We start from the raw sequence: 72,089 nt of genomic DNA, 5'->3' as shown, positions 1-72,089 counted from the left end.
CAGTCAGTATACATTTACATGAGTGTCTGCATGCGACATTAGCAGCCTACCTTTGAAATAACTGGGCAGGAATTTTAGTCTGCCACTGTTAAATATACTATCATCATAGAATGAGCGTGCACTGCAAAAATCCAGATTTGGGCAGGCTGTCACCGAATTTGGGTAATTTTTTTAAAATAAATTGCTACACTGAGGGGGGGGATTTTATTTATACAAATATTTACAGCCATTTGCTAGTTCCTATCACACATTTTTACCCTCTAATGTTTCTGATCAAGGAAGATTCATTTTGTAAGAGCAGCAGGCAGAACCACCACAGTGCATCTTGATGATACTTCTGAAATGTCCCATCTGCTGTATTGCGTTCCTTACTGGTGCTTCTCCTCCCCTTGGGCAAGATCAGTACATGCTGGCTGGTAGCAATGGCACAGCCAGAGTAATCATTTATCCTGGTCAGACTAGGTGATTGGGGAGCGATCTAGTTCTTCATATGCTCATCTATTCCACTGACTGAAAAATCCATTGGATGATTATAATTCTATTACAGTAATATAAAGTGTTGTAAACTGGTTACTGTGTACTGGGTTGGAACAGCAATACATAGGGAAAACAGCACTCACGGGCTTTAGAGCAATGCTTACGGAGGACCACCACTGTTTGTGGATAAAATATACTCTTATTTTTCCTGGGGAACAAATTTTATGCAAAACTACTTGAGTGCAATTTACATAATTGCTCAATTTGATCCCTTTTAATTCCACTATGAAAATATGTAGAAAAATTAGGAAGAATTAAGATGTATTTAAGGCAATTAGCAATAAAAGCCCTATTAAGTCTGACAATGGAAATAATTCAGTAGCAATGAAACATTTAAAAGGAAGCTCGCTCTGAGGTTTCATTTTTAAAAGCTGCATTTGTATCGCATACCCCAGGCAAGGAGTGTCTGTGTGCGGCAGGCTGGCAGTGTTTGCGTGAAACAGACACCCTGTTAACATGATCATGTTGAAAAGTTTTATGTGGGTTTGGCTGGTACTGGAGGCTCCATACTGCACTGGTGGTACAGGAGGTGGAAGGAATCTGGATTTGGGATAGATTGTACAAAGAACCCTAAGTACAGCCAATCTGGGGAGTGGGCTTAGTAGTGATCATTTGGCATTAAAATAAATCATTTATATTGGCTCAGTAATTTTATGTGGTGCTTTACAAACACGGAGTAATACATGTTCCCTGCCCCAAAGTACTTCTAGTCAGAGAAACTGAGTCAAGACATGGGACAACAGGTCAAGAAAGGGAAAGAGAGATGAGATTATTGGTGAGCTGAGGTAAAGGTGCATATAGACAAAACATCTGCAGGTAATGTATGCCTAAGGCAGACAAGTAGTTCTCCTCCAAGCCATCCTTTGGGATGGGGGTATCTTGGCAGGAGTCCACCTTAGAGTCACTTTTTCCCATTATTGTATTGTGATCTTGGTAATGAACCAGCTCCCCAAAGAGACAACTTTATTTTTCCTCCAAGAGTTGTTTGTCATAGGGGTTGGACATGGTGCCTCCTTATGTCCTAGGGTGGACAGCAATCCCTATGGTGGGTCAAAAGGATTCACAATCCACAGTCAGGATTAATCAACTTAAAAAATAATTAAACTGAAAGCCTCTATTTTTGTCTGCATAACAGTTCTAGCAGGAGAAAACACAAAAGTCAAGCCATAACCACCAGGTCCTTCAGGGACACCAATAGGCTGAGAGGGTATTCAAGTCCATGGCCCCTCTGTAAAGACTCAGAACAAGTCTGACAATTAGTGCTAAATGGTTTTCTTTTGATGCAAGATGGATGATTATCCCCTTGGAACTGGGCTGTCTCCAGCTTGAATCATGGGTCACTGAAGACCAGTCAGATGGCAGTGAAGTTTTGTCTGGGTCAGGATACAGATCTGTGGCTTGCCATTGTAAAATTTTGTATCCTGTAACCAATTCCCCAAGCCATCCCATTTCCTTAGTCATGGTTATAATAAACGCACATGCCATCCCCACTGCTTTTGTCAGCTCATCGCGGGAAGAGAGACGCATGCCCTTGTCTTTGGTATTCCAAAAAACTCAAGAAGCTGGACTTTTCCTCCGGACGTGGGCCAAGGCTAAGTAGTGAGATTTCAAGTTGGCTACAGCCATAAATTTGGGAGAGGGGTTATTATTTGGATTAATCATGAGTAATCCGCAAGTCATGGAAATTAAATCTGGACCCAAATGGGCCTGGCTAGCTAGAAACAGGCTCCGGGAATCAGCCTGCAATTCAGTTCTTACTGATTTGAGTCAATAAGTGCAAAGGTAGGTTTTCCTTAACAGTGTGATGCATGAGAGAGAACGGGGGGTGGGGGGAAACAGGTTGCTTCTGGATGGAGCTACAGGGCTGGGTAGAGGAGCAGCAGGAGCAGGGAAACCACATGCTGAACTCCAGATTTGCCCACACCCCTGCAGTTGTAAGTCAAGCAGCAGCTAGCTCCTTAAAAATCTCTCACCTTCCTTGCTTACTTTCACACCATCCCCAGTGCAGCTGGCAAAGGTGGTCAGGCTTAGGAAGCAGCAGATGCGAGCTCCATATTCTCTTTGCTCCTGTGAAACTAGCAGCCAGTGGCTGTTCCATTCCGAAAGAGGATTCACAGAGCCTTCTGGAGAGTAGAGGATCAGAATAAAATTACCAGGAAGAGAAAGAGAAGCCAGGAGAGAATTAAGAGCTAAAAGAAAGAAGGTGGCAACTCTTTGGGGCCATGTGGCATAGTATAAAGGACACGGAAGGAGGGTCGCCTATTGGCCATTTGCCTGCAAAGGGGGGAAGGTGGGCACACCTCCACCAAGAAAAGCTTGAGAGCTGCTGCCTAAAGAAGTGATCCAGATATAGCAGCTAAAAGAGGGAGTGCAAATTAATGTTTTACTCAAGAGGTTTCTGAAGGTCTAAGTAGTAGCTCAAAAGGCATTAAAGATTCAGCAACTGAGGAACGGGGAATGATAAAGGGAAACTTTTTTTTCTCCCCCGAAGAAGTCAGAGGTATTGAAAGAAAAAAATACAAAAAACAAACACACCTGCACAGATGGGAGTAATACTCTCTGATCATTACAGTATACTCTGAGTGCTGTTATTGACAAAAGAAGCCCATGTGGTTTTGTAAAGATGTACTAAAGAGAACAGTGTGGAAAAGTAGGAAAGCATTTAAAAATATAAAGGCTTTTGAAGGGAAGCTTGGGAAAATCTAAAATATTTCAAGGCAAATTAAGAAAAAGGTCCAGAATATAAATATTGAGTCACAAAGCATCTGCTTTAACAGCAAACCACTAAGTACTGTATGTAATAGAACGGGGGTTTATACAAGATGATGTATTTCACTCTTCCGCTACTAATTCACCTCTATAGTGGAAAAAGGTTGCATTTGTCTTTATAAAATGAGGTAGGTGGGCTTTGACCCAAACTGTATATTTAGAGGCCAAAGGAAGTAGGCTGAAAACACCAGAAAGAAAAAGGACACAATCCGCTATTTCCACCAAACTGCACTAGCTAGAAAGTAGGAATCAGGGTGGGTCACCAAATAGGGAACACTGAAAAAAGGATAGCCAGACAGATAGGAGAACCAGTCCCACTGGTTTTCTGTGAAGCAAAGAGGAAAAATGTGGCTAAATTAAAAAAAAAAAAAATCAACTAACATTCAAGATACCTTCTGTAGAGACTAAAAAGGCTTCATGGAACAGAATAAAGGTTCTCCAGTAATCAAATAATAAGGATATTTTAAACAAACAGAAGATGGGTGTAGGAATCTGTAATTGGAAATAAAACAGAACTAGGTCAACATAGTGGAAGAAGCTAGGATCTCTCTCACCTTACGGCAATGCAATGAGAACACACTGGTTGACCTGCTTTTAATGGCTGCTCCCAGAGAAGATAAAACAGTAGTGTCGTTGAGGGTAAACGGAATGTATCCACATCTCAACTGGGGAATATGGAGTTTAGTTTAGGTTTACCTCTATCTTCCTGCCTCCCTCCACCCCCCCACAACTACACCACTGGATGAGAGCCTGCTATGTAAAAATCAGCAATTTCTCCCTTAGCTCAAAGGTTTGTGCTTTGGTTCAGAATGCCGTGGGTAAATGTAGCATTTGCATGTCTGCAGTCACATGCAAGTTAGTTACAAGTATTGCTGATAGGAGCCAGATATTCAGACAAAGAGGAGCCTGAGGATTTTTTGCCTTCCTCTGTGGCGGGGGGCCCAGGTCACTTTAAAGTAGAGTTAATGGAGGATTCTCTGTAAGATGTCTTTAAATCATCGTTTAAGGCCAGAAGGGACCATCATGAACACCTAGTCTGACCTCCTGCACATTGCAGGCCCTCCTCTCCTGTAATAGACCCCTAACCACTGGTGGAGTTACTGAAGTCCTCAAAGTCTATGAACAATTCCCTCTAGCATTCCCTGGGAAACCTTTCAAAACACTAACTGTCATTTGTCCATTCACGCTCCAGGTAAAAGGCAAGCTTGAAAGCTGCCAATATTTATATTATAAATGAGTTGTTTTTGCCAAGACGGAGAAAGCCTTTGCATCCAGAACAAAAAAATAGCACATTTAAAGTGCTTTATCTCCATCCCTCAAATATCTCCAGGAACATCTCCTAGGTGCATAAGGAAAGCCTTGAAACAGGGAATAGAAACCAAATCCAGAGCATGTGCACAAGCCAGCATTGCCCATACTCTCACTGCTTTGCTCAGGCCACCGAAAATCCCATTTATATTGCAATAACACCAAGAGGTCCCAACCAAAATCAAGGCCCTGTTGTGGCAGGAACTGAACATACATGTAGTAAGAGGCATACCTTGGCTTCAAGAGCTTACAATTTGAATAGAAGAAGCCGGCAAAGAAAGGATCATCCCCCCATTTTATAGATGGAGAACTGAGGCACAGGGATGAAGGGGTGAACTGAGAGAAGGGATTTGCCCAAGGTCATACAGGAAGGCTGAAGCAGAATCAGAAATGGAACTTGTATCCACTGAATGCCTGAAGCACATAACCATTGCTTCCTCGCTCTGTATAAAAAATTTCATTAAACAGAACCGCTGCCCAATACCTGAACAGATAAGATCAAGCAGTTCTTTAAGGAATACGCTGCACTTCAAACATACATCAGCTAGAGCCTAGGAAGTAGATTTGGACAAGTACAAATTAGTATCTTTTTTCTCCCAGGAAAATGATAGAGGTAAATGAATTAAAAAACAACAAAACAAAAACAAAACACAGATTGCTGAAGTCTACTGACATAGTTAAGGGAAATATGTTCTGGGATTATTAAAGAAAATTAAAACTGGATGTAGCCCGAAGGCCAGTATTCTACACGAATGGTAAGTAAACATGGAGGGAATTAAAATGGATGTTGTAGAGCTTTCACCATATGCGCACACACACTGAAGAGTACTTGGGAAACTGAAATACACTATCACAGCAAAATAGTTGGAGGACATTTTTGACGGCAACAAAAGAAATACATCATTTGTTTAATACAATTCATCCATCAGCAGTCATTATGGCTAAAAAATGAATCACTAAATGCTAATTATAGAAAATTAAGAGATTTTTACATAAGAAAAAGGCACAAAATATGCTGTAAAGCACAACACTGAAGACGGTGAAACCTGACAGTACTTTGAGGGTTATGTGCCTAAAATCCTACATTCAACACTGTAGAATCAGAGTTGAAAGGGTTAGAATTAACTAAAATCAAGAGGATTACAAAATTAGCCTTTTTGTACAAACTTGGCTGGAGAGTAAGAAGCTGAGCAAAAACTTCAGGCTTCCCATGCTAACTTTGGGTCAGGCCGTAAGTGAAGAACAATCTTAAAATATTTTAGATCTACCAGTTCCCACTGACCTTAGCTAAAAAAAAAAAATAAAAAGATTTTGTCCATATTGTTTAAAAGCAGCTGATAGCCTCTGTAGGAAAAGGTGGTTTGATCACTGTGAGAAAGGCACATAGTTTCTGAAAGAAACACATTAAGTCACAGCTTTGTCTCAATTCCCTTCAGTTTTATGTTCCAAACCCCCCCCCCCCAGAAGTGTCTGAGAAAGTCCTCATGCACAACTCCCATCTCATTCCTCCATCTGCCCCACTTTCTCACATCCACTTCTGCTAGCATCCTTACTGATGTATTCAATATAATTTTGCTTGATTCTTCTGCCCACCTAGTTCATGGGCCCCCAGAACTCAGCCCAGTGTCTAGTACCCCACAGTTTAATCTCCTTTTCATACCTCCCCACCGCCCCATTAGTTTCACATATTCCCCATTCATTTTAGGAGTCGACTGAAAATTATCCTACTTGGGTTAGAGTTGGCTCTCACCGAAGCATGGCCCCCACCATGGGGCATATGTTATTCTGTATGATTGAACTATAATCATGTAGATCACTGATATACAATTGCAGCAAATGTTGTTCAAGGTATGTCATGTAAGGTATCAATGGAAAAGTTACAATCCAATAAGATTATCCTGTTTGTATGCATGTATCATCTTTGTATCTAAAGTTATGAATATTAATTATGTAATTAAGTATTTCAAATGTGTTTGCTCCTGGGGTAATAACCATAAGCTAGTTTACATCCAGTCTAGCCAGCACATTGTGAATGGACCATGATGGTACATTAAAGAACACAATGGGCCATAGAGGAAGCTTGTCCCTGGCTGGTGAACCTTCCTGTGGATGCTTTACCCAGAATATGGGTAATGGCTGCTCCTATGAGTCAAAGCATGAAAGGGCATGTGACTCGCTCATGTGACCATGGACTTTAATTTTCCACAAACTAAAGCGGAGAGCATTCCCTCCACATGGGAGAAGGTATAAACAACCCTGGAAGCATCTCCATTTTGCCTCTTTCCTGCTCTGATCTCTGGACTATGGACTTACACTAAAAGGAGCATTCCAGCCAAGGGACTGAGAACCTTCCAATCTTTTGGAAGTTACCTGACACTTTACAAGCTAGCAGTTTATTCCTTCACTGCTTCAAACCTGATACAAGAACTCTGCAATGATTGTACGTATTTGATTTCCTTAACCATTTTTAAACTCTCCCCTCTTCCTATTCTCTTATAAATAAACCTTTAGACATTACAAGCTAGCAGTTTATTCCTTCACTGCTTCAAACCTGATACAAGAACTCTGCAATGATTGTATGTATTTGATTTCCTTAACCATTTTTAAACTCTCCCCTCTTCCTATTCTCTTATAAATAAACCTTTAGACATTAGATACTAACGGAGTGGCAACAGTGTGATTACTGGGTAAGATCTGAGTTATATATTAACCTGTAGTGCAAGGAGGGTGGTACTCTCCAGTATGCAGTACAGGCAAGAGATTTTTTAGGGGGTATGGGATACCTGAAAGACTTGGGGCTGTACTCTGCTCCTTAAAGGAGCAGAACACAACTAGGGAGGGCATTCATTCTTAATATGGCTTTAACAGGACAATGCACATGCTAACAAACTTAAAGGCTTTGTTTAAGTTTGTTAGCATACGCATTGTGCTATATCAGGAGTCCTCAAGAGGGGAGGGGTAGGTTGGGGACGGAAGGTGTTTAAACAGTGTTTTTGATTCTGTTTCTCCCCGTTTGTCTGAATTATCCATGACATTCATACTGCATCACATCAAGTCCAAATCATCAGAGGAATGCCTCTGCTTGCACTGAGCAGAGGATGTTTGGATTCTGATGTCCGCCCAGTTCTGTAGCCCGACAGGTAATAGGTGTTGTCCCCAGTGTACCTAGAATTCTTCTTTGCATCCAAACTACTCTAACATGTATTTTGCTAACTGGAACTGGAGCAGCAAAACAAAGAAAACAAAATTCCTCGTTTTCCAGCTTTGTGGGTGAGAGAACTATAAAGGAAGATTATAATGCCAGACACTGACGACCTTAAACCAGCTGCCTCAGGAATCTGCCAGGAACTTCGCTGAAAATATGTTCCTCATCTTAACAACAGAGCTAAGACTTATCACGCATCTGCCCACCTTTATTTGAATGAAGCTCCTTCTGATCTGAGACCACAGGCATTGTCAGTTTTGTCCAGAACAATTTACAAACTTGGAACCTAATCCTGTAAACTCTTAATCATTTGATTCATCCCATTGAAGACAATGGGACTATTTGCATGACTATGGACCACTTTTGTGGCCTGGTAAGAGTTTCAGGAATCTGTTCCTATAAAGGAAGTTGAATCCCCCACTGAAATGCAATGTTTGGATACAATACCATAAAGCAGTTTAGGATACAGTTCTACTTAAAATTTGTCCTTTAGTAAGGCATACTTATGCTGAAATGGGTCCTCACCCAACTCCCATATTCCCTATAAACAGACTGATACACATTTTGGGGGAAAGTGAGTAGTTAAGCATGTTAATGTTTGTATATACAAACACCCATTTCATCGCGGTACTGGAAAATATAGCTGAACTTAATTTTCTATGGAATTTGAAGAAAGTTTAACAGCCCCAATTGTTTTCTGTGTTAATCCATGTTGAAAATATTACATGTCTTCTAAGAGAAAAGAATGAGTCCACACTTACTGAAAAAGAATTCCTTCCAGTGGTGTTCAGAAGAGTGCTACAAGACCCATACATAAGCTCATGAGCAGAGGGCGGAGAGGATACCTGCCCATATTATGACCAGCAAATAAATTAATTAATAATAAATAAATAAATAAATATCTCAAAGAAGCAGAGGTTCATAGATTTGCAAACCTAAAAACCTGAGGTTAAACCACCTCAGCACATACAAGATTTATGAACATTAAAAAGTTAACTGCAAAAGGAACACTGAAGTCCATTAACCTGAATGTTTGCCAGCCAGTCTGCCCTCACTGACTAAAGGTGCAGTCACACCTGAACAGCTAAAAATTAACCTTGCCCTTTTAAGCTAAAGGGAGTCATGTCACTGGCTCCATCTCTGTTGTTACATAACAGATAGCAAAACTCCAGTGGGGCATGATGCTGGCACATAAGATCTCAGGTATGTGGTGTGATTTTTCAGAATCCCTTTTGGGAATAGTCATGTAGGTGAAATAGCTGGTACTTATGATTATGCTATTTCTATCCATGTATATTCATCTTGATATCTGAAGTCATGAATATTAACTGTGTTTACTACATGTTTGCTCCTGTGAGAATGTCCACAATTTACGTCCACGTCCACTATTTAGCCAGCACATGAAGGGACAAGTCAAGTTGAATGGCCCATTAAGGAACAGTTAGAACATTCACAAAATGTCCATTACATGTAGACAGGCATTTTCCAGGGTCCATTGTGAGCTAACTAGAATATGGGTGGGGGTGATGGACATCTTGCGCATGTGATCCAAACACCATCTTTCACAGTAAGAACAGATTTCCCTTTACTTGGCACTTGGCAGAAGCTAAAAGGCCCTGGCCTGGAAACACATCCATTTTGCCTCTTTCCAGCTCCAGCTTCTGGACTATGAACATCTACTGATGGGAGCATTCTAACCAAGGGAATGAGGACTTTAAGGTAGTCTGGAGCCTTCATATTTCCTTGATCCTTTGCAGATGGACTTATGAATTGGATATGGTACAGAGACTGTTCTAGGCACATTGATTGCGGATTTCTCCCTTGCAATGGACAAAGATCAGACATCTGCTGACTTTCCCACAAGTCAGCAGCCTTTGATATCTGTGGTATAAGCAACCTAGCCCTTGCTTGTGTGGTTTTGTTCTTTCCTCTCCATACATCAAAGCCTGTTTGCATTGAACTCCTTTTGATCTCAAAGGGAACAGGATTTGGCCCCAAGAGATCAGAGAATGTGATTTTGATCAATTGCTGATCTGTTCAGAGACAGTTCTCATGCATGTTCTGCCAGGCTGATTTTGATTGCCCCTCCTGTATGTTATGCTGAGGGAAATAAAAAAAAAACACAAACGATTTGGGCTGGAGTTCTATCAAGATGTCCATGGCACACACAGTTCTATGCCTCTTTTCCATCGAACCCAGATGGTGTGGCATCTTTGCTTTCCTAGTGCCTGGCGGACAGCAAGACTTAGATAAAGGCAAGCTGGCAGAAGCTTAGTTTGGCATAAGGGAGGCACTGATAGTGTGTTAAGGGAAGTTGGGGGTGATCGTCCTTCCTATCCTTCGTTCATTGAAGAAGTTTTCAGTTTGGGGTGCTGTTGGATCCTCAACGACACCTGGAAGTACAGGTGGCACCAGGGGCCCAAAGCATCATGTAAAATTTTAGACAGGTAAGGGGGGTGTTGGAGGGGATGGGGAGAGCGTGGGGGCCCCCAAGCTGGGGAGGAGTCACGGTTGTGAAAAAAGGGTGACACAGAAGAGAAACCCAGAAAGACATCTGCACCCGAGTAACCCCAGTGGCTTCAGCGGAACGGCTCGCGTGCATAGCGTTAACCTGGCGTGCCAGTGTTTGTGGATGGAATACTGAAGCTGTATTTTGGAATATGGGGAGGGTGAGGGTAGGGGAAGGTATCTGCAAGGAAGGAGCTTAGTTAAAAGACAAACTTTTCATCTATGCATCTCAAACCACTTTATAAAAAAAGAGGCCAGTATCATTATCCTCATTTTACATATGGAGAAACAGGCACAGAAAAGAGAAGTAACTTGCCCAAGGTTACCCCATAGGTCAGTGTCAGAGCCTTGAATAGAATGCAGAACTCAAGCATCCTAGTCTAGTGCTCTATCCAGTAGCCAGTACCACTGCCTGCCCTATGAACAGCACGGTCTTCCCACCCCAGGAAGCACCTCCAAACTGATGTCTTAGGATGGAACCTTGTACTGGTGCAGAGGTCCTATAGACTTCAGCGCACACTAGCAGACTCAGCCCTAACAGGTCACATTGCAGGGAAGAGTGGATATATAAGCTAAGTCTGTTGCAGTTGTGTACAGAAAACCTTTGATGAACTTATAAGGTGAATAAAAATATCTCACCTTCTTCAATTTTATTTTCTTACATCACTGTAGGGGGGAGAAAAGAGTCTGTATGTGCGTATATATATCAATAATTTATTATCTTAATAGGTGGTAGAACATTATCTACAAAATAAAAGGCTGCAGTTTGTCAAAAACAGAGCATGAAAGGGATTTATGCTGGGATGTAGATTAGAAAGAACAACCAATATGAATTAGCAAATCAACTGCAAATATGGTACATTCAAGTGTAACTTTAATGTAACTTCAGAGATTTTGGTGCATAAAGAAATATATGTTCTCTGAAGTAATATAACAACTGCTTCTCACTACAGAGCAGTGATCCATTTTAAATGGCTCACAAGGCCCAAACCTACACTGAACATGTCTAATGCTGCCTCTCTCCTCTCACTCTATTTCAGCAGATTTCATTGGACTAGGTTGAAGCTTTTGTTCACGCAGTTACTTTGTGTTTGACATTTGGAGGTGAGAGGTTCCTTGTATAGGCATACCTCAGATTGATCCATCACCTTTTTTCTTTTCAAGAAGTTTGTTATGGGAGTACTAGATAGGGTGACCAGATAGCAAGTGTGAAAAATCGGGATACTTTTTTTCAGATGTATGGGGGTACAGTTGTGCATATAAGACAAAGCCCCTAATATTGGGACATCTGGTCACCCTAGTAATTACACGGTTCAGCAGATTAGTAATGGGGTGCAGAGCCTTTCATTGCTAGGTTACTGGTTTTATCTTACCTTGGATTAGTAGGAACTGAATATTATGCTATTTTACTTGCACACAGTTCAGCATAAAGCACCTTAATTAATCTCAGCACTGTTCTTAATAGACAAGTATTTTTAATCACCCAATAAAAACCCAAGCCCCTCCATCCCAACGGGAATCTCTGTTAATACCCAGCAGGGGAACCTAAGATTGGAACTACATTGATATGGAGATTGACTCTCCAGGCATGCTGACAAGATGCTGTGCAGAAACTTGCATTATTACTGTTATTGCTGTACCTGCTTCATAGCGACAGAGAGCTCGATAGTTTCTTGTGCTATTATGGTCCTACGTCATTCACAGTAGCATTAAAGATGTACACACTCCATTCTTTGTAATGGCAACACAACAATAGTTCCATTGCAATGAAATAATCCTGTTCCCTAAAGGCAGGTCTACACTACTGCTTAAGACAAGTCCATCTAACTTATGTGACTCAGGGCTGTGAAAAAGACTCTCCTGAGCAATGCAAGTTACAACGACCTAAGTGCTGTCCACGCTGGCCCTATGTCGGTGGGAGATGCTCTTCTGCTGACATAGCTTCTGCCTCTCATGGTAATTATGCCATTGGGAGAGCACTCTCCCGTCAGCACAGGGTGTCATCAGACCTGCTATAGTGGCACGGCTGCACCAAGTGTAGACCTGCCCTAGGCATCATCTGCAGTTTCTCTGCCCCACCCCCAGCCTCCTCATTCAAACATGAATTCAAGTAGGCTTGCAGCAAGTTTTCATGGTGTGAACTGCATCTTAATAGAGAGATGTGCTCAAGACATCTCTCCTCCCTTTTTTTGATCCCATGGACTACCTCTCTTGCAATCAAATGCTATCCTCGTGTTACAGCAAATAAAAAGGAAGTTAATATTAGACAAGCATTTACTGTCGTTTTAGCTACGTTCATGCCATTTAGCTGATGCAGTCCCCCAACTGTGCTGTGACAACACATCTGCCATTACCACGCCTCATTCCTCTTGCTTTTCAATAATCCAGAACCAGCGTGTACTTATATTACTCAAAACAAATCAACCTCTCTCTCCAGAGGCTTCTGCCACTTTTACAAAGAGGCAATAACACCTCAGAGAGACAAGGTGGGTGAGGTACTATGTTTTATTGAACCAACTTCTGTTGGTGAAAGAGACAAGCTTTCGAGCTTACACAGAGCTCTTCTTTAGGTCTGGGAAATGTACTCAGAGTGTCACAGCTAAACAGAAGATGGAACAGATTGTTCAGCATAAGGAGTTAACATACATCATAAGACACTGTTCAAGGGGATGTGGCCTGTTAACACCTCTGCAGTCATAGATTAGTGAATTACAGACAAAAGATCATAAATCCATTGTCTTTATGAAGACCTTGATTTTTAGTGTCTAGCAAAGTTATGAATTTAAGCTCCCAGGCTCGTGTATTGATGGTGTTGGGCAGGTTCTTTGAGGAAGAAGACTGGGAAGTCAGATATGGAGTGTGTTTCAGAGTAACAGCTGTGTTAGTCTGTATTCGCAAAAAGAAAAGGAGTACTTGTGGCACCTTAGAGACTAACCAATTTATTTGAGCATAAGCTTTCGTGAGCTACAGCTCACTTCATCGGATGCATACTGTGGAAAGTATAGAAGATCTTTTTATACACACAAACCATGAAAAAATGGGTGTTTACCACTACAAAAATTTCTCTCTCCCCCCACCCCACTCTCCTGCTGGTAATAGCTTATCTAAAGTGATCACTAGAAAAGGAGTACTTGTGGCACCTTAGAGACTTAGTGATCTCTCTGTGAAAAGTGTTTGCCCACAGGGGATATGGTGTTTTTTGCTTTTAGAATTTTTCTGTGCGAGTTCATTTGAGAGTGTAGCAATTGTCTGGTTTCACTCACCTAGTTGTTACTGGGGGCATTTAGTGCCCTGGATGAAGTACACCACTGGTTGTGATAGGCATGGGTAGAACTCCTGGATCTTGAAAGGTGTGTTGTGGGGTGACTGATCACCATAGCAGTGGAGATATATCTGCAGGGTTTGCATCGGTTACAGCAAGTCTGGTGCCACTTTGAATTGGAGGGTCCCGGTCTGTGGAGAGCTTACTTCTGATGATGAATTTGGCTAAGTTGGGAATTGTTTGAAGGCCAGAAGAAGGGGGTTCAGGAAAGATTTCTTTCAGGATAGAGCCCCCATCAAGTATGCGTTCTAATTGTTTGAGGATACCCCCTATGGGGTTTTGCCATATCATTTGGCATTATGAAGTGCTCCCTAGGTTAGGATGAAGATCATTCCTGGATTAAAAATAGACAGCTCTCCAAGACTTTGCATCGCCGTTGTTCTGCCACAATAACGGGACTTTCATTCACTAACATTAGTGGGCATGAGATGGTGATGCCACAGGGAAGCCACATTCAAGAAATCCAATTAAAGAGCTAGACATATTTTTTAAAAAAAAAAAACTTCTTCAAAATACGTTTGGCTGTGCAACGAGCAACATCTGCGACTGCAAAATGGCAGCTGTGCCTCACTTGGGTGCTGTTATGGCAGAAACTGGATAAGAACAACTGGTGTGATGAGAGGGCAGCAGCATTACACAGGTGATGTGCTCTCTCTCTATCTCACACACACACACCTATTACCATCTCAATCCAAAACCAAGCTGTGACTCTCTCTAAAGCCTGTCTCTCTCTCTCTCTCTCTAAAAAAAGAGCTAATCATTAAGTGCTGGTTAAAAGAAAGAGAGGGGGAAGGAAATGTGATTTACAGGCAGACGACTATAAATGACAGACAGAACACAGCCTGCTTTGATTGCTATGAAGTGGCAATGCAAAAATGTGTTTTAGGACCAGATATAGCTAGAAATATGATGCATAGAAATTATCTTTCAATGGAAGGTAGGGTAACCAGATGTCCTGATTTTATAGGGACAGTTCTGATATTTGGGACTGTGTCTTATATAGGGCCTATTACCCACCCATCCCCTGTCCCAATTGTTCACACTTGCTGTCTGGTCATGCTAATGGAAGAAAGGTATAGGAGAGGTACATGGAGTGGAGCCATGAGGGGGTGTCTATGTATGTGAGTTTATGTAGGTGCACTTTCCCTGAATTGGAAAGCTCTCATTTTTAAGTGGGTTTGACAAATTTACTTGCCTATTGGCCCTGACCCTGCAGAGCACCAAAACATATGCCTGATCCCATGGGTGTCAACAGGCCCTTATGAACGGGCACCTATCAGTTGTGGCGAATTGGAAATTTTCCTTAGCTGACAGGGAGAGGAGTGAGTACTTGCCCTGTGTCATCTCGGTAGAATTGGAGCTCAGATGAAAAAGAAAATTAAAAAGCTCCGTCTTGTGGTCATGAGAAAAAACTTTCTGAATGTGAATCAGTGTCAATCAATGCAATGCTGTCTCCTTTCCTCTGCAAAGAGAGAGATGATCTAGCTCTGATAAAATAGGAGTGACCCAAACCAGAGTCTAACTTTAAAGCTAATATGCCTACCCCAGCCCCGCAAAATGCAGAGACCACGGTATTGATAGTTTGAAGGGCAGGCTGGGCCACTTGACCACACAAGCTTGTCACCCAGGTTCACAACCGACTTTCATTTGCGGGCATCAGCATCTCTCACATGCAGAGGCGCCAACCTTTCCCTGAACGGTCTTACAGAATTTTTACTAAGTATTTTTTTCTCCCAGAATTTGCAGTCCAATTTGCATGCCCCAGTGACGTTGTGGGATTTTGAGCCTAATTTCTGAAGTGACAGCCATAACAAATTATTTCTTTAAAGGAATCAATTCCTCCTTGCCCAAGCACCAGAAAGCAGAGCTCAGCTTCCTTGGATGCCTTTTTTTTTTTTGGATGAAGAAGAAGAAAAAAATCCCGAAAAGAAAACCACACAGACAAGTTGAGATTTTAATGAATGAATGATCCCAATGTTCCCCAATGCCCTAAACATAGGATTAGTTTATTTGAAAGGGGGAATGCACATAATTTGCTCAGTAGTGAATATAGCTGCAAGAATCTAAATCCAAGATTCTGATCAGCTCTTTCACACGATAAGACAGGGCTCAGAAATGATTTTCTGTTTAAGTACATAAGATCAAACATGTTTGTCATTTTAGCCTTTTTATTCTGTCTGATTTCAGGATCTTCAGACATATTCTCTTTAGATGTCATTGCCTTCAAGCTTTCGCTTTTATCATGTTACCCACTCTTCTTGAGCTTTCACACATCAAAATGTCTGTTAGGTGCATTGTTGAAGAGAGGGTTTCATGAAAGGTTCTCAATAAAAAGAAACTAAAAGGAGTGCACGTCTGAAAAGTTTGTATATCAACTCAATTTGTGGGTTTTTTTTTTTTGCGGATTAATACATTTTTTCTAGATGGGAAAAAGGTAGTTGCAAATACTTCCAATCCGTTTGTTTGGTTTCGTTAGCATGCCAAAACCCATAAACAAAATGGGAGTCAACTCGTACTTCTCAGATTCTTCAATTTCTAGATGGAACATATTTCTCTCTCTAGAGCAGTCAACCTTTATTGCTCTACCAACTGAACTGCTGGCTATACTAAACCTCAAGTAACTTTCCATTTTAATGGATTACCTAGACTTCTCCTGGGGTTTGTTTTGCCATCTCCGATTACTGGAAAATCGGCTTTCACTGACTGGTTTTGATTTTGGAGGGGTGGGCAGTTTCTAGGACAGGGTTACACTTTTCCAAGCAGTTCTCTATCGTCACTTACACTAGATACCTTTGCAATTGGGACTGTAATGAAAGCTCAAGATGCTGATACTTGTTCCTCTCAAGAGCAGATTACTGCTTGAAAAGTGCTCAGTGGCAAACAGTGGAGTGCCATTTGGAAAAAGCTATATTTGGCCACTGATTCACCTTTCAAGATTATTTACCAGACTCATATATATAAAACACCTGGCAGGGGTTTTTGCAATAAAGTTCCGCCATAGATCTCAACTTGGGCATTGGGGGAGAAAGTCTGCAAGTCAATGAGAGGGGGGTTTATTAGTAATAGTATTACAGTAGCATACAAGTAGTAAAAACCAAGCACTGATTGTGCTAGGAGCTGTACACACATACAGCAAAAGACAGTTTATGCCCTGACAAGTTTACAACCTCACTAGACAATGCAAAGGACTACTTAATCCTGCCTCAGTGCAGGGGGAATGGACGAGATAACCTTGAGGTCCCTTCTAGTCCTACACTGCTATAGTTGAAGGATTATTAACCCCACATCACAAATGGGGGGTGGGGGGGTGGGGGGGAAACTGAGACAAAGATGCCAGGATTTGGTCAAGGACATACAGGAAATCTGCCAAGTTAGGAACTACTCCTCATCGTCTTGGTCCTAATCCACTATCTCTGGTAAAAGATCTTCCTTCCTCTTCAGTAGATATTCATTTCTACAAAAACAGCAACCAAATCAGGCTAGTTTTGAGCCTCTGACACACTCGGGGTGCTGGAACAATTAGCATAGTGGGGGTTTTGAGAGCTCTTGAACCAAACTGTTAACACTGTATGTAATGGAAACCACTTCAAGCCAGGGGGTGTGGCAGCACCCACCACACCCTTAGTTCCAGCACCTATGGACACACTAGTGGTAATATTAAAAGTATATTGCTTAGCTTAGAAAAAGTTTGTTTATCAAAGGGAGCAATTTTTCCCCAGCCATTTCAAAACAGTGACAATATCTCCTATGAAACCTAAGCCCACTGGCTCTCAACTCCTTACATTACCAATTCTCAGTACCTATCAGTGCTGCTACAACAACAGAAATGGGACCAAATAAAAAGTTACTTGCCAAAAATCACTCTCCAATTCCTATGCTGTGAAGAGAACACCTGTCACACAGCAGCATCTGCTGCCAGGTTGCCTAGACATGACCACTTGCTTCTACTGCATAAAAAAAAAAAAATCTCCACAGCTTGGCTCACACCTATTATTTGTCTACTTATTTGGATTTAACCGGGAAGTTATGTAATATGCATGAACTTAAGGAATGAAAAATTGAAAGAAGTTTTCTTAATTTGTTGCCATAGTTACAGTATTTCTAGCAATTCTAAACTGTGCATTCCCTGAAGCATATAATATTACCCTATTTTTCAGTTTGATCATTGATGTTCCTTATATACATTTGCATAAAACAACACAAAGTCTTACATTTAAAGTATTGCAATAAAGCAGAGCCAAAGGGAATCTTTTCCCAAGGTAATTGCAGAAGGGTTTCAACTCCAGGGGGAAAAAGGAGCTTTGTAAATGAAACTGTACTTTATTTTCATGCTGCCTAGAGAAAATCTCAGCTCAGAATGGCCATGTTTTGCACGTCCTCAGAAATCTATTTGTTTTGGAATTAGACTTGTGTGACTGACCTGGATCTGCCACGTAATCTAAGAATATTGATATACAACCTAGTTATTGAGAGAAAAGTCATAACTTATACTTGTGGCACCTTAGAGACTAACCAATTTATTTGAGCATGAGCTTTCGTGAGCTACAGCTCACTTCATCGGATGCATACTGTGGAAAGCGTGTATAAAAAGATCTTCTACACTTTCCACAGTGTGCATCCGATGAAGTGAGCTGTAGCTCACGAAGCTTATGCTCAAATAAATTGGTTAGTCTCTAAGGTGCCACAAGTCCTCCTTTTCTTTTTGCGAATACAGACTAACACGGCTGTTACTCTGAAACATAAAACTTATACTATGGTAGCTGAATGTTTATTATACACCTATAATGCCTGAATTCAATAGAAACAAGCAAGAATGCAACACAGTGGCTTCCCATATAAGAACTGATCCCCACATGCTTGAATGATATTGGGACAACCTGTTAAGAACTTAAGAACGGCCACAGTGGGTCAAACCAATGGTCCTTCTAGCCCAGTATCCTGTCGTTTGACAGCGACCAGTGTCAGATGCTTCAGAGAGAACGAACAGAACAGGGCAATTTATTGAAAGCGATCCAACCACTGTCCTCCTGTCCCAACCTCTGGCAGTCAGAGGCCAGGGACACCTAAGGGTTACGTCCCTGACCATCTTGGCTAATAGCCATTGATGGGCCTATCTTCTAGGAACTCCTCTAATTCTTTTTTAACCCACTTTATATTTTTGGCCTTCAAAACATCCCCTGGCAAGGAGTTCCACAGGTTGACTGTGCGTTATGTGAAGAAGCACTTCCTTTTGTTTGTTTTAAACCTACTGCCTATTAGTTTATTTGGGTGACCCCTGGTTCTTGTGTTATATGAGGGGATAAATAACACTTCCCTATTCACTTTCTCCACACCCTTCATGATTTTACAGATCTCTATTTATTTATTTCCACTGTAAAAATGGACCATTTATTCCTACCCTTTCTCCCCTACCTTTTAACCAGTTACTGACACATGAGAGCACCTCCGCTCTTATTCCATGACTGTCTACTTTTCTTAAGTCTTTGTTGAGGGACATTGTCAAAGGCTTTCTTAAAATCCAGGTACACTATATCCACCAGATCATTCTTTTCCACATTTCTTGACCCCCCTCAAAGTACTTCCAATAGATTGGTGAGGCACAATTTCCCTTTACAAAAGTCAAGCTGCAAGCCTTGTTTTGCCAACACTGGCTATTACCAGGTAAAGGGGTTGTCAATGGTTAAAGAGTGACTTGATTTCCTGTGATGGGTAGGTTGTAAAATACACACCCCATGTAGCAGGGAGGGAGCGCACCAGCTGGCGAGTTAAGAGACTATCACCCAGACGGACAGAGACTCTACAGAGGATCTATAAGAAGTTAAGCCTATCAGGGTCCCCATAGAGAAGATGATCAGATACCTGGGTAAGCTAGGCATGCATACAATCAGATTTATAGTTTTAAGATCTATTTTCCCTGCAATGCTCTAATACATACATATTTTACTTTAAGAAGGCAGTGTGATCACTGGTTACCCCAGTCATTGCTCTCAGAACAAACAGAATTGCAGGGCTTGGGCAGAAGTTAGATTTGCTGGAAAAGCCATGGTTGATACATAGGGGATTGCAACCCAGCACCCTGTCTGAGAGTGGGAGAATTGCATTAGTCCATCCTGAGAAAGACAACAGCTAGAGGCCTGTAAGGGGGTACATTCAAAGAGACCAGGAGGGGTCAGAGGTGCAGTTAACAAGGGAACTCTGACAAATTGCTGTGACAAAGTGAAAATTTTCTGTAATATTTTTATGATGTCTGCGTGCGCGCCTCAGTTTCCCTCTTTTTTTTTTTTTTTTTTTTTTTTTTTTTTTTTTTACACACACCCCCTGGCTAGCAATGCAAAGTGTTAAAAGCTGCTCTTGGGACAGAACAAGATGCACTGGGTGTTGTGTCATTTAACGGTCTGGGATGGAATGAATGGGTCATTAAAGGACTGGCTGAAGCTAACCCCATATCAGTGACCAGAAGGCTCACACCTAGGAGCCAACAGCCAAGAGGAAGGAGATTTTCCTCCACTTAGCAGGGAAGCGGAGCAGAGGCTGCAGGTTAAGAACAATGAACCAAAAGGCATCAGGGTTCTACGTGGTGGCTTTGGTAGAGGGACAGGCTCTCTCACCTGCTGGGACTGATGGAGAGAGAAACAGAAATGGATTCCATAGCAACTTGGCTGGCTGATTGCACTGGCTTGGCCAGAATGAATCATGTCTTCATCTTTGCCTCTCTCTGTGCCGACCTAAGGACCTTCAGAATCTGTATGTCAAGTGACTAAAATCACCACCTTGCTTTGAAAAGGCTGCCTTGTGTCACTGCGAATACTCACGGAGAGCATTGCACCCGGAAGGGGCACAATACTAGTTCTCCCGCAGGCGTCTGGCTTGGCTGGATTCACTGCAGGGAGCCATGGAGAAAAGCAGGGATCACTGGTGCCTAAAGGCCCAGTTTCATCATCATGGAGGCCATGGGCCTTCCCTTGTGGAACGGCATGGGTCATTGGGGGCTGGCCCACTAAAGGGGTCACTCCAAAGGGACTAGTTACAGGCTGGGGCATAGACCAGACCCTGTGGATCTGTGGCACTTGTATACTATACTTAAATATTTTTTCTTCTAGTCAGTTATTGCAAAAACAATATTTCAACTTGTACCTGACACAACAAATAGCTGGATGCCCATCCATGATTCTGCTGAAAAATAGCTAGAAGAATATATAGGCAAAGAGACAGCAATGTGCATGTATGACTGCTCTTCAGGAATGCTGAAGACTGCTCAGCAGTATGATCCACCAAGAGCACATTACCCCATCAACCTGTGGAACTCCTTGCCAGAGGGTGTTGTGAAGGCCAATACTATAACGGGGTTCAAAAAGGAGCTAGAAAGATTCATGGAAGATAGGTCCATCAATGGCTATTAGCCAGGATGGGCAGGAATGGTGTCCTTAGCCTCTGTTTGCCAGAAGCTGGGATTGGGTGACAGGGCATGGATCACTTGATGATAACCTGTCTGTTCATTCCCTTTGGGGCACCTGCCATTGGCCACTGTCAGAGGACAGGATATTGGGCTTGATGGACCTTTGGTCTGACCCAGGATGGCCGTTCTTATATGCTCTGTTCCCTTCATGGACTCCTTGTTGAATACCTGGTCAAATTCAACATTGTGTTTCTCAGCTTCAAATTCCTTCATAAGCCTGAGCTGAGTTACTGGCATGTTCGTTCTGATCTCCCTGTGATGTTTCACAGCAACAAGGGATTTGTCAACTTCAAGGAATAAAAACTTGCATATACAGTGTAATGCAGTCTAAAGGGAAGGTGACTATCTGTATTAAAATGGGCACCAGTGTTGCATAATTGTGAGAAATCTTGTACAAAGTATGCCTTGGAAGGGATCACTGGAAATGTTGTAATCTGCTAAGTATTATTATCCTGTTTTAGATGTGTGTATCATCATCGTATGCCAAGTTATGAAAATTTACTTTGTGTTTAGAGCTCAAACAACGTCCACAGGTTAGCTCTTCAGGGATAACAAAGACACTGTAAAAAAGGGCATCAGCACAGCATCCCCAAAGACACCTCAGACAGCAGGTAGGCGAAGGTGCAAGCTAGAACTTCCAGTTCAGATAAAGGAGGGATGGTAGAGCACTTACGCCATGAAGCTGCCCAACGTGTAACACAGACAGGATTTTTCCAGCAAAAAACGTCAAGATATAAAAGGAGTGAACAAGAGCCCCAGCCACCTCTTTCCTACCTCATTTGCAGAGGCAACCTGTGGGGAGAGGGCAGGGCATGTGTGGTCACGTGCCCCCTCTGATTTGCTGCTTGGCTTGTTCTGACCATGCTCACACAGACTGAGCACGTTCAGTAACACTGCTGAAGCCACTGCTCTCGCTCTGCCCCTCCCCCCACAACCACTATCGGCAGGCCATCTACACGTCTACTCCTTACCATTAAAGACTGCCGTAGATAAGTCACATGACTGACCATAAGACTGACTTGTGTCTTGTGCTCTGAAATGAAGGTCTGGAAATGGAATATATTTTACAGCATTGTGTACAGAAGTGGTTATGCTTCATTCCATATGATTTTGGAACTGACTCATGGCTTTCCAAGTGAGCTTGGGGCCTTCCTACATAAAATGTAACTGATAGCTTTAATTGCAGAAACCACAAGATAATCTGGAGTCTGGTTAGAAATAAGACTATGCTGTCTGATAGCTCAGGCAAAATCTGTAGCCATACAGTACAGATCCAGATTTCAGTTTTCATAGCTCGGATGAAGATGGTGTAAGAGCCCAGAGTAAGGTGGTAGATAAACAGTGTAAAAAACAAATGGGTTCCTTTGAATCATCCTATGAAATGGCCATCCCGCATGGGCAGCTTGTCCTGCCTCAAGGTGATGATGTGTCAAAAACTACCCTGACTAGATCATTGCAATCCATGCCAATCTTGGGGTAGAAGTTTCAGTACAGGACAATAAAGATACAGCATCTAAGAGGAGATGAATTTTGACCCTTACCTGGTGCCCTTTAAAGTCAGCGGAACTCTTTCCATCAAGTTCCATGGGAATTGGATCAAGGTATTATCTCTGATACGTGCAATAGGATGTATGCAGAGGGCCCCATTTGGGATGTGCAGGTAAAGCTGTAAATCCTACAGGTTTTCTGCTCAGCATATTTCTAGTTATTTCTCACTATTAGCTTAGGGCTCACTGGACTGTTTGCCTTGGTGTCTCTCCTCAAAATGTTCATGATATGGTAATGTGTTCTGGTCAGCCCTAGTACTCACCAAACCAGGAAGTGTCCAGTAGATTTCATAGAGAAATAATTAAACAAAAAGAAAGTTAACTTCATATGTAGTTCTGTGCTGATTTCCCCACATAGCATGGTTAGTGGGGGCCTTTAGTGCATAGATCTTGGCTTAACTCAATTTTCATTCTGCATTTGCAGTTTCATAAGAAGTTTTAAAGTAAGGTCATACATCAGTGAAAATGAAAAAAAAAAAATAAAGGGAGAGCAAGTAATTTGCAATAACTGAAGATAAAATTGTTACACTGCAAAGGGATTGTGTGACATCCAACACACCAAAAGGTATTAGTTCCTTAAATAAAGCTCAACTTGAATACAATATATTGAATGCCGAGGAAGATGAAATGCTAATAACCAGATCAAAAGTGGATATATGAGCAGGGAGATGAGGCTGGGAAATTGCTTGCCAGACAGAACAAAGAAGAGGACAGGAGTAAAGTTATTAGCTCAATTAAATAGAAAGATGATTTGATGAAAAGCTAAATAAAATAAAACCAGCAAAAATAAATCAAGTATTTAGAACATTGAAAAAAGTATAGGGACTTAACTCTATGGGTAATATTGATTTAATTGACACCTTCTGGGCCAATGTAATTTGAGAGGCTTCTCTAATTAATGAAATAATGTTACAGTAGGTTCTCACCATGAAGTAAATACAACAACATTTAACCACAATATGGTATTTTCAATCAGAGGATTTCACAATGCTTTACAGATAGGCAATCATCATCACCACAGTTGATGGGCAGGAAGGAGAGACGATATGGGTCTAATCTGCCAGATGCTGAACAGAAAATTCTTCTCTCAACTCTCATTCCCCCATAGTCCAACCACTGAGCAGGGAACCTTACCATCATGGACCATGACAAAACCTTTGGAGAGAGTGAGGTTGGAGTCCAATGGGCTATAGTAGAAAATTTCCACAAACTTCTTATGAAGCCTTTTCTTACATCTTATTCTGTTAACTTTCAACTCATTTAGGGATGGACCTAGAGATACTGAGCATACAATGGTGCATTGTTTGCACTATCACTAAAAAAAGAAGAACCAAAACCCCAAAAGGGCCTTGCTTAAGTAGCATATCAGGTCAGTCAGTCATCTTGATGAAAGAAATAACTGTCATAACCCACCCAGACTAATTAGAGTACAAAAAGAATAAAAGATCAATTTTTCTAACGTTAGGAGTAGCATTTGCCGTGGGGAAGCCCGGCTGATTCAGCAAAGCAAGCAGGAGCTCTGGGTTTGTGAAGTAAGCTATCACCTGCTATGGGAAGAAAGGTGTATTAGCCAAGACACTAGAACTGTTCTTTTTCTGGGAAGCAGGGAATGGGGAGTGGGAGTGGCAAGGGAAGAGAACAAGTGACGAATCTTTAAAAACTTAGTCTTCTGGTGCCAGATATAGGTAAAAAAGGGAAAATAATCAAACAATTCCAGCAGGGTGGGGGAAAAATGATATATACCCTCAAGTGATATATACCCCCTCAGTAGACATTGGCTATATTTTTCTCCTGATCAGAAATGTACTTCTTGATCATTACAGACAGAAGGCACTGCCTCAGCTCATTACTATTTGCATTACAATAACTTCTAGAGGCCCGTGGTACTTGGTACTAGGCAAAACAGAGAGGATTCCTTCCCCAGAACTCTTGTATATCAAATTGTAAGACAACAGGTGGAAATACAAGCAGGGGTGGGGATGGGGGGCAGGAAGCACATGGTAACAATGAGATGGCCTGGGAATGCTGGGGAATCCCCCAGGAGGAGCTAGAACCTGTTGCGGAGGAAAGGGCGGTATGGTCCTCCCTACTCTCCATGCTGGCGTCATGACCCTCATCAGGAAAAGCGGTGTAAAGGACAGAGAAGAAGATGAACAGTGTAAGTAGTGGACACAGCACAAACATGCCTTTGACGATGGACTTTGGGCAACAGGGAACTCTACAGAATAAACACATACTATATGAAGCATTCGTTTTATTGGGCCTACTATTCATTGCACTAGCCATTCGTGTCACTGAGTGACCTTCCCGCTCTCAGATTAGAGAACCAGGTGAATCTTTAACCCCTCCAGAAATGCCAGACAATCTTTGCTTTTCTTCCCACCCACTCTTTTCCTTGCATTCGTTCCTAAATCCCATTCTCTCACTTTTAAACAGTTATTGGCCTCTCTCAGCCTTTTAAAATCTCAGCTAGAGCTTTGAGAAGGGTTGGCCAGTGCTGGACACAGTACTCCTAAATTCTACCAAATCTGCAGTTTCCCTTGAGTTCTTATTATACACTGATCCCAATGAGTACCTGACGGGACACCACTGTTGGATATAACGTCAAAAATGTTCTTTCCCCAGGCGGACATTTTTGGGCAGAGTGATGCTGTCACAAGAAAAACAGTGGGGGTGGGATGGGCTAATACAATGCTTAGCTATTTTAACAGGAAAAGAGTGATGGGGAATAGAGGCAATATTATCTTTGTATATCGCATTGTCCAGATTTGGTGTTCACTCTTTGAAATGCTACAAATCAGAGAGGGTTCAGAGAAGAGCTACAGAAACAATTACAATGAGAGGCTAAAGCAGGGCAGTTTATTTAGCTTTAGATGATTGAAGACAAGCTCAGGAAGTAAAGTGTTCGTACTCTATAATTAGCACAGAGGCAAGATGTCAGATAGGACAGGGCTCTTCAATATAGATGCCAAAGGTATAACAAGGTCTAATGGACGGAACTTGATATCGGTAAAGTTCAAACTGAAAATAAAGGCATGTTTTAAAATATAAACAGTGAAGGTAACCAGCTATTGAAACAGGAATGGGGTAAAAACTCCATCAGTTTGAGACTTCAAATCAGGAGTAGGCATCTTTCTGGAAGACATGCTATCTACCTGATACTTATAAGATACTTATATGATGCCTGTTACCATATTAACTGAGCACTCACAATCAATGTATTTATCCTCACAAAGCCCCTGTGAGGCAAGGCAGTGCTATCATCCACACTTCACAGAAGGGGAACTGAGGCACAGAAAAACTAAGCCCCTTGGCCAAGGTCACAGAGAAAGGCAGTACCTGAACAAGAAGTTAAACCCAGGTGCATGATGTCCTAACCATTGCACAATCCCTCCTCTCGATCAAGCTCAAGTTGAAAGGCTGGAAGCAGGAAATCTATGGCCTGTGTTAAGCAGGAGTATAGACTACATGATCATTACAGAACCTTTAAAATCTCTGAGTAATCTATTCACAGTGACTCCCAGTATCTCCTGCCATCTATATCTATTTCAGCACTGGCCTGAAGTTAATGTGATCAATTAAAATGTTTATCTGCTTTTTGAACCTTTAGGTATTATCAGATTTTTTTAAAAAAAATGTTAGAGTTCTTCTCTGTCTCCATGAATTTGACTGCTGATGGACTTTAAAAAAAAAAACAAAAAAACCCAGGGAAAGTGAGCTGTGCTGTTTATTGTAGATTAATTGTTTCATAGAACTGGACAGAAGTTTTTCCCATCCTATAAAAATGTTTCACGATTTCACAGCCATTTCCCCATTCTCTAGTGGGATGAACTTTTTCAAAGTGAAAACACACACACACACACACACACACTCTGGAATAGCCAATAGCCTGCTGGTTATAATACTTACCTGGGATATGGGAGACTCAGGTTCCAGTTCCTACTCTGCCCCATTTGGAGCAGGGACTTGAATCCAGGTCTCCTGTACCCTAAGTAGGTCTCAGTTGGTCTCTCTCTCTCTCCCGCCCCCCTCCTCCAACATGGACCCAAGAGATCTCTCCTGTTAAACTTTTATCAAACCCAGTATGTTCCTGTGAAGTGTCCCAGTTCCAACAAATCAGTGTTTTCCGACAAAGAACCATTTAGATGAAAAATTCCCCACCACCTCTACTACTGAAGGAACTGTACCAGCTGGGGAAAACTAAGCACAGAACTTTAGCATTTCAGTCCAGTTGCAATTCTGACATGAACACTGACCGACGGCAGGCATGCAGAATTGCATTGTACAAAGCTTTTTGGAGAGCACTTAGTGGTAGCTTTGCTAAACTTTGCCAGTCAGTCAGACTTTTCCCTAGGGTGTGTCACTTGAATTTGCCGGCCATAGGGAGCTTAAAGCCATTGGTAAGATTTAGCTGCACTCTATAAAGGGAAAAATTTTAAACACAACACAACAACTCTGCTGATTAAGTGATTGGTAGGGTATTAGTAAATAAACCAGTGGATTCTATCCTGTAATCCCCTTTTATGTGGGCTTCTGTAGGATAACTTGTGGGACTATGTGCCTGATCCTAAGCCCACTCAAGTCAAACAGTCTTTCCATCAACTTCAATGGCTTTTGGATCACCGACTAATTACAGATCCTCGGCCACCATGGTGACAGGCAGAGCAGAAGAATGTAAATGGCAAAGGACTACACTTTGGATTTGCAATGATTTGAGCCACCAAACCATGTAAGACCCTTATGCTTCTAAGTTTCATACTCAGGGAATATCACAGTTTATAATTTCCTGTGAAGGCAAATTATAAAGCTCACCTGGTTTAGCGAGTGGCTTTTATTCTGAGTGTTATGACAAGGACTGTACATGCCGTAAGATGAGGTAGAGAAGGGGTTGTTCTACAGGACACAGCAGGCTTCAATTCCAGTGAAGCCATGAGTAAATGGGGCCCCTAGATCATCCACTTCTAGCTTTTACCATCACTGAAGTCTAGCCCAGGAGTAGACTGGATCTTCTGTGAAATGGGAATATTTTTCTTTTAGCCCTTCTGATCTCAGACCTCCAACTTCCCCTAATGGGCATCAGAGTAAGAATTGCTAATGCAAAAAACAAGCAGCTTAAAACCCCAGAGCTGCTATATGACTTAAGTGCCTCACATGAAGTCCCTAGAGTTGTCTTTTTAGTATTTTTTTTTTTACGATCCTGAAAAATACTTTGTTCACTCCCCCCCCCCCCCTGCCATCCTAATGTACATGGATTGCTGGGCACAGATTCAGTTAGAGTGACTAATTACTTGTGTTGTAATGATCAACCTGCCTAATTTATCACTTCTTTGAACATTTAATTAGCCAGCAGTGCAAGACAATTAGGTTCTGAATTAGGATAAATTGAACTGCTAGTTTAGCAGCTTTAAGGATATGGAAACCACCACCAATCACCGCTATGTAAATATTCAACAAAGCAGTTAAAGCACGAGAATCTCAAAAAGATTAATAATCCTGACATGCAAAAGACTTTGAAGAACCAACTGTGACAGTTTTATATTTCATCAAATCTATATGTGAAGGTAAGTTGCCTGGAAGGAGATGTTGCTTAACATGGCATCTTCCTACTTCCTTGTTAACTCTGTCTCCCTCTAATGCAAGAAGAATAGAGAGGTTTATGAGTGTATTACTGCCACCAAACTAATGGAGCTGGTACTTTAGCTGAAGTGGTAGACGCACACCCTTTTTAGATCCCGAGGTCTTGGGTTCAATACCTGCCCATTCAAGGGTTATAAAAGCACAGGACTCCTGGTTCTCAGACAGTTCCAACAGTCCAGAGATTAGTATTAAACAACCCAAGGGCTACAAGCAGGTCTGAAAGATAAAGTTCTGGTTAGAAGTTTGAGGAATGGAGTTCGTTCAAGACTCTAGCAGCAGATGGAGAAGCTAGGGTGCATCTGGCGCAAATGCGCTCTCTACATTAGGTTGTTTGCCTACCAGAAGTAAGTTACTGTAATAGTCTGGAAATGACAAAGGGTAAAACTTTCAAAAGTTAAGGGACTCAGGCGCTTAACTCCTATTTAATTTCCATGTGATTTGGGTTCCTAAAAGCCTAAGTCAGTTTGAAAATGGAATTTAGGGTCCTAAATCCTTTAGGCACTTTTGAAATTCTCCCTCAAGATATGTACATGCACAAATGCACACACAGAGCCATCAGCACCGTAACATTCAAGTGCCTAGTAGTTCCAAGAAATAATGAACAGTCTAGTGCTTACTAGGTGGATAGAGTACGGTAGATGATTAATTTCTTGCTCTAGGGACAAAGATATAAACCGACAAAGGCTTTAAAAAAAATCGCTAAAAGAAACCTCAGAAATTGTCCATGTACAATTGAAGTCCGGTACCTGCTAATATAACAGCTATACAATTTTATTCCTAAAAAATTCTAAGTACACTTTTTATTGGTATATTTAGTGCTAATTAATCCATTTGGAATTGTTTGCCTAAGCTGCTCAATAATATCACTTCATTAAGAAGGCTTCAAATTAAAGAAAACTAAAAAGACAGTTCCCACCAGAAAGCTATCTGCACGGATTACACCAGCACTCTCAAATTAGAGATGAAATTACAGCTTTCCTGTTACCGTGAGAACAGCAACATTTCTCACAGGCTGTTAAAATTATTAACTCAAGGAGCATATATCTTTTGAAACTTCATAATTATTTATCTAGGGTTGTATAAGCTTTGGCTGGGCACACAGTAAGTGCCATTAAGGAAATATCAAGGGAACTGTTGCAAGAGTGGAGGGAATCTCCACCAGTTTTCTCCATAGACTACATAATTTGCTTTATTCTCCTATTGCTTTTTTACACTGCTCTAGGGGCAAGGGGACGTCACAGACATAGAGGAAAGGGTCTTACAGGCTGTGTTCCATACTGCTAGTAATTACAACCGTGGTGTAAGTTTTTCGGAAAGGGGAACAATAAGGAAGAGGATTTCAAAGACGTTACCTTCCATCTGAGGATCCCAAAACATTTTACACATCTGATGCAATGCCAGCACTAGCTACAAATTTTACTGATGGCCACACATGAGCAATGTTGCCAAGGAGGCAGGGTTACAATATCAGTGTACACTAGGGATAGAGTCTAGGCGAAGCAGGACAATGGTACAGTGTCCCCCTTTTTTGACCTTAGCAGTTGGCCAAAGTTCAGGGTTTTGCAGATTGTTTCTGTGAGGAGGAGAAATTGATGATGGAGTCTGGTATCTTTGACACAATCCTGCTTGTTTACTAAGTATGTACAAAGGCCTGTTTCCTGGAACGGCAGAGGATTCAAACTACAGGAGACAGTTTCTTTGCTCACAGGTCCAAATCCCTTTCTGCAAGTACTCTGCCCAAAAAGCAGTCTCTCTGGGCTTTTCTCAGGGCCACGCTCATCATACTTATTCAGGCAGCATCTGGCACTTCCTTCTCTCTCCCCACTTCTCTGGTCTTTCTGCATTCTCTCTGACACAAAAATTTTCACAGAACAAGAGCCAGCAAAACCACTCCACCCATACACACCTGCCTTTGTTTTGGGCACTGACATGTGCCTGTGTTCGGAGCGGAAGCCGCAATTGTTTCAGCTATCTGGTTACGTAAAGGAGCTTCATGGAAGTATCTTAAATGAAGGGCAGATCTACACACACACACACACACACACACACACACTTACTTCAAAGAGGTTTAACCCAACCCCTAACTGTATATCCTGTTTTCCAGCTGTGGTTAAGTCCTTCAAGACATGGTCCCACCATTCTGCTCTTTATCCTCTCTCATGCTCCAGGAGCGATGGTAAATGTTGGTATTAAACAAAGGGGAAAGCGAAGAAAAGCCATAACACATGCTGGGCTCAACAGGAAAGTGATTATTCACACAAGGGGAGATTTGAACCGGAGAAGCAGCTGTCGGTACGGGACATCACCAGAGCCTGCTCAGCTCCTACTGGAGCTTGAGCGTTGTGTGTTCACTGCCTGACAACTTGAAGGAGACAGAATTGACATTTGGAACATGAAGGATTCCAGCTGTCTAATTACGTGCTGAACACTATCGGAATTGAAGTCGCCGTGGCTGCTGGATGATCTATCACTGCTCGAGCTCCTGAGGAACTGCCAAGTTTCAACAGTGCTGCAGGGCAGCAGTGACAGACTACACATCATGCAGCTAGTAATTACAACAATGGGATAACGTTTTTGGGGAAAAGGGAATAATAAAGAAGAGGATTTCAGCAATTAACAACAAGACATTGCCTTCCATTGGAGTCTCTCACAGCATTTGACAGACCTTATGCAAGGTCAGCCACAAGTTGAGAGGGTATCATGCTGCCAGCTCAGCTTGCATGAGCATGGGGCATTTGTGTTAGTCAGAGAGACGTTCATCTTTCTGCTTCCATTAGCGACTACTAATGCTCCTTATGCTGTCCCAGTGGAGAACGTATGGTCTGTTGCGATAGATTTCACAATGATCGCTGGAGTCACCATCTTATCCCCAAGAATCCCCTTGCTGTTTTCCTTCCCCTCCCCCATTTATTAAAATGCTACCTTTGCAGTCTTATGCTTTTTTAAATGCTAGACAGAGGCACCATCTGAATGACTCAAAAAGAAAAGGAGGACTTGTGGCACCTTAGAGACTAGCAAATTTATTTGAGCATACGCTTTCGTGAGCTACAGCTCACTTCATCGGATGCATTCAGTGGAATCTGACTGCTTTACTTCTTCCCTCCTGTTCCCCCCCCCCCAATCTATTTCTCTGGGGCAGGCAGGGCAGCAACATTCAGTCACTGTTGCTGGAGTGGGGTGGCAGAGGGTTAGCGGGATGGTGGGTGACTGTGCAGATAACAAAACCTTTGACATTCTTCCTACACGTTGACTAGTTTGAACTCAGACTACTAATGCTTAAAGCATCTGTTTAGGCATTTGCAAGACTGGGGCCAACAGCACTATTTTTTTGGGGGGGGGGGGGAAGAGCGAGAGCATCTGTCTATCTTTTTCTACAGTACCCAGTGCAAGGGGGCCCAGATCCTTAGATTTCTACTGTATTGCAAAAAATGATCTTTTAAGTTCTAGCTTTTTCTTAGAGAGTCAGAGCAGACAGCCATAAATATGTTGCTTAAAAGGAGCCATTTTCTCAACTATATTTGAAAAACATTAAATTATTTCAGGTCTGTGAGGAGGTGTCCACCCCTCACATCTCCCAAAAGTATTAAGGTGGGTAGGTGATCCCACTAACCACCTAGGCTACACCTGAAGGAGGAGCCAAGGAGCAATGAAGACTGTCATAACCATACAGCTAAGGGTAGCCTAGAATGCCTCCTGACCTGTTAGGGGTTAAGAAGCTCAAATAACCTGGTTGGCACCTGACCAAAAGGACCAATGGGGAAAGAAGATACTTTCAAATCTGGGGGCAGGGGATAAGGCTTTGTTTGTGCTCTGCTCTTGGGAAGCAGAGAAGCACCAGGTCAGAAAACTCCTACTCCTATAAACCATCCTAAAGTGAGTCTCAATATTGCAAAAAGAGTAAGTAAATAAGGCAGGGCGTGTTAGATTACCTTTTGTTTTCAACTTGTGAATTTTCCCTGTGCTAAGAGGGAGGTTTATCCCTGTTTTTGTAACTTTAAAGCTTTGCCTAGAGGGGAATCCTCTGTGTTTTGAATCTGATCACCCTGTAAAGTTGCCTTCCATCCTGATTTTACAGAGGTGCTGCTTTAACTTTTTTTTCTTTATTATAAAGTTCTGTTTTTTAAAAATCTGGTTTTCCTGTTTGGTTGGTAGATTATTCTCAAGCCTCCCAGGGAGGGGGTGTAGGGCTTGGGGGAATAGGAATTCCAGTGGTCCTTTCCCTGATTCTTTGTCTAAATCACTTGGTGGTGGCAGCATACCGTCCAAGGACAAAGGATTTGTGCCTTGGGGATGTTTTTAACCTAAGCTGGTAGAAATAAGGTTTGGAGCTTTCATGCGGGTCCCCACATCTGTACCCTAGAGTTCAGAGTGGGGAGGGAACCCTGACACAGACTACTTAGAGATGGAGCTCAGCTGGACAGGAACAGGAGGGGCCTGCATAAAGCCCAGTAGCTGACAGCAGAAGGGGGTGGCAGAGAAAAGGAGGCGGCAGTTGCTCTCAGGGTGAGAGAAGGTGAGGAAGGAAGTAGCCCAGTGATACAACAGAAAGGTCGGGGACCGTGCAGACCATGACTGCTTGTTGTAGGGTCCCTGGATTGGATTCCAGAGTGGAGGACAAGCCAAGGTTCCCCAACCAGCCACTGGGCAGTGGCACCGTTAAGGAGCAGCAAAGGGAAGGCTACCTGAGACAATAGATCTTGAGAGTCTTTGACACACGCAACCCCCCACTGAAGGGCAGAACTACAGTGACCTGGCTGGAGGGAAGTGAGCAACTGCAGGACGGGGCGCGGGACTGGCAGATCTGGCCAAAAGGAGGTGCTCCAGTGGTGAGCCGAGCACCCTGTGGAAGGTCCCACACTTATGCCTGACCCCTACCACCAATTTTCCTGTTTTCAGTTTCTCTTGTTCTTGTTGCTGGATGGAAGACACATAGAAAACCGACTACACAGGAGGGAGAGAAACTGACCAGAAAAAAAAGAAGTACTGTCAAGTTTACAAAGCAGACAAACTGAACAAGAGAGAGCTTTTCCTCAAATCTTTTCCAGCTAGAGATGTTTCCGTGTTACCTATAAAATAGAAATAGGCAACATGTGTTTGGACAGAAAAGAACTCACAAGTTGAAAGCGTCACTCATAGTTCACAAGTCCCATGAGAACCCAGAGTGCTTTTCAGACTCTGTACTTACCACCCGCAACTACTTCTGGGATGGACAGCAGCAGCAAAGCAGAGAACCAGTGAACAGTACACGGCACAACTATCGGAATGGCATTTTAACCGAGACAAACATCTGGTCTTCCTGAAAAGTGCTGTGGGTTCTCAAATGTCAATAAAAATAAAACCCCAATTCTAAAGGTCTCTTCTGAAAAGACTTTTCTTCCCTCACCCCATGCACATTGCATGCAGGGTGACCAGCTAGCAAGTATGAAAAATTGGGATGGGATGGGGAGTAATAGATGCTTATATAAGACAAAGCCTCAAATGTTGGGACTGTCCCTGTAATATAGGGACATCTGGTTACCTTAATTGCATGGAATCAATCTCTGAGTGATGGATGAAAGCTGAAGGCCAACTGGCAAAAGTGCTCCCTGGTCTTTACAAGCAACCCCTGTCTCAGACCTGACAAACTCTGTACATTTAATGCACCACTTTCATGATATTTATCCAGGAAGGCTAACTTGTAAGGTCTCTACTAAAAGCTTGTAGGTTATCAATGCTCAATCATCGTGTACTGGTAATATTTAAGGAATAATTTATATTGAAAATTATGTCCTTATGGTCTTACCATAAAAGTTAATCACCAGGGAATCATAGGTCTTGGTGATTGCCCATTCAACGAAGAGGAAGTTGTCACCCTTCCTTGGCGAGCTGATTATGTAAATGTATTGTTCAATTGCCTACCCTTGCCCCAACCCAGAACAGTCCATGGAAAACCAACAAATACAACTGCAAACAATCAAAACCATTTGGAGGTAAAAAGGAACATTGTAACAGACAGGGTCACCCTGCCTGGGAATACACACAAGACTGATTCATTATCTGACAAGGGAGAAGAACAATCCTCTGTATCCATTTACTGAGGAATCTTATAGAGTGTGGGGTGCTTTCCATGAAAAAGATTGGATCTTAGCTCTGGGAGGCTGGCCAACTCTGCAACTTTGGGGGGGGCGGGGAGGGGGGGAAGGAAGACCTACTTAATTAGATAAGAGAGGTCCCTATTAAGCAGTGTAGGCCCTAGTTTGTATATTGTGATTTTGTTTTATGTTGCAACCATTTGTTTCTATCTCTGGTTTGTTGCCAAACCGCTTCCCCCCCCCCCCTTACAATAAAGCAAAAACCATTATTTAAGTGCTCACCAGTACAGTGCATTATGTAGGAGCAGCGACTGAAGGTAAAACTGCCGTACACTGTTCCTTTGGGAGCTGAGGATCTGGGATTTCTGTGAGTAGCCAGGGTCAGGGGCTGGACATCACAGGAGAATCAAGGCGAATAGTGGTGCAGGTGAATAGGGGTGCAGCTGTTGTTTACTGGCAAGGTGAAGTCAGGGCTGACATAGCCTAGAGGAGAGTGCTTTAACAGCTGACAGGCTGGGGGTGTTAGGGAGCTAACATCCAGTTACCACAAGCAAGACTCCATCTTGCTGGAACTAGGGAATAACAAGGTAACTCTCCGTCCTGGGTATCCCGAGAACTGTCACAGGACTCAGGGAAGTTAGATTTCAAAACCCCCAGAAAACGATATTATGAATTTTCCATAAAATTCTTAGTCATTTGTTGGTGACCATATCTTTATTTAATTGCCAGCAGGCTGATGTTAGTAACGGGGCAAGGCGCTGCGGGTGAGGATAATCAATTCAACCGCAAGGGAGGCTAGGTGTAGAGAGACTCAGTGTTCAATCAGAGCGTTAGCAGTCCTCTTGGCACTGCACTTGAACATGAGTAGCCACAATACAGCAAAGGTAGCCAGTCTTTTAGAGCCTTAGCCAAAGCACAGTGAGCGAGTCACACCAATTTCAGCAGGCTTTGGATCACGGTCCTACTTTCCACCATCCAGGCTCCATACTTTTGTACACCAAATACCAATATACGTATTAAAGAACCAGATGCTACTTCATCTGAGCCATTGAAGGCTGCAGTCCTGGGATCATTGTGCACTACCAGCAGCATTTGAACATACCTACAATGCAATGCTGATTTTCTCCCATGCTGTATGTAAACAATTTTATCTAGCAGATTGTTGGTTAATTGTGCACACAAGATGTTTTAGATACAATACACCCAGTTTTGCTGTATTGCCTTCTTTAAAAAAAAAAAAAACAAACTAAACAAACCTTTCTTCATGACCTACATTTATTGCTTATGAAAATATCAGTAGTATCAAAAGGACACCAATAAAAACAGGGCCAGAGAAATGAGAAAATGGAAGAAATCTAAAGATAAGTAATTTTGATGATAAGGAATGTTAGTATGATGTGGGGAAAATAAGATACCAGAGATAAAATACACTATAACAATCTTTATGATAATGGGAGAGAAGCACATTAAGAATTTTATTAGCAAGAACTACAAAAATTAGCTTTCCCTATTTTCATTTTAGAATCACTCAGCACTCTGTTTCCACAATAAAAACAGCAATGAAAAGAAAATTGGACACAGGGCATTACACTTTTCCCTCTGCAGGGGAAGATTATTTCTTCTCTCTTGGGGGAGGATGACAACGACTAGTACAGACAATCACGGCTTTTATTCTGGAGGTTATGGGGCATGTTACAAAGGCACAGTGTAGCCCAACTGTGCCCCCAGGAGGCAATCTGACTACCCTTCCTGACCTCTGACACGTTAGGGAAGAGTCTAGTCTTTTCAAGCAGTCAAATCAAGAGTAGGAACTGTCAGCTTCCTCAAACAGCAAGTTTTACCAAGTCCTTTCACAACACAAGTTACCTGTGACTGAAGAGCAGGAAGCTGTACTCTAGTGGAGAGCAAGAGAGGGTGCTCTTGAGCAGATGCGGACATTTGCTGCTCTGGACAAAATCATAAGGAGCTGGTTCATTAAGGGAATTAGGCTCAGCCTCACTTGATTTATCCTATAGTCCTGTCACTGAATTGGTTATCAAAACAAGTCTGTAGTTTAATTTAGAGAGTTAGAAGAGCCTACTGGAAGGAGTCAGAGTAGCAGTCGTGTTAGGCTGTATTCGCAAAAAGAAATGGAGTACTTGTGGCACCTTAGAGACTAACCACTTTATCTGAGCATAAGCTTTCATGAGCTACAGCTCACTTCATCGGATGCATAGAAGTGGAAAATGCAGTGAAGATATTTTTAATACATACAGACCATGAAAAAATGGGTGTTTATCACTTCAAAAGCTTTTCTCTCCCCCAACCCCACTCTCCTGTGACTCCAAAGTTCTCCAGGTGGTCTGGGGAACAAGAGCCCATAAGAAGAGCTGTGCTGAAACCCTGTACCCAGGGTGGAAGAATATATGAGCCCAGGGACAAGGCTAAAGGATGACCTCTGAGCATCCTGTGACCTAGTCAGGAGCGGGGAAGGCTTGTTTTTGAAGGGTGTGTGTGTGTGTTTTAAAAAAAGCAGGCCCAGAAAGGGGAGAGAGTTGATCTGAAAGTTGTGTGGAGTTTTCACTGAGGAGGGGAAACGGAGGCAGCAGACACACTGATGCTGTTGGGCAAGCTCTGCTACAGATGCCGAAAGTCAAACGGATATAAGCAAAATGAAGAGAATAGACTAGATGATGAAGGTGAAGCAGCTAGCTAATAATGTATTCCTAAATCAAGGAGGGAAGCTATTATAGAGTTAGCCAGCAGGAAAGGACCATTGTGAACATCTGATACTCAAGAGCAAAACCTCTAAGGAGACAAAAAGAAAAGGAGTACTTGTGGCACCTTAGAGACTAACAAATTTAGTTGAGCATAAGCTTTTGTGAGCTACAGCTCACTTCATCGGATGCATTCAGTGTATTTTCCACTGAATGCATCCGATGAAGTGAGCTGTAGCTCACGAAAGCTTATGCTCAACTAAATTTGTTAGTCTCTAAAGGTGCCACAAATACTCCTTTTCTTTTTGAGAATACAGACTAACATGGCTGCTACTCTGAAATCTAAGGAGACAGTCACAGAAGGATATCCAGAGGCAGTAACAAGAGTCAAGCCCTTCAAGACCAACCAGAAGGAGTTTTGAAAAGCACTCACAGGTTCAAGGCTAGATGGGCCAAAGCAGTCATAATATCTTAAATCTAAACCAGCAGTCACTACCACCTGCTCTCACTCACTAATACTCTGCTTCGGTGCATGGCACCACAATGAATGCAGTCATGTGACTGCTCAGCTGGAAGTAAACAGGCCAGAATGGGCACTGGTCCCAGAAGTGACAAGGCTCACTGCTCCCACAATGTTTGAAATAGCCATGGGGAAGTAGGATGGGAGGAGAAGAGAAGAAATACGGTTTGGAGGGTGATGATGTACAGTGGTTACAGCCAGAGGCCCCCAAGTCAGGATACCTGGATTCTAGGCTGCGTTCCACCACTGACTTGCTAGGTGGCATGGGGCAAGTCAATCATCCTCTGGTCTCTAAAAGGGATAGAAGAACTTTGTCTGAAAATCTCCACTGGGGATGAGGGAAAAGGGACATGAAACTTTGGCTGACTAAAGAACTGGGTGAATGAAGCACAGCAGGGGCTTGAGCAGGCCAGTTTTTTGAAGAGGAAAGAGAGGAGATACAGCTAGATATTTAAGAATTTTTTTTTTTTTAACATGGGCGTGAACATCCCCCTCGAGCAAACTCTGCAGAAAGTTCTGGAGAGGGTGGGAAGGGGGCGGGAAAGCAGAAACACATGATCTTTGAGTCTAGATTGAATCTGGCTTCAGATACCTGAGGTTCTACAGTGTTGCCTCCTTCAGAGTTATTGTAAGGCTATGACTGTAAAGTGCTTGGAGAGGTTTGATGAAATGTGCCATGTAAATGCAGAGTGTGTGATACTTTGGCTTAGGTATTTAAGTCCTGCCCCTCTTCAATGATCTGTCTCTTATCACCACAGCTAGAAATACAGGACTTCTCAAATTCTTTCAGAACCTTATTTCCAGAGCCCTTATTGGGTTTAGGTTGGCAGATGAAGCTTCACTTCCTTTGGGATCTTTATTACCATCTCAGTGAGGCACATTTAGCAGTTCAAGAACAGTATCTCACAATGGCCATCCTGCTGCATTCTGAAGGCCATTTGTCACCTCCAAGAGACTCATTTCCAGTTTCATAACTTCACATGCTTCCCCAATGTAACCATCTGTCACCAACATCCAATCCTGACAGAGTAGATTGTGTTTAGTGCATGCTCAGATTTCATTTCCAATGAGTCAGAACGCTTCTTTCTAGGGCCATTAAGCAGACTCAAGGAACATGCATGTATGTTAAAGGCACGGCAAATTTAGTACAATTGAATTCCAAGGGTCAAACACAAGTAGAATTAGAATTGTCAGTGTGAAAAAACACTGGAGAAAATCATCAGAAAGAACGAGGCCGATTTGTGCTAGAGAAAGAGCTTCCTGTAGGTCTTACCAATCAATCCTCCCAAGCCCCAAATATGGGACAGAACCAGAATGTGGAAACTAGTATAAAAGAGAGGAAGCAGAAAATGCTGTGGGGGTGGGGCAACAGTCTAACCAATTTGACCCTCTCTATAGCCTCAGGTCTAATGAGCAGGAATAAAAGGACATTGCACGCAGCGATAGCAATGGAGTAAGAGTCCTGGAGCGCTCAACTTCCAACTTGCCCTGCAGGAAACAAGTCTTTCCCCTATACGGGCTCAAGATTACTCACTATGTAAGAAGGAGAAAAAACCTCAGGACAGGTGGAATGTTAAAGCTGAAAGGATAACATTTTCAAAAGGATTTAAGTGACTTAGGAGCTTAATTGCTATTAAAAAATGACTAGCATTTACGAGGTTCAGTCCCATTAACTGTCAAAGAACTTCAAGCTCTCAAGTGTCCAAGTCACTGCTGAAAATTGGATTCACTCCCTCCTGAATTCTGGAGCCTTCATGGAGAACACCCTGTCAGCTCCTCCCCCATCCCTCTGTTATATCGAGCTCCAGTGTTTCCACAACTATGAGAGCAGATCATGGGGAGAAAGGCGCACTCAGGTGCAGCACCAATCATTGCATTCTGTTCCAACATGGCACACTGGGCTAAAATAAATAAATAAATAAAAATAAAAAAAATTTCTCAGGCCCTTACCCTATCTGGAAGTGACATACTCATCCCACTTTAGATCCTAACCCAATACTCAGTGTTATACACCATCTTACAGTAACCAGAAAATATTAGTTCCCCAGGAAACTTGACTGGCCTTTTTGGAGCCTTCTCCAGTTTAAAGAGCAAGTGACAGGACAGACAAACCATTTCTATCTCTTTAAACCATTGACCTGCTGTGGATCTAATGTATTGCCCTTGATGACGAGTCCTCTCTCTTCACAAGCTGTAAATAACGGCTTTTGACTTTCAACACAGCTCAGATATGTCATGACTGAAAACTGCCTGCTGCTCCCCCGGCATGTTTATCTAACGTCTGCAGGACTACGAACAGGGTGCTTGAGAGCAAATGGTGCATCTCTCTCAATGCAGGCAGCACAGTCTCTATAGGCAATACGTAGACATCCAGTGTTTTCCAGGGTCAACATGATTATTGTGAAGGGAGGATTTAAAAACAAAACACCACACCACAAAACAACAAGCTACAGCTTAAATATATACTTTAGCTCATGCAGACCTTAGCAGAGTTGATAAGAGCCAAAGCATTTCCCAAGAAAGGAGGACAAAGCCCACACGCATAGGCTGCCTTCGGCAGGTGGGGATTTGGGAAGAGGAGAGGCAAAGTGATAAACTGTTCACAGGATTTGGGCTCTTGGTGTAACCACTGGGGAGAGAATTCCCAAGGGCAGTGTTTTCTCCTCCTCTGTGGGTTATGTAACCCAAGGGGAACCTGACAGGATCACAGAGAGAAAGAAAGCTGATACTCTTGGGGAAATAGCTGAAACTGACCAAGAAGGGGAAAGAAAGTGCAAAATGACCAAGTTGGCTGGGGGACACCATTTGCATCCTCTAAGAGTACAGGATCTCTCTCTGAGGCTTGGCACAAGTTAAAAGTTGGCTTCAGGCTTCACCGAATACTTAGTCTGGCCCAGCCAGATGGGAAAGGGCATGACTCACTGCCTGTCAGGAAGGAGGGCACCGCTTGGCTTTTTCCTATCCCATAGCGGCCTTTAAAATAAATAAATAAATAAATAAAATCTCAGCAGGGTCTAAGGAGGAACCAGTACTGTTAGCTGATCGAAGGCTGGCCTATCTCCCCAAAGCCCTAGGTGAGGGGCCTGTGACGGGTTGGGTCACAGAAACCCCCTTGGGAACTGCCACCTGATGTGCTGAGACTACCTCTGAGCCGGTTTTCCCTGGCAGCTTGGGACTTCAGTGCCCTGCCTGGCTGTGCCAGCTTAAAAAGTGTTCCTGTCTCCAGCACTCAGATACCCAACTCCCAGGGGGGTCCAAACCCCAAATAAATCCGTTTTACCCTGTATAAAGCTTATACAGGGTAAACTCAAATTGTTCGCCCTCTATAACACTGGTAGAGAGATATATGCAGCTGTTTGCCCCCTCCCTCCCCCCGGTATTAATAAGTAAAAATTGATTTTCTTAAATAGAAAAGGTAGGATTTAAGTGGTTCCAAGTAAGAACAGACCGAACAAAGTGAATTAGCAAGCAAAATAAAACAAAACACGCAAGTCTAAGCCTAATACAGTAAGACATTCCTTCTCCTGGATACTTTATTATCTAAAGGCCCTTAAGCTGCCATACAAGCAGACATCTGTTCTTAGACAGAGTCCATTAGAGTCAACAGGATTCCAGGTGGGTGTTAGAGACCAAACAGAATGGATTTCAGGACTTGGTGCCCAAGTCAAGGTGCAATGATCAAGTAGAGGAAGTGGGTCAGGGAAGGCAAAGGTAACAGTAATAGAGTTACAGTAATATCCTCTGGTTTTGAGCCAGAACAAAGCAGCCGTTTCCTTCTCTGTCAGCCTCAAAGTGGTTTTTTTTTTGTTTTTAATTATTATAATGCACCCATCATCACCATTCATATGCATCCCAATGACATGACAACTACAGAATGGTTTAGTGACAGGAGCATGGGGCTGTCTAACAAGGGAGGTCTTCACCAAGAAACTTAGCTTCACTGTGCCTTAGTTTACCCATTTTGCAGATGGGGATTACACCTGAATCATGGGAGCTTTGAAAAGGCAAAGAGAGAAAGAGAGATGCATTGTGTATTATAATCCATATAGCAAAGTACACAACAACTTCTACAATGACACGATTTAAAAAATTATAAAGTTATGCCTCATGTAAAGTACCCAAAATGAGTGGCTAAAGCCTTCTGTTTTCCAGCAGGAGAATATTTGTAAGTGCTACTTTGACTTTGTAATCAAACTGTACATAACAAAAAGGTGATATATTGAAAAACAATACTAAGAGCAAAGAATTTTTATTATGTTCTTATTCCCCCTATACATTTGAGCCTTGCTAGAACAAATGTCATATAGTAGAAAAATTCTGAAAATATGAATGCCGCCATCAATAAAGGAACCTGTGGAACCTTATATCGTAGCTTCCCTCATGAGTGTGTGCTTGTTTCCTCTTCTAATGAATTGTGAGTAGCAAAATATTTAACATTTTTTTAAAAATAGTTCGGATTTTTTTTAAAAGGCCAGAAGGGATCATTATGATTATTCAGTCCTAACTCCTGCTTAACATAGGCTATAGCCAGCAATTCTAGCCCAACAACTTGTGGCTGAACTAAAGCCTATATTTTAGAAAGACACCTAATCTTGATTTCAAGGCTCAATGAAAAGCGGACTTGAGAGGCTGGCATCCTGGTACACTACCCAGCATACTTCCCCCCTACGCTACAAGATATTTTTAAAATTGTTAATGGTAAATACTAGTGATCCTTCAATGCCCCTGTATCCTTAAAGTAGTTCAGGACCAGAGAGCTGCCCTGTGCCTGCCATCTTCGTCTTCGCTCCAATCATGCAAAAACTCACATCTAACCATTCTGGTACAAGTAGTCCCACTGGATTTCATACTTTGGCACCTGTCATTCATTACTTGGTTTTATAGTTAATATTGATCTCAGTTTAAATTGCACAGACACCCAGCTGTTGGGAAAGCTCACCTTACAGGCAGAATTGTAGTTAGGCATTGTACATGAAGGATAAACTCCTGAGCTCCCAAATACATGGTTTGCTTTACTGCAGTTTCATTGTGTATGTAGAGGAAACAGATTGACAGAGCCAGAAGAGTACCCAGAAGTTACTTACTACAGGACAGGCCCAACAGAACGCCACTAGCCATCACCTTCAGCCCCCAACTAAAACCTCTCCAACGCATCATCAAGAATCTACAACCTATCCTGAAGGACGACCCATCACTCTCACAGATCTTGGGAGACAGGCCAGTCCTTGCTTACAGACAGCCCCACAACCTGAAGCAAATACTCACCAGCAACCACACACCACACAACAAAAACACTAACCCAGGAACCGATCCTTGCAACAAAGCCCGTTGCCAACTGTGTCCACATATCTATTCAGGGGACACCATCATAGGGCCTAATCACATCAGCCACACTATCAGCAGCTAGTTCACCTGCACATCTACCAATGTGATATATGCCATTATGTGCCAGCAATGCCCCTCTGCCATGTACATTGGCCAAACTGGACAGTCTCTACGTAAAAGAATGAATGGACGCAAATCAGACGACATCAAGAATTATAACATTCATAAACCAGTTGGAGAACGCTTCAATCTCTCTGGTCACTCGATTACAGACCTAAAAGTTGCAATTCTTCAACAGCAAAACTTCAAAAACAGACTCCAACGACAGACTGCTGAATTGGAATTAATTTGCAAACTGGACACCAATAACTTAGGCTTGAATAAAGACTGGGAGTGGCTGTGTCATTCCACAAAGTAAAACTATTTCTCCATGTTTATTCCCCCCCCACCCCGCTGTTCCTCACATGTTCTTTTCAACTGCTGGAAATGGCCCACCTCGATCATCACTACGATAGGTTTTTTTTCTTCTCCTGCTGATAATAGCTCACCTTACCTGATCACTCTCGTTACAGTGTGTATGGTAACACCCATTGTTTCGTGTTCCCTGTGTATATAAAAATCTCCCCACTGTATTTTCCACTGCATGCATCCGATGTAGTGAGCTGTAGTTCACGAAAGCTTATGCTCAAATAAATTTGTTAGTCTCTAAGGTGCCACAAGTCCTTTTCTTATTGTGTACGTAGTTATTCTTTCTTACAAGAGCCATATTACATTTCACATAATGGGCCTGATCCACAGCTCCATTTCAATGGGACCACTCACACAAGTGAAGTGGCTTTTCATATCAGGCCCTTGACATTCGAGTCTATTGGCAGGTTCCCTGGCAGTGATTTCGCTGCTTTGGTAGTGCGTTGTATAAAGGCCACAGCTAAGAGTTTCAAAAGTGGCTCTCTATATTATTACTGCAGCAAACAAGTGGTTTTGCTTTTAGAACTGAAGCAAAGCGTAAAGGCATTTGTGCTTGCAAGGCGGTGAGTGATGGTGTTCATTGTTTGTAGCAACACTTAATAAAAAGGTAGGTGTTGTTGCTTCCTCTACCACATTCCAGAAGCAAACAATTGTCAAAAAACCTATCTTCAGAGTCACACACTGTCTGTTTGAAGTGCAATTTAAAGATAGTCCCTATATTTTTAAAGTACTAAAAAATAAAATGAAAAACATTCTATTCCATGCACATTAATCCAAAATGATGCAACACTAAAAGCAGGCAGAATGAGAGTTTTCATTAAGGTTATTTCTAGGGCACCTTTAAAATGGCAAAGGGTATGGGATTAGCATGCACATTTATCCACACATGTATGAATTAACCGAGGATGGAAGAAACCATAAAGAAACACAAAGTGTATACACTGTTATACTCAGTTAAATCAGCTGGCCCATGATCAGTGGTATAATCTAACAAGTGCTATTATCCCACATCTAACAGGCAGGGATAGCTCAGTGGTTTGAGCATTGGCCTGCTAAACCCAGGATTATGAGTTCAATCCTTGAGGGGGCCATTTAGGGTTCTGGGGCAAAATTGGGGACTAGTCCTGCTTTGAGCAGGGGGTTGGACTAGATGACCTCCTGAGGTCCCTTCCAACTCTGATATTCTATGAATCTATGAAAAAAGGTTCACAGACCCCCCACTCCTGCTTGGCTCTTAAGAGAACATATCATCAGAGGAACAGGAGAATTCAGGGGACAGAGTTTTTTTAAATAGGACCCCAGCTTGATCCACCACACTAGTCATTATTGTGACTGGAGAGCTCTCCTCCTATCCTAAAAGTTGTTGAGCTCGGTCTTGTTCTCAGTTACAGATAGCTACATCCACAATTACCATCCGAACTGGCAACACCGTAGCTGACAACTTCAACATGGCAGACAAGGGCCATGTAAATGCAGCACCTGCTACAACTCCCCAGTTAAAGTCAGTGGAAGTCCATTGATTTTAATGGGAGTTAGACTAGGCTCGTAGAATTTTGCACTCCTACGGTCAGATATAAAGGAATCTTGTTATTAAAAAAATTAAAATCCACCTAATCATAGTATTCTCACATCCCAAAACAAAGGGCTATTTTCAAGTGTATTTCATAACGTACTAAAATAAACCACCTCTCTTAATAAGGCACATGACAGAAGCAATATGAATCCTCAGATGAATCCACAAAAGAAAATTAACTGCACTTCTCACACAAATTAAGCTGCCAGTTCAGTTTATAGGCTTTTTTTTTCCCCTTTCAGACAGAACAACAGCTTTGCTTCCCAGTTAAGGTTTTTATGTAGTTAAATAACTAGATCTTACCTTTGCCTGAGTGTGGGAGAGCAGACTTGCCTTTCTTAAGTAGCTTCCTCAAGGATCTGTAAGTGATCACAAGCAATCATATAATCCACTTCCAAGGCTTCCCTTAAGCTGATTTTTAGGAGGTTTTGGGTAAATAAGTCCAAGACAGTCTTTTAAAAAAATTTAAAAAGCAGTTTTCTTCCAGCAGCACCCAAAACTCTCATGATTTTTGGCAAGCACATAAGAAGAAGAGTGTCTCCCTTAATTCTCTCAAAGGAAAACTATACCAGACACACAGTAACATGTAAGGAAGCAAAATTTCATTTAGCACTGTTAAACAGCACTCTCCAATGCTTAGTTATCTATTATATTAAACCATCTCCTTTCTTCTAAGCAGCTAACTATCCCCCTGCCCTCCCAGCCCAAGCCAGCTATTGAAACCACCTGCTTGAGCAGTCAGCTGGTTTGCCTTTTAACAAGCTCATGCTGGGCAGCTGAGATCTGTCCACAGTCTGCCTGGCCTGGTATTTTCTAATAATTTATCCTGGGATTTTCCTCCCCAACTTTTGTTCTTTGCCATCCCTGGCCTCAAACTTCTTGCTGCCAAACAAGTTCAGTCCACATCATGCAGTATTATCACGGTGTCAAGTATCACGGGGTAGCCGTGTTAGAGTATCTACAAAAACAACAAGGAGTCTGTTAGTATTATCACTGGGGCTGATCCAAGGCCAAAACCTGGCTGCTTGTTGAACTTCAGGGAGTGATTTCCCCATCTGCACCCTGTGTGAGGGTGCTATCACTGTAGCATCTAGGGCCCAGATCCTCAAAGGTATTAAAGCACCTAGCTCCCATTGAAATCAATAGGAACTAGGTGGCCAAATGCCTTCGAGGATCTGGGCCTGGGTGTCGAAGAGCATCTGTCTTTATAAGAGATGAGTTCAGCTGAGCTTCTTTATGCCACCTTTGCAGCTCCTCTGATCCTGGGGCTGGTTGGGAACCATTGTAGCCTCTGGCATAACTTTCTGTACAGCTTCCCATGGCTCGAAGAGGCTGTTCAGGGTGCAGAGGTGCCCTGACTCTGCTCCCATTCATCCAGGAATGCCACGAGAGGGGTTAGTGGAGTGAACAGCCACTAGCTGCACCGTCTCTCTCAAGGGAAGGACTCAGAAGGACATGAGGGGCCTGATTCTCTCTTGCCTTGTGTCATTATTGAAACCAGTGCCAAACAGGTGTAAAAGCTGCCTAGTCAGACTGGTAGTCCTTTGCATGGGCCTCAGTGACTCAACAAGGTGCAGGGCAATGGGAAACTCAGGTGCTTTGTGCTCAAGGGAGTGCACGGACTGCTCCCTGCCAGCTCCTTCAGAAGTACATAGCATTCCACAGCGGGCAAGAGCAGAAGGAGAAGCTAGACCATGCCCTTCCCTCCACACCTGCCACCGGAGCAGGGGGAGTAAGCTACAGCCCATGAAGGCATATAGCAGTGGGGCTAGGGATGTCAGGGAGGAATGCGGTCTCGTGGAGGTAGAGTTCTCTCTGGATTCCCTCCCATGGGCAGCGTGACTTTCTCTTCCCAGCAAGAAACTGCACCCAAATATCACAACCAAAGTCTTAGCAGTACAGTCAAAGCAACTACGCAAGACAGGATCATTATGGTGGCCCTTCAGAGCAGGTATGAGGGCAGGACATTGTTTCTGTAGTAAGTTTGCACAGGACACTGTCTATCCTGTACCTGTTTCATGGATGAACAGGTAATTTTGACCTCTAATCTCGTCAAGTCATGTAATATTTTTGTCTCCATTAAGATTTTGATTTGACAGTAGGGCAAAGAGGCCGTTTCTAGTTTAGTATCAGTGTCCCGGTAATGCTTTCTCTCTCCAGAAGAGAGGAAGGATGGTCCAGTTGTTAGGGCATTAGTCTAGGACCTGGGTAAAAGTCCCTATTCTACCACAAACTTCCTGTGTGATCTTAGGCAAGTTGCTTAGCTACAGTTCCCCAAATGTAAAAAGGGATAATAGCACTTTCATAGATTCTAAGGTGAGATGGTACCATTGTGATCATCTAGTCTGATCTTCTGTGTAACATCAGCCATAGAAATTCCCCAAAATGATTGCTAGAGCAGATCTTTTAGCAAAACATCCAGTCTTGATTTAAAAATTGCCAGTGATAGAGAATCCATCACAATCCTTGGGAAGATGTTCCACTGATGAATAACCCTCATTGTTAAAACATTTACCCCTTATTTCCAGTCTGAATTTGTTAGCTTCAACTTCCTACCACTGGATCATGTTAGATCTTTGTCTGCTAGATTGAAGAGACCATGATTAAATATTGGTTCCCCATGTAGTATAGACTGTAATCAAGTCACCCCTTAACCTTCTTTTTTGTTAAGCTAAATAAACTGAGCTCTTTGAGCCGGTCACTTTACAGGGAAATTGTGAGGTGCTTGGATACTTAGGCCTGGGCTACACTAGGGGAGGATTCGAACTAAGATACGCAACTTCCGCTACACTATTCACGTAGCTGAAGTTGAAGTATCTTAGTTTGAGTTACCTGGCCGTCCTCACGGCGGCGAGTCAACCACGGCACTCCCCCTTCGACTCCGCTTACTCCTCCTGTTGAGGTGGAGTACAGGCGTCAATGCAGGGATCGATTTATTGCGTCTAGACAAGACACGATAAATCGATCCCCGATAGATCGATCACTACCCGCCGAGCCAGCAGGTAGTGAAGATGTACCCTAAGGTAATCAGGGCCATATAAATACTTAACATAAGTAGACCATGGACTGTGATAAAAAAAACTACCAATTTTTTGCTGAAAGTTGGAAATTTCATCATTTACATTGTCAATATTGAGAAATTTGGGGGGAAAAATCCCCCCTGCTAGCTGCACTTTAGACTGAGACAGTGCTTGCTACACCATCCATTTTCACTCCAGCTGGCTTCATCCCAGTACATTCAAGCCTTTGTCTCAAAGGGACAATACAGAGGTTCCTTTGAACTGTGATACAACAGGAGTTTGCTGTGTGGCTGACTACATTTGCCTGGTGTGTGCAGTAGTTAGGAGTATTAAAATTCCCCTCCAGTAAGATGTATTTTTACTGCATGTTAGTCATAATTAGGTTCAAACACAGCTCTGAAAGCAAAAAGTGCTGAGCAACTTCATTGCATTGTCAGTGCAAGTCTCTTTCTCTCTTGCTCACTGAGAAGGTGAGCCCTTGTGTCAGCCCTGGTGATTGTAGATATGCTCCCTCTCTTTTAATGTAGACTCAGTAACAGGAGGATCTGTCAGTTCAGAGTAAAACATTAACTAAACCAGGCCAAGATATTTCCTAGAGAAAAGACAGCAATTCTAATTATGTGAAACAACCTTTGGAAACTTCCTACTAAGGATAAGAGAATAAATTAGGCAGTTTATACACAAGGGGTGCGGGGGAGAGAAAGAGAAGGAGCTTTACAAATTCTGTTGCACTGCTATCTAAATGCGGATTTACAGTAATTCCCTTCATTTCTTTTCTAATTAAACATTTCCTGAAGGATCAGACCTGTCAGTGTGATCTGAGGCCTATAGACTGAAGTTTAAAGTGAGGCAAATTGCCTGACTCACTTCCAATGATAGAGTCATTTTGGAAGGAGATTGGAAATCAATACTTGTCATCCCTGCACAGTGCTTTTTATTCAGAGGGGCAATTTGTAAGTGTAATTTGAATGAGTGTAGTAGGAAAATGCAAAGTTACAGTACCAGTCATGGAGAGTGAAATGACAGAATCTAAAATATAGGCTTATTGCTATTTTATTCATATTAATGTCAAGGAAGATTATCAATAAGCACAAAATTTTAATTTAGCAACGCGCAGTGAAACTGATTACAGTAGTCTTCAGTTTCCTTCTTAAGCAACAATCAGCATTGAGGGTACAATGCTTGATATAATTTCCCTGTTGACAATGTCTGACAATATCAGTGTTGTCTGGTATCTGCCGTGGCAAGTCAATTGAGGGCTATAAAAAGGAAATAGATGAGCGCTGAGTACACCAAGAAAACAGCACAGATTTTGCAAGAGAGCTCTCATGAGGGGTGAGTCAGACTTGAAGAGGATGCTCAGTATGCTTAGATGCAATCAAGGATGACAAGAAACATTCAAGAGCTTCTGCTTTTTTTCAAACAAGAGTACTCATGAGTGTAAAATGGTCAGCACTAGCTAAGCCAAGCAAAATACTGTCAGGTGCCCACTTGTAAATGTGCCCTAGCAGTCTGCCAGGTCATTTTACTCTGTGCTGGTAAATGTGGTATAGTGAGGATGTGTTGGAATTGCAAGCTATCACTCTAAGAACAGAAGGGTTTTCAGGGTCCTGCTTGCAGATTAGGGGCCTCTGTAACAAAGCGAGCAGGCACAGTCAGTCTGGAAAGAGCCTGCTTAAAGCAAGGTGGGGGGAGTTGTGCCTCTTTGGCTGAGGGAGCAGCCTGCATTTTCTCTCTCTGTTTTTGGATTCTTGCATGTTAGAGCTCTGGATTCTAAGAAATAAAGTAGTGTTACATTGCACACTTACAGAAAGAGTATTTATATTTTTATCTAACTTCTTTGTGGGAGCATAGCAGTAGCTATGAACAATTTCCCTCCTGGGCCTCTCATGAATAGAAATTGCCAGTGCTTACATGAGTCCGATGATTTTGTGATGGGATAGGGGACTAGTGTGCACCAGATACCGCAGTATGACTGTCAAACTCATTCACTTGTTTAGCTAGCTGGAGAGCTAGAGAAAACTAGTGCATTACAGTGGTGGTCTACATAGCCTATCTACATAGCATTATCCAGTTAAAATATTTTCTTGTTGGCGCACATACTGAAATAAGATCTAAAGCTGTGAAATACTATATGCCATTTCTCCTCTTGAAAAAACACTTGAAAAAGTTAATGTAAATGCCAGTATTATTCAGAACCAATGTTATCCCTGCTCTTCCACACATTTCTATGTGACTTTAGGGAAGTCACTTATTCTTTCTCTGTGCTTCCATTCCCCATCTGTAAAATGGGGATACTTGTACTTCAAATGGGCCTGTGAGGATAAATATATGAAAGACAGTAAGATGCTCTGATACTATGGTAATAGGGGGCCGTACAAGTACCTTAGATAGATCTATTGATCAAGACCTACCTTCACTGTAAACACATTACAACATGATCTAGAACTATCTGTGCACTACCAATCCCCAATTTTAGGCTTCAACTGAGCTCAACTCAGGAATGGATAGAAAAAGTGGCTTTAGGACACCCTTGCACCCGGTGGATTAGACAGGGAATGGTCAACCACCAATTCCATGTTATATTCATGGCAGAGAAATTAGATAAGAACATACTATTCTGTTACTGAAGGTTACTTTATTTCTTAGAATTCAGAACAATAACACACAAGAACCCTAAAGCAGGCAGCCCCCTAAAACAGAGGCAGGGCCGGCTCCAGGCACCAGCGAAGGAAGCAGGTGCCTGGGGAGGCCAATAGAAAGGGGTGGCGCTCCGTCCGTCATCGGGATGGCACATCCAGGTCTTCGGCGGCGGGCCCTGCAGTCCCTCTCTTCCTCTTCGGCGGTACTTCGGCAGCAGCTCAACCAGCCTTGTTTCCCCCCCACCCCGCGCTGCTTGGGGCTGCAAAAAAGCTGGAGCTGGCCCCGAACAGAGGCACAATATAACCAACCTTATTCTAGGCGCTCTTTCTCTGAAGACTGATTCTGATTGCTACCCTACCCTATAGAGCCCCCTAGCCTGCAAGCAGGACCAGGAAAGTCTTTACTCTTGAAGTAATAGCTTGTAATTTTAACAGTTTTCAATATACCACGTTGGAATTGTCAGCCACCAGTATACTCTAGAACAACCCAAAGATCCTCCTCCTCTGGTAGTCCATTACAGCCTAAGAACAAAATGCCCCAGTCATGTTCTTTCCCGCCCTTTTCCTCCCCTCCTCTGTGACACCAAAGCACCAAGGGCTGTGAGGTAAGGAGGGTGGGTAGTAGAAATGTCCTATGTCATTCTAGTTTCCCTACACCATCAGAGACTCCTCCTTTATTCCAGGATTGAGAGCAGCAGAAAGAAGGGAAGGAAGGTACTATGTTGTTTTCCTATCCAGCTATTTTGTTGTCAGTGTTTAGCATTACTTCTAGGCCCACACTAATTTCATCTAGCTGTGCTTGGACTCTGTGTTCCAAATGGTCTCTCTATTTCTCCATCTCAGATGGTGGTATTGGCTCATCTGTATAGTTCTCTGGCTCAACACTTGCCTGGAATGGACAAATGAGAACTCCTTTTAAAATTATTAACCTAATTTCATCTCTTGTGATATTTTTAAGCACTAAAACCTTGCTTCGGTCATTTATGGGCAAGATGATTCTTCATCTCCTATTGAAACAATTCAATCCTCTTCTCATAAATTTGGGGAAGTAACAATTAGGGAGAAAGAAATAGAAAAGATTGTGTCACCTCACCTCCTGATGCTCTTCCCCAATTAAAGAAGGATACCCAAATAACCAGACCTGTTTAAATAATCATAATAAAAAATGTACCAAGCTAGGTTTTGGTGACATAAGTTTACGCTCGTGTCTTCTTGGAGTACGGTCTAATGAAGTTATAAAAACAGAGCCATTTGGATGGGGGAGTAGAAAGCTGTATAAAGGAGCAAAGTAACAAAATGCTTCTTAACTAAACTAGATTCCTCTTCCCAACCCAACCTAAATAAAGCAATTGGCATGTAGCATTTTGTGCAGATGGATCAGAAGCAGCACATATATAACTGAAGCTTTCTGGCATGCAGAGAACTGGTTTGTATTTGCCAGGGAGCTCGCCAGCCAGCCAGCAGCTGGATTTAATTTGGAAAGGAATTGTCCACAGTTATTGCACAAATAGCAAAGAGCAGGTTTTTAATCATCCTTAGTTCCTCCCTCTTAAGTGTCATCCTCTGAGTTGTAAATGAGAGGGGCTGGTCAGATGAAATCTGTGAAGGATTTTTCAGAAGCTGTCAAATGAAGCATGATTTCTTCATAGATTATAAGGCCAGAAGGGACCATTGTGATCATCTAGTCTGACCTCCTGCATAACACACAGGCTATAGAACTTCCAAAAATTAATTCCCATTTGAACTAGAGTACCTCCTTTAAAAACACATCCAATCTTGATTTAAAAATTGCTAGTGATGGAGAATCCACCACAACCCTCGGTAAATTGTTCCAACCCTCGTTTAAAATTTGCACCATATTTCCAGTCTGAATTGGTCTTGCTTGAAATTCCAGCCATTAAGACTTATTTGTTTGCTAGACAGAAGAGCCTATTATCAAAATTTTGTTCCCCATATACATACATATATTTAAACTGTGATCAAATCTCTCCTTAGCCTTCTCTTTATTAAAGCAAATAGATTGAGCTCCTGAAGTTGATCACTATAGGTCGTTTTCTAATCCTTTAATCATTCACATAGCTCTTCCCTGAACCCTCTCAAATATATCAACATCGTTCTTGAATTGTTGACACCAGAACTAGACACAGTATTCCAGCAGCAGTCGCACCAGTACCAAATACAGAGGTAATGTAACTTTCCTATTTGTACTCAATATTCTCTGTGTATGCATCCAGGGATAGCATTACACTTTTGGCCACAGCGTTGCACTGAGAACTTATATTTAGCTGATTATCCACCATGATCCACAAGTTTTTTTTTCAGAGTCACTATTTCCCAGGAGAGAGTCCCCATCCTGTAAGTATGGCCTACATTCTCTGTTCCTAGATTTAAATTTGGCCATATTAAAATGCATGTTTGCTTCTGCCCAGTTTACCACAATATCCAGATCACTTTGTAAGAGAGACCAGTCCTCTTCATTACTAACCACTCCCCCAATCTTTGGGTAATCTGCAAATTGTCACTACTGATTTTGTTTTCTTATGGGTCATTGATAAAAATATGAAAGGGACAGGAGCTGATCCTGGGGGGACCCTACTAGAAACACACCTGCTCAATGATGATTCCCCATTTATAATTACATTTTGAGACCTGTCAGAGAATTTTTAATCCATTTAATGTGTGCCATGTTAATTTTTTAATCAGTGTCATGTGGTACCAAGTGAAATGTCTTACAGAAGTCTAAATATATTAAATCAACACTATTACCTTTATCAACCAAACTTGTAAGCTCATCAAAAACAGATATCAACTTAGTTTGACAGGCTCTATTTTCCATAAACCTATGTTGATTGGCATTAATTATATTACCCTCACTCTATTTTTTTTATTAATCAAGTCTCATATCAGCGGTTCCATTATTTTTGCCTGGGATCAATGTCAGGCTGACAGGCCTATAATTACCCAGGTCATCCGGTTTAACCTTTGGAAATATTGTCATAGCATTTGCTGTCTTCCAGTCTTCTGTAACTTCCACTGTGTTCCAAGATTTATTGAAAATCAGCAACAGCAGCCCAGGAAACGACTTTGCCAGGATTGAGGATACCACAGCACTTTTTAGAAAAGTGGGGTTCGCCAACTGAAGGGTCCTGGGACAAATTCAATTCAGATAATTCCTAAATTCCCTGTGCAATTTCAACTACAAGTTATTTTTAAAATTCACTTCCCCTCCAGTGTGTGTTCTGCTAGGTCAGAGGTGGGCAAACTACGGCCTGCGGGACCCTCCTGCCTGGCCCCTGAGCTCCTGCCCCAGAAGACTCGCCCCTGGCCGCTCCCCTGCTGTCCCCTCTCCCCCGCAGCCTCAGCTCGCTCTGCCACCAATGCAATGCTCTGGGCGGCGGGGCTGCGAGCTCCTGGGGCAGCGCAGCTGCAGAGCCCGGCCTGACCCAGTGCTCTGTGCTGCACGGTGGTGGCGGCTGCGTGGCCCAGCTCCAGCCGGGTGGCATGGCTGTAGCACTGAGCCACCGGTGCTCAAGGCAGCGCGGTAAGGGGGCATGGAGAAGGGGGTTGGATAGAGGGCAGGGGAGTTTGGGGTGGTGGTCAGAGGGCGGGGGTGTGGATAGGGGTCGGGGCAGGAACAGGGGGTTGAATGAGGGCAGCGGCCCTGGTGGGGCAGTCAGGAAGGAGTGGGGGTTGGATGGGGCAGCAGGGGGCCATCAGGGGCAGGGGTTCCAGGGGCAGTCAGGGGACAGGGAACAGGGAGGGTTGGATGGGGCAGGAGTCCTAGGGGGGAGGGGGCAGATAGGAGGTGGGGCCGGGCCACGACCCGCTCCCCTAACCGGCCCTCCATACAATTTCCAAAACCCGATGCGGCCCTCAGGCCAAAAAGTTTACCCGCCCCCGTGCTAGGTAGTTGCCACATTCCATGCCTGAGAAAGCTGTGTTTCAGTGGTAGATAATATGATTTTATAAAACTATGTACACATACGTAGATAGGAAGTATCTACTTCTAATCCACCAGTGAAGTTTGTAAAAGGGCTTTGGAATCCACTTGGAAGAAACACACACCAACACACTTTTCCTCTTTCTTCACCAGCACCACACTATATTTCTGTCTCTTTGTGACTTTTCTTTTCTCTTCCTACACCAAACACAAATTCAGCTACTAACTTAATGCCGATAACTCACAGATTTACCCCTTTACTCCAGACCTGTTTCCAGACAAGGATCTTGACTTGTCTCTCTGGCACCTCCTCGTGGAGGTCTACCTGTCAGTGTCCTCTCAACATGGCTAAAACAGAGTTCCTAATCTTCCCCCACGAGGCTTCCTTTCTCAATCACTGTGAACAACGCCACCATCCTGTCTGTCACTCAGGCCTGTCATCTTTGATTCAGACCTCTATAAGTCTTCACATCCAGGCTATATCTAAAACTTGCCGATACTTTCCGCATATCATCCCTAAGATTTGGCCTTTCTTATCCATCCCCAAAGCTAAATATCTTGTCCAGGGTCTCATCATCATACATCTCAATTACTGCAACATCCTTCTCTCTGGCCTTGACAAATGCAATCTTGTCCTGCTTGTATCCATTCAGAATGCTGTTATCAATATCATTTTCCTAGTCTGTCACCCCTCTCTTTTCATCCCTCCACTGGCTCTCCCTTCTCTATTACATCAAACAAACTACTTCTATTCATCTTCAAGACCCTTCATGGTCAACCCTCACCCTACCTATGATTTCTCAGTTGCTACTGAGCTGTTGATACTCCCCTCCACTTGGCTCATGACTCCTATGAAAACTCACGTTTTCAAACATGCACCTTCGTGCTTTCTCCTGTGCTGTCCCTCACACTTGGGAGGTGCTCCCCATAAAGATCTGCAAAACTCTCTCATAATCCACCTTCAAAACACTTCTTTGCCATGAGGCCTAAAAAAACCCCTGACAACAGTTAAGCTGCTCCTGTGCAGCAACCAGTGTCTACCACCAATATTGTCTCATTGTTTTTTTATACTTCCCCATCAGACAATACTTAGATTGTAAGCTCCTTGGGACAGGGACTCACTCTTTGTTCTGTATTTGTACATCATCTAGCACAGTGGGGCTCTGGTCCATAATTAGGGCTCCTAAGTGCCTTGATACAAATAAAAAATAATTCTGTATCACTACTATACATAGTCCTATATTATCTGTTGGCCGGAATCTCCTCTTAATTTCCATTTAGTCCTGTATTATTGTTGTGCATCCTGGATGCTCAGAATGCACATGGGAAAGACCTGTGCTTGGAATTGGTTAAATGGTTACTGAAATTTACTTATTGTTTCTGTAGCCTATTCTTTTAACAGTCACATTCCTTTTACAGTTGTGCATTTGATAGACTCTACGTGGTGTCCATTTATCCTCATACTTCTGGTTAGGTGGGATCCCCTTTTCTTCTGGCAAATCATGTCAAGCCACTCTCTTTGGGGCTGCATCGTCTTTTCCTTTTGTGGAAATGAGAATAATATCCAGATGCCCCTGCATTTCATGGACTCCAGGAGCAGGGGGCACTGAAAGGCTATGGGCAAATTAATTGGTTGAAGCTTAACAAATACGACCACTTTGGAAATATTAAACCGATAAAAAGTATTGGTAAACATCTCCCATTTGCAGCCTGTTCCTGCGGTTGAAGTCAATAGGAGCAGGATCGAGCCTTGAAGTCCACTGATGCCAATGGGAATCTTTCAGTGGGATTCCTACTGAAGTCAAGGAAAAAGACTCTGAAACTAGCCCTTAATGCAATGCAAGTATCAATGCCTTTGATTTTTAGTGATCACCTGGAGGTTGTGGCCTATGTTATACAAACACACGCCATCTCTGGAATGCAGTTATTAATCTTAAAGGGGAGGAATTGTCAATGGCAGCTCAAAAAGCTACCTAGGGTAAATGACGACAGATCTTGTCAACTGCATGTTAGGGATACAGTAACCATGGAAACCTGGGAAAGTAATTCTCACTTGCTACCAACAGGAGAGTTTAAAAGCTCTTTGTTGATAGTTTGATGTGTTAGCAGCTGATATGGTAAGTGTGCTCAGATGTCATGTCACCTGCTGGATGGGGCCTTCATAGGTGAGATTAGACAAAATGGCTGTGGGCCGGAGTGCAGGGGTGAGGAGGAGCACCTTCATACCTGTTAGCCCAGTGTTTAGGGCACTCACCTAAGAGATGGCAGATCCCAGTTCAAATCCTTTCCCTGCCTCAGGTAGAGGGTGGGGACTTGAAGCAGGTTTCTCCCACATCCCAGGTGAGTACCCTAACCACTGGGCTAAAAGTTATGAGGTAGATCATCCTCTTCCTCCCAGCTTCTTGCTAAAATGGCATAGGCATCTAATGCCACGAGAGGGTTTGCAGCTGAGAATCCCGAATGGTAGTGGGGGGACGGGACTCCTTAAAGCCCAGATTTAGGTGCCTCTCTCAGCACACATCCCTCAGCTTGGCACCTCCTATTGGCTCACTTAGGTGAAGAGTGGCCTAGCGTGCTGGCTTTTGTGAATCCCATTCTGAGATGTCTCTTTTCCCATGCATTGTCTAAGGAGGGTAGGCAGCGATGCACGATTAGGCAATGAGTCACTCAGATCTATGCATGTGCTGGTTAAACTGCCCACCTGTCTCCCACCCCCTGAGCTGTGTATGCTTTTTCTTTTTTGTCCTCCTGCCCCCTCCCACTTCCCCTGCAAGCACTGAGGAAGGAGCGACACCTCCCCAACATGATGATGAAATGACAGACATTTTGATGCAGCATGGTACAAAGGCTGGTCCAATTCCCTGCGTGAGCACAGGCTGGGGGACCCTATTAAAACAAAGCCTTAAATGCAATCCACAAACGCCAACTCCCCAATTCTGAAGTGGTGTTTTGGTTCTTTTTAAAAGCCAAACTGCACAGGAAATACATGGACTGGTGCCTACTGCAGGCTTGACATAACTCGGGCTTTGTGGGCTGCAGTGATTTTTCCAGGAACCTAAAAGTCCCCACACCTAAGTTTCTTTGTGATTCCAGCCCACAAAGTATTAACAGTCGGGAGAAAAGGGAAAAGAATGGCTTTACTTCAGCTGAGAAGCAGTGCCTATTGACTTCAATAGAGCTAGACCCATTCACTGAAGCTTTCGCACTGAGCCAGCATTTCTTAGGTAATAATACAATATTTTTATATAAGCTAGTTTTGGTACCACTATCAGTATAGTTTAGAATTCCATATACTTAAAGCAGTATGACCTCCTAGTTGGGTGCAGATGTGCAGTTTAACAATGCTTATGTAACCCTTCCTCCAGCAGCAACCAGGGCCGGGCTCAATATCTAGGGGTTCCTTTCCATCGATACAACGCAGAACTGGCTCGAGCCCCCACCTAGTAACCTGGGAAAATTACACACTGCCCCGGGGCGCCTCTGAGAGGCAATACTTCCCCACTCGCAAGCACAGATTCTGAGTGTAGAAAAGAAACTTTTAATAAAACGAGGGAAGTAACTTGGTGTTCATTTGGGAAAACACCGCAAACAGAGTTCATACACATAAACCATGAGCAAAAGATCCACCCCCAAGTAGGTTGGGCAGTGTCTTTTCCCCTCAGGTTCTTAAGTCCAGCAACCCAAAAGTCCCTTTCACCTGCCCGACCCTTCTCTGCACCCCACTCACAGTCACTGTCCTTGGTCATCTGCAGAGTTCACCTCCCACCCTAGGTGGAGCGGGGCGGGGGGGGCGGGGGAGGGGGTAAGAGAGGCACCTTACGCACTCTGCTGCTCGGGCACTCGCTCACCGCCCCTTTCTGTGGGGCTCTGCTCTGGCCCTCCCCGCCAGCCAGGCTGCTGGCTGCTCACCAGCTGCCTGTTCACTGCTCCCACCGGCCGCTCCTACCAGCAGTCTCACCATGCCTCTCCACCTCACCAGCCTTCTGTTGCCACCTGCCTCTGCTGTGACCTCTGCACATCAGTCTTTTAGTAATTTTCTGTTCTTTGCAGGCTGGGCAGAAACACTGCCCCATCTCAAGTGATTTCAGCTCTCAGTGATTTTTAGCTCTTAGCAGGCTGGGAGGAAACACGGTCCTACCACAACTGATTTCAGCTGATTGAGCATTTCTAACAACAAAGAGGCTCCTAATAAAACCTATTTAGCTCTTTCTTTGAACAGTGTGGGGACACATTAAACCAGTCCAGGAGGACCCTTGGGGAAGGGTCCATATCTCCTAGCTGGGACACCTGTCCTCACTCCTCTTACTTTCAGAGGGCTCTGGCATTCGAGCCTCTGGATTAACAAGGTCCTTTAAGCTGAGGGTGATCCCCTCATTTGGGACAAGTCAAACACAGCCCTGTCTCCATGTACCCACTCAACAATGCCAACAACATCAGCAACAGCACTCCACCCTCCCAGCACTCAGCACCAAAGTGACTTGTAACCCTTCACCAACCAAAGTTGATTATTTTGAGCAGCACCACTATCTGCCGGGTATCTAAGCAGAGTAGGTGTGTTCATGTAAACCAGTTTGCTCCAGAAGTCTCTCCTGCTCCCAGCTAGCTGTCAGGGAAGAATTTATTCAGACCCTGCTTACACTTACATAATAAGCTGCACAAATGTAATCCCCCTTTTTAATGGTATAATTGCATCCACACTATATTGGTACAAAACTGTGTAGATAAGACATTATTGCACCCATTTACTTCCATTAGACCTGAGTATGTGCTTAAATCAGAGAATTAGTGAGTAAGTGAACAAACCCACTGAAAGTGGTGGTTAATACTCCACAAAGTGTACCTTGTTCATTTACCTGAAAAGTGTAGCTCAGTTTTAATTGCTTATAACAATGTTCACTGTGGAATCTGCAATTAAATCTTTGCTGAGAATTAGGAAGACAGTGGCTTTTTGTGTGCACAAGTTATAGGATGTTTGTAAGGGCTAACTAGCAAGATTCTACCGTAGTTACTTTTTCATAAGACTGCTTGAACTGCCAAGAGTTATTTATAAGTAGATGAAGGTAATTGTGTGGATTACAGATGTGCTTTAATATTAGTTCTTTTCTCTAAACTACAACTGAGTTTTTCCACCATTTTCCAGTTTGCTGACTATTGTTGCTTTCTCTCTTTTCATTATCATTGTTTTTGTATTTAACTGTATTTTAAAAACTTCTATTTTGTATTCACATCATTAAAATATTAATAGAGACTGTATAGGTGTTTTACTAAATAATAGTCAGACTATTCCAAATTTTGACCCAGTTGAGGATATGGTGCACCATCTTATGATGTTATCTAATACTGACCACAGTCAGAGGGCTAATTTGGTGAGTAGTTACTCTCACTTGTAGTTCCACTGCAGTCTACTACTACTCACATGAGTAACTGATCACCAATAAAAGCAAGAGGTTCACAAATGTTGCATTTCAGAATAGGATAATATCCCTTTAAATGGTTTGTGAGCCCTCTTGTGGCACTCACTGTGTTGTGTAGCATAGAAGTTGCCCAAAACCAGAGTCACACTGTATATGTAGATAGGTCTGGTGTGTTCGTGGATGTTTAGTAAATGTGGTTATTTGGGACCCAAATGTGTCAAAATGCTCTCAAGTTATTGTGGTGAAGAACAAAAGACAATCTAGCTCAGAGGAAAAAAATTGTTAGAGTAAGTAGAGCATTGATCTGGGGCACTATGACAACTCCAAATTTCCAAAACCAAGCACACCATTTGCAAGCTTTCCAGGGCAGGGGCTGTCTTTCTGTTACGTTTGCATGGCACCTCACGCAATGGGGCACTGCCCTACCACAACAGACACATATTAGTGATAAAATAGGATATTTATATTTGTAATGAATTTACAGTTAAAGATTCATCTAAATCTGTTAGAACTTCTAATGTGTTGATTAGTTTAAAGCCAGACAAAAATAAACAAACCCTGAAGCTGCTGTTCCTAGCAGGGTTCTCATGTCAAACTGCAAAGGGTGAATTACCTTTAAAATTCAAATTAGCCAATCAACAACTGAGAGTATGGAACAGATTGTCTGGCTCCCAAACAAGACAACCTGAACATCAACATAAGAAAACAAAGGGGGAAGGAAAGCTGCCATGAAATCAATTCAAATTAGCCCATCCATTTATTTAAGTGATAGCCCATTTTGTGCCTTATGGTACAACTGCCATGCATGAACCATGGTCTGGGATCTCAATAGTTGCAGGAAGAGCTTTAGTAGGGGGAGAGAGAGAGAGAGAGAGAGAGAGAGAGAGAGAGAGAGAGTCTGGACTATTAAAAGTAATTGCAGTAAAATCCCAGATGCTTAGTTGTAACCAAATAAAACTGGACACTACTTTGGGGTGGATACAACTGAAACAAATATGACAGTTTTTCATCTGAGACCCCTCTTTTCTCTTCATTGCTTTGCTCCCATATTCATTATTAAAACAGTAGGCATTTGATTAGAGCTACTGATTGATTAATTAATAATCAAAGTGTCCAGAAAGAATTTGGGCAGATCAAAAGACTGATACATGCATGAGCCAGTTCCTGGCCAGTCTTGTATTTTTCACTCTTGTTATTTTCATTGAATTCAGATGTACCAGAATGCAATGTGATGTGACACTTCATCTCACAATGCGATTCGTCACATAATTTGCTGAGACTCGCTGTCTTTGAGTGGGCAATGTGCCAAGATCTGACACCTTGTTAGAAAATAATCCATTCCAATGGACAGATTTTGTCCATTAAAATCTATTACTATTTCCCTTTTAGAACCCAGCTGCATCCATTACAGAAAATTGGAGTAAAATGGACACCATGCATATGCCATTAAAAAAAGGAAAGGAATGTAGCTTTTCATTATTTTAAATTGCAGATATTTTCCTCTGATATGTGAATATTTTTGTTCATTTCAATTTGGTCCTTATTCATGGCAATAGCCCTTCAATAATGAACAATGAAAGGGACATATGTTTGCACTTTATTCCCCCCCCACCCGGGTCTACCACTGAGTTTTCGTTCATCAAAATGCTTCACTTTAAAGTGCATTCATAATCTGAGCTGTTTTAAACTGCCACTCAATTCTCTGGCCATGTCTACACTAGCGGTAGATCGGCGCTTCTGCAATTGATGCAGCAGGTGTCCATTTAGCAGGTCTAGTGAAGATCCACTAAATTGACAGCAGAGCACTCTCCGCAGAGCCATCCCACCCATAGGACAGACCGGGGCAACCGCCGCAGGCCCCATGCTTTGGGGGCCCGAACGCCGCCTCGCCGGATCCCGGCATCACTTGGGGGAGCGGGCAGAAGGCGGAAAGAGGCGGAAGCTTGGGGGAAGGGGTGGAATGGGGGCGGGGCCTGGGCTAGAGGGGTGGGGAGAAGGGGTAGAATGGGGGCGGGGCCTGGGCCAAAGGGGTCGGGGGGACATTGTCCCGGGGCCCTGCACCCCCCTAGGGATGGCCCTGGCTTTCTGGTTATTCTGGTACTCCACTGAAATGAGAGGAGTAAGATAAGTCAACGGGAGACACTCTCTCCATCAATGCAGTGTAGTGTAGACACCACAGTAAGTCGACCTAAGCTGCATCGACTCCAGTTATGTTATTCACGTAACTGGAGTAGCGTAACTTAGGTTGACTTACTGCAGTAGTGTAAACAAGGCCTCAGTATCAGAAGGAAGCACCAGAAGATACATTACTGAAAGAAACTAGGATAAACTTATTTTTACAATTTCAAATTTACTTCAAATTCAGCAGGCTCAGACGTGGCTCTTTATTCACCTTAGGATTAAAACCGAGCACTTTTTTTTCTTACTCAGAGGGAGAAAAAAAGGAGGTACTTTTTAAAAATGTTAAACTTCCTTGAGCAGAATAGGATTCTTCATCCTAATGGAGCCGTCTGATGTCACTGGCTTGAATTAAAAAGAATAACTCAAGTGACAATGTGATTCTTGTCCCCCCGAATCATACTGACCAGGCAAGATGCTGCCACAATGATTCCACTCTGCCTTTGCCCATACTAGACTGTTTTGGGTACAGTTCAAGAACAGAGATCACAACTTTCACTGCCTTTGACTCGGTTCCTGAGTTGTTATTCCCATCTGGACTCAGCTTCCTCAGAGGTTGGGCAGTTTCCCACCCCACTAATTCAGGCTGTCATAATAAAAGCAGTTTTTGTTGGTGAATGTTCAAAACAGAAAGAAAGTTGGAATGAAAGATAATGGGAAATGAAGCCCTCTTACTGGGTCGCATGAAAAGCAGCACTACGCTAGCTAGAGACAATGCTTGTGTTATAAGACCACTGCCTATCATGCTGACCAATATTGTCTCATTGTTTCCTTGTGCTTCCCTGTCTTTATCCATCTGTTGTGTCTTGTTTTAGACTGTAAGCTCTTTGGGGTGGGGATAGACTTTTTGTTCTTTGTACAGTGCCTAGCACAGGGGGGTCGTGGTCCAGGATTGGGGTTTCTAGGAACTATGGTAATTTACATAATACGAGTATCAAAGTGTTACCTAAAGCAGAGAAGGACCCAGTTTGCCTCTAACTGCTGTTACCGTCGAGTGCCAAAAGTCTCAGGTTTGGAAAAACAAATGTGTCCCTCAACAGGAGATTTCAGTGGGACTTTGTGTGGGTGTTACGGCCATGTCTACACTATGCAGAGCTATGCTGCTGTAACCCTGAAGTGTAGATGTAGATTACAGCAATGGAAGATGTTTCTTCCAGTTGCTGCAGGAACTCTACCTCCCTTAGTGACAGTAGCTAGGTCAATGAAAGCATGCATCTGTCGATCTAGCTGCATCTATACCAGGTGTTAGGTAGGCATAGCTACAGGACTCAGGGGTATGGAGGCCTAAGCTGAAGTCCCAGTTATTTAATTTATTTTCACACCAGTAGCTATGTTGACTTAAGTTTTAAGCATAGATCAGGCTTGAGGTTCACTCAGATGGATCCATTTGCAGTATCAAGGCCCTCTGTCTCAGATCACCTGTGATATTTCCCTTTGTGTGACAAAACAATCCGTGAAATATTGTCAAAGAGCTCTGCCCCCTCCTCTTCCAACATTCTGCATTTGCATTTTTTAATGTAGGTCTTTAAAAACCTTCCCTACACTGAAAAATAAAAGGTGAAAAAAAGGGAACGGTTCATTAGGTATTCCATTGCACAAGGCAGCATTTCTCCTCTATTAAAGTCTTCAGCCAACTGCGTGACTGAATTGGCTGAACATTTCTAAGTGTCCTGTTATAGTCATTAATGTAAATTAGTTATATATTTCACTAGTTAAGTCAAAATCTATAGTCTGGCTGTTAGCTGAGAAACCTGACTAAATTAGCTCAAGGAAATTAAAATAAGAACCATTCAATGGTAGCTGTTAATGAGCCATGACTAACTGAAAAAAATTCTCCTTCCAGTTGCAAAATAGTAAGTGTAAGAGGGAATCACAGTTTGTTTTGTAAATGTACTAAGCACATCATTTGCATTGCCGTAGGCCATTAACTTACCTATAGGTCCCTATGGTGTTTACCACCATCCTATGACAAGCTAAATAGCCTGAGTGGATTTTGGCTGCATTTCTGACAGCATGAATTTGTACCGCAGAATGATGGTAGCCCAGTTTCCAAGGTCTGAATCCCTGTAGGAAAAGGCACTGGTGATGGAATGGAGCTAATACTAAATACCTTATACACTATGGCTGATGCTCTGTGCTAAGGCTCCTATTTCCTCTTGTTTTTTTCTACCCCCCCCCCCCCCCCAGATGTTCTGGTTTAACTTGGATTTAAACTTGGAGAGTGGTCAGTTTGGATGAGCTATTACCATCAGGAGAGTGAGTTTGTGTGTGTATGGGGGTGGAGGGGATGTGAGAAAACCTGGATTTGTGCTGGAAATGGCCCACCTTGATTATCATGCACATTGTAGGGAGAATGGTCACTTTGGATGAGCTATTACCAGCAGGATAGTGAGTTTGTGTGTGTGGTTTTTGGGAGGGGGGTGAGGGGGTGAGAGAACCTGGATTTGTGCAGGAAATGGCCCAACTTGATTATCATGCACATTGTGTAAAGAGTTGTCACTTTGGATGGGCTATCACCAGCAGGAGAGTGAATTTGTGTGGGGGGGTGGAGGGTGAGAAAACCTGGATTTGTGCTGGAAATGGCCCAACTTGATGATCACTTTAGATAAGCTATTACCAGCAGGACAGTGGGGTGGGAGGAGGTATTGTTTCATATTCTCTGTGTATATATAAAGTCTGCTGCAGTTTCCACGGTATGCATCCGATGAAGTGAACTGTAGCTCACGAAAGCTCATGCTCAAATAAATTGGTTAGTCTCTAAGGTGCCACAAGTACTCCTTTTCTTTTTGCGAATACAGACTAACACGGCTGTTACTCTGAAACCTAACATTGGAGAGTGGCTGTTTTATTCCACTCTTCCTCGCAGCTCCCAGGTGCAGCCATTCCCCTGGGTGCTTCCATGGCCCATTAGAACTTCTCCAGCAGTTGCAGATTCTGACCTCTGTTATCAGAACAATTCAGCCCCGGTAGAAGCGCTCCACTCCCTTGTTATAATTAAGCATGGCCACACTGGTTCCAATGAAAGACACCCAGCTTAACACACTCACCAGCCACCAAACTGAAATAGACTGATCCTTCCCACAACTCTTAAACCAAACCACACTTACATCTTTCATTTCTATTCCAGGCCTCAACCAAGATCAAGGCCTCATTGCGCTAGGTTCTGTGTACACATATAGAAACAGATAATCCCTGCCGAAAGATCTTACAGTCCAAATATTATACATGAGATAGAAAATGGACGCATTATTATTACCCATTGTAGAGACTATGGAAAGTCTAAGTGTCTTGCCTAAGGGAGCATAGGAAATCTCCGGTAGAGCTGGGAGTTGAACTCAAGACTATTGAGTTGGTACCTTAACCATCCTTCTCTCTCTTCATTGAGTCTTCATCTGTCAGACTAAACATTCACCCTGTCAGTCAGGACAGAAAGGATCACCAGATCCTCTATTTTGACCTCCCGCACATCACAGGCCAGCAATGCCACTCAGCATCTGCGCACTGAACCCAACAACCCAAATCGGACCAAAGTCTTACAGCCCACAACTGTTAATTGAGGGAAACCTGAAAACAGTGTCAGTCCCTCACAGGGAATAGCAGAATGTCTTCCATGTTCTTTAGCTTGTGAAAAAGCTTGTTAAGTTTTTGTTGTGTGTCGTTATTTCTAGGGAAAATGAACATTTTAGGCCTCCCCTACCAGTTATTATCCTGAAATGTATTAATCTTTGTAGAGAGAGAAAAGAACTCATTTAAAAATTAATATTTAGAATTTCTAAAATACTTTTCATCTTCAGGCTGTTTTAGAACCATTAACGAAGCTTCAATGCACCCTGTGAGATAGGTGGTCAGGGTTGTTGATCCCAATGTTATGAAGGGGAAAAGAGAAGATGAGAGGTGAAGCTACTCACCCAAAGTCGCACATGAATCCATAGCAGTGTCAGGATTAGAACTCAGGACGTCCTGCCTACCACACTTGTGTTTAGTTCTTCAGTCCAAGCTGCCTGGAATTGACAATAGGCAAGTGAGAAAAATCCTTACTGAGCTTTAGCATCCACTCAAAATTCGATAATGGTATGGACTAGTGTCAGAGTAGTCTTTCTAGTCAGAACCTGTCTATATGGTTGTGGTAGTGCGCACCAGAGGTGTGTACATTCTAATACTACATTAACTCACTAGGAACTTTTAGTGCTTGACAGCAGATTCCACATGGGCCAGTTAGTGCAAGACACTCGTGTGCGCTAGAATTTACAGACTCTTATGCACTATACACCATGTAGACAAGCCCTCATTCCATCATGGTCTGGTATCCTGTCTTCAACAGTGACTAGTGGCAAAGGTGTCAGAGGAAAAAGTACAAAATGTCCATAACAACCTAAACTTTAGAAGGAAAAGGAGCTGGATTTCAGATTCATCCAGTATCCTGGAACATGAAGAATGAAAGCTCTTGTAATCTTTGTCTTAAATAATGTAGCTGTAATTCTCTTATCAGAGGACCAAATTCATCCCGTGTAAGTGAGTGTGCACCATCAGAGTCAATGGATTTGCTTCTGTTAAAATTGTTCAAAAGCCATTTTGACATACTGTTAACATTTACTGCAAACAAGCATTTTAACTAGAACTGGGTGAAGTTTTTCCAATCTTTTTTTCTTTCCCCTCCGGGCAAATAAAGGGTAGTTTCATTGGGCCACCATTCATAGTGGCAATTCATAATAGTCATTAGGCCAGGAAAAGCAACTGAGGAGGTCTCTAGAGCCTGATGGGTGTGTAGGTAATTCCCTAGGATGCAGGAGGCCTAAGCTGAAGTCCCAGTTATTTAATTTATACACGGAGAACAGATTCAACTGGAGAAGTTGAGAGCCTACTCCTAGCATATCCCAGTGGTTAGGTCACACTACTGTAACTTAATTCAAATTCAAATCCCTTTTCTATATTGAGCAGCAGGAGGAATTGGTTTTCTACATCCCATGCGAGTGCTTTGACCATTAAGCTAAAAATTATAAGACTGGCTGCTTCTTCCTCCTCCTCCAATCTGACAATGAATTTATCAATTCACCAAGATGTTCTACAACCAAACTGAAGTTGTTGGATTTTTTTTTTTTGCCCCTTCAATTTTTTTGAACCATCAGTGAACTGAAACAAAAACAAACAGTTACTCGCCCTTCTCTAGTTCTAACTTGGTTTGTATTTGGCCAGATTGTGTTTGAACAGTGTTCAAAATTCAGGTTCCAGACAAGTTTTCTCCCTAAAATGCTGGTTCTCTTATTTCCTAACCTTGTAATTGTCACCACATTCATATGTTGTTTTTCCCCTCCCTACAGCATAACGTCAGCAGTAAGACAATTGAAATTGGTTTTCTCATACAAGAACAGACTCCCACAATCTCCGAGAGCTTCAGAGCTGTGGAGATTGAGTCTGAAAGCCGTTGAATTTGGATTTCCCAAGAGGCCGCTGGTTTTTATTTACAATTCCTATTTCCTGCCGGACATGTCACTTGTTCTTTTTCGAGTTTCTCTTTGGGAACAAAACAGCAATGTACGATGTTAACAAAAAGATACAGTAAATTGTCTGAAGCTGCCGATTAGGTAACCACTCTCTGATATACTATACCTATGCTGCTGCAAGCATTCTCTTGTTGCATGATATAACTAAACAATGTTCCGAGTGCCAATGGAGGTTACATTAAGACTAGACAGCGTATTTAGCCTTTTCCCCTTACATGTCACTCCTAAAACTCTTTTCCAAGTCCCCAGAACAGCAAGCATCAGAACAAGGCTTCTGTGACAGATGGATTCTGAACATTCTGTGATGTCTGTGAATCTTGGATAAAACACAGTGGAAACTGTAAAAACTGTCTTTCAAGACTGCTGGATCCCTTAATACGATCTTGTTTACTAGGACTGTGTATCACCTGACAGGAGACTACAAGAGTACCTACCTTCTCCTCTGTTTTATCACGTTAACATCAATATTTGAATTCATCTTCATCTACTGCGTCTCCCCCTGTCGAATAGAGGGGAAAAAATACCCAGCTCCCGCCCACCCACAAATCCTAGAAATGTGACTTTGCACTATTAGAGTAATTTCAACATAAGCCACCTGCTAAAATATTTTAACACTCACAGATCCTATTTTCAGCACAGGTGCTGGAAAGCAATTATTAAGTAACGGTGTTAAATAATGGTCTGCATTTCAAAAGATTTCTTCTGCTGCCTGAAATCAATGACATGTTCTTCAGTTCAATACAAATGTTATTTTGCTGCTTGGAGCCATTTATAAGTCTACGGAGGTGGTAGTTACTGCATAGTAAGGATTGTTCTCGGGCACAATACAGTTCGAGTGTCACCCACGCAGAGCGGGTATCAATATAAAATTTGATAACAGCGGCACAAACCCCAGATATTTAAGTTGCATGCCAGGGACTGTGAGGATGGGAGGGGGGCTAAGCACATGTAACAGTTTTCTGCTCCTCTATCAAAGTCAGCAGAAGTTTTACAGGTTCATTTTGACACATTCCCTCGTTGACATAATGCAACATGCTTGGAAAGCGTGTTAGGGCCTCAGGAATGGAAAAAGTAGACTACTACTGCTGCCAGTTAAAGGAGTTTCTCCTTTCGTTCAAGTAGCAGCATTCTGCGCTGCAGTCGTGTGGCTTCTCTGTCGAAGCCCTGCTGATGATCCGTGCGGGAGGTGTCATCACAATATTGCTAGTGCAAAAAGGGTTGGGACTTTTGCTTGGGGAGGAGTTTAGAAGACCTCAGAACCCTGATAATAACCATACTTAGCACTTAACTGGAGCTTACACCTTCAGATATTGTCCGAACATTGAGCAGTTAAGCCTCAGCCCACCTGCGAGGGAGGTGTTATACCCAATTTACAGACTGGAGCTCAGAGCCACGGAGACATTAAATCCCAAGGTCACAGCAGGGGTTCTAGAACTAGATTAGAGCTCCCCATTGTCTCACGCTAACATTCTGCTGCGGGTACCCAGAACTGTGAATCACTGTTACCCCTCTGCCTCAGCCCCAGTCCAAGTGAGCTTTCTTGGAGGTTAGACTGTGTGTCAGCCCCCTGCCACACCTGCTTGTATCCCCACGAGCAAACTCCTCAAGGCTCTCCCAGCCCAAACCTTGCCTAATAGGTAACAATCAATGAAACCCGGCTCCTGAGAGCTGATTCTCTGCAATGCACAACCCCTAGCACTCGTCACAGAAGATATTGTGCTTGCTTCTCTGTTAAAGAGTCAGTACATTACAGTTGATTAATATAACTGGGGTAAATACACTCTTCCCTTTAAGCTCAGCACTGAATTGGTTTATAGTAAAACTAAGACAAGTTTATTAAAAAAGGACATAGGTTAAGTGGTATCAACTAGAAGGAATAAAGATAGAATGGTTTATAAACAAAGGTAAAAATATGCTTTCTAAGGGCTAAGAGCTGATTTAACAAGTGACAGTCTTTGTTCCTGGTAGTCTCCCCACCAACTTTCCCTTTCTCGCAATAGCTGTCTAGCTCTTAACCAGGCTCCGGTTTTCCTTGTCTACTCAGGGATTTGCTCCCTCTCTCTTTATAATCCAGTAAACATTTCAAATTCATTCTTCTGTAATGTAGGCCCAGATAAAGCTCCTTTCCCCTGCTGGTATGGTGTGGATGCCATGGTACCTGGTGTAGACTTTGTGCTGTGTGGTAGTTTTTACAATGCAGATTCTCTCTTCCTGAAACCTTTGATACAAATGAATCAGTGAATTTGGCCACACCTGGTTCAGTTTCCCACTGAGCAAGAAGCATTTGCCTTCCCCTTTGTCTGGAAAAAAAGCCTGTTTTGCCTCCCTTGTCTGCTTACAGTCTCCAAAACAGAATAGCAGAGTATCCATAATTTCACCTACAGTGTTACATACATTTCACGATATTATTGACCAGTGTGTTGTTTGTTTTCAATGGACACCTCACCAGGCATGTTCTATACAAATCTCATTGCAATAGTGTACAGGGTATGAATACAGAGGTACCTAGGCTATCGCACTCCCAAGCCCCATGCTCACTTGGCAGGGGTTTCAGAACTGAGTGCTGGAAGAATGCTGTGCTGATAGCGAGCAGTTTGGTAAACGCTTTGACTCCTGTTTCAGGGGACTTGGAATTCGAACATTTTACAAATCTCAGGGGTTAAATGTTCCTCTAGTTCCAGGGCTTCCCAACTGCGCACAGAATCGATGTACGACTCTTGTGCCATGCAGGACCCACTCTGAATTAACCAATTCCTTTGATTTAGGACCTGATCACCCAGCAGAGCTAGTGCGAGTCTTTACACTGACTTCAGTTGTCTGTAGAACAAACCCTCAGTCTCTTACTTAAAAAAAAAAATAAAAAAGAAATCATTCCTGTAGGAACAAGCATGGCAATAATCCTCCACTATGAGGATCAGTCCCCATCCCTGCAGCAATCTATGTCATATCCTCCTTCTGCCAAAGGATGAAAAATGAGGCCACCTTGCTTTGCATGTGCTGAATTTGTTAATTTTCTGGGCAAACTGCAAAGCCCACCTTTACTCTTGGGTATTTGGGAAGGAGTTGGGTGACTGGGGCCTGGAACATGGAGGAGAACGTAGCCAAGGTTTTATTATAAAGATCAGGCATAGTTTTTTGTAGGAGCAGTGGCAACCTTACAAATACATCATATTGCTACTGGTTTTAATTTTTGTGTTTAATGTTGCAAGTTAAGTTTGTGTGGTGAAGCTGGAGTGCTAGAGAAGGACTGGAAAACCAAACAGAGAAGAGTATGGATGCTGATTCAAACCTGTAAATGGGAGCTGTGGTTAGCTGAATAGATTCCAGCTCAATGGGAGACATTTGTAGGGGCTCTCCAGCTATACACCCGTATAGCTTAGTGGCTAGAACATTAGACCAGGTCCCAAAGGAGCTGAGCTGTATTCCCAGCTCTGCCACTGTACTGCTGGGTGACCTTGCACAAGTCACTTCATTCCCCATGTCTTGGTTTCCCCCATCTGTAAAACATCACTGATGAGACTGACCTTCTTTGTAAAGTGCTTCCAGATATCGATAGATAAGAGCTAGGCGTCATTAATATAGATGCTGTTAAGTCTCCACATCAGTTGTTCTTCCTGTTTCTGTTTTTAAACCTCAGTCTCCCAGCAACACACTCTGCATTTTGGTACAAACATTACAAGTTTAAATACAAATCTCTGCTTTTCAAACCCAATCAAGAGATGGTAATTACCTGTGGGCAGTAGGGATTTTGCTTGTCTGTTAGGGAGATGCAGATATTCTGCCAGTAGCTCCCCTTCTAGTTAGCAATAAGATGCTAGGTCAAACTAGTCATCCCTCTAGGCTCTCTCAGGCAGAATTTTGCCATTAAAGAAATACTATGAGACCAACTTAGCATTCTCTTTCCAGACTATTGGTAAACCAACAAGATCATCAGAAACTACAGTGATCTTTTGTCCTAGAGAGCAAATTAAGCATGCTAAATTGGAGCTGATGCAATCTGCCTGACAGACTAATCAAATTTTCTAGGGAGAAAACCCATCCAAACTCTTGAGCTCTCTTCCCAGCGTGCTATTCACACAACAAGCCTGGGATCAAGGTAATTGCCCATTAGGATTAGCATCTAAAATGATCCAGAAATCACACCAGTGAAGGTTGAAACAGGCCCATGCATTTGAAGACAACAACACTGTTGTGACTGGAGCAAAAAAAAATGTAAGAATCCAGGGCAAATCAGAAAAAAAAAAGCACCCTCTCATACACCACAACAACTCCTTCTATTATGAGAAACAAGGTAAGTGAGAGAGACAAGCTTTCGAGCTTACACAGAGAATCATTCAGCTGTGAGATTTCCACTCATTCCTGTTTTCCATCAGGCTGGAAATGAGATCAGTCTTTCTTGTGGAATTTCTGATTTTGGTCCTGGCCAGGGTCAGGATGTGCATTGTCACATGA

Source organism: Eretmochelys imbricata, chromosome 17 (assembly GCF_965152235.1).
Source record: "Eretmochelys imbricata isolate rEreImb1 chromosome 17, rEreImb1.hap1, whole genome shotgun sequence".
NCBI classification, from domain to species: Eukaryota; Metazoa; Chordata; order Testudines; family Cheloniidae; genus Eretmochelys; species Eretmochelys imbricata.
Note: the sequence above shows the minus strand (reverse complement) of the source record.